Source organism: Sphaeramia orbicularis, chromosome 11 (genome assembly GCF_902148855.1).
Source record: "Sphaeramia orbicularis chromosome 11, fSphaOr1.1, whole genome shotgun sequence".
NCBI lineage: Eukaryota > Metazoa > Chordata > Actinopteri > Kurtiformes > Apogonidae > Sphaeramia > Sphaeramia orbicularis.
In genome coordinates, this window is record NC_043967.1 from 52,922,277 (window position 1) to 52,983,462 (window position 61,186).

Genomic DNA, 61,186 nt, shown 5'->3' on the forward strand with positions numbered 1-61,186 from the left:
CTCTTCCGGATCATCAGAGCGGATTTGTTTTGTTTTTATTTATTCTTGGGGTTTTACACACATTATACCCCCTGCTTCTGTTTTATTAGACACTTTAAAGAAGCCCAAAAAGAGCCACGTTTGATGGAAATGTTTAGTTTAAATGAGGCAGAACTTTTACCTTTTTGAGCAGTACCTTCGACGTAGTGTGAGATGGGTTTGTGATACAGAGCAGCTGTGAGGGGCGGAGTGATTCTGTTTACCTGCACTTTTTCTCTGGGTTTTCATACTTTCTTATATACCATACTTGGTCTCTGAATGTGAGTACATCCCTACAGTCAGGCTCAAAATGTGAATCTGAAAAATGAAGAAGAGACAGAAATGAAATTCAGACATACTGAACAATCACATTAGGGAGTTTTTCTTTCACCTGTCTTCACACGCTTGGCCATATTCTGCCTGACAATTACTAAAATATGGAAATGCAACCATCAAACAGCTTAAAAATCTTGGATGTTTACTGAGATGAATCTATATCTGGTGAAAACTAAAATAACAGAAACTTAAAGTACATATTGAATATGAGTTTATATACAGGAATCTATCTATCTATCTATCTATCTATCTATCTATCTATCTATCTATCTATCTATCTATCTATCTATCTATCTATCTATCTATCTATCTGCAAATATTCACTATGATGACCCATATTCTATATAAATAGACAGAAGGAAGAGAATGTTTTTAACATTCAGAGAAACAGACTGAAGAACAGACACAGTGAGAGGCAGAGGCAGCTCCACTGAATTATTACTCATACGTTCAAAGAAAACAGAGCTGTCAGCATTTCAAGAAGTGTTTGACATGTGAACAATGAGGAGGATGTACTCAGAGAGTTTACTTCAAGTAAAAATATCAGTGGCATTAAAACCAGGAATGGACTGAAAACATTTAGAAAATTACATCTATCTGATGCTGACATTGTATGTTTTGTTTTTGTTATTATTTATTTTGCTTTTGCACCTGTGAATCAAAGAAATCTTCTTTGCACATATAAATACAGACTAGTGTTTTAAGATTCAAAATTCAAGAAGTTTTTTGACATGTGCACAGCAGAAACACAGTGGTTAAACCGAGTAATGAAACTCTTTGTGAGTTCCCTTCATACAACTAAAATAACAGCTTAACTCAGTGTTTTTCAACTGTGGGGTTGGGACTGCCTGGAATTCAAATGGGGTCGTGTGAAATTTTAAGTGATTGATTAAAAAAAACAAACAAACAAACAAAAAAAAACGTGTTAATAAAAAATATATGGTGAGTTGAGAGAGACTATCACAATACATAAAAGACATGACAAACTGTGAAGCTGAAACTGCAGCACTGTGGTTCTGTTTACCTGTCAAATGTTCACTGTGGTCAGTTTCAGATGCTGCAGCTCTTTCATAATTCATAGTTTGAGTTTTTGTTTGTTCAGTATTAATTGTCAGCCTTTTAAATCCAAGCTGAACTGACTGTACATATCCTGACCAAGGAAAATCAAATTCTCACTTTGTGCAGAAATCTACACCTGACTTTTCTGCCTCCGTCCATAATAATATACATTATGTAGACTAAATGTTGTCTACATGATGAAAAACAAATTAATTTTTTTTTTTTTTTTTTAAATGTCTCCGTTTTGATTGTCTGGGGTGGCCAGAAATTTGTGATGTTAAAATGGGGTCACAGGTCAAAAAAGGTTGGGAACCACTGGCTTAACTAGACTAAATAAAGTTTCATACATCCCTGTATGTGTAATTTAAACCTGAGTGAAATACAAGTACGTAAATAATATTTTTACTATCACTGCATGAGGGCAGCGTTTTACAAGAGCGTTATGCTGTTGCTGAAATTGGTCCGTTGGTTTATTTTACACATAATACTTTCTCTTCAAAGCTTCAACACAGACATAGGCTTCATATTTTTTTAAACCATTTTTCCAATGCGCTCCAATAATCAGGTATTTTTATTGACTGAGAGAAATGAATGAATCAGGGACTGTACAAGAAATTTAGTTTATCTGAACAATGTCCATTTTTAACAGAGCACATCCATCTGCACCAACACACACTCTGTTGAATTGGATTTTACATTCACCAGACTGAACCAAAATCGAGGATAAGAATGGATTTAGGGAATCTTGACACAATTAAATTACACGAAAAAAAGAAAAAGATGCCACTCATTTTTTCTGAGATGTTAAATCAACAGCTGCAGCCAGTGTTTGGTTTTGTAACGGTTATAAAGGATTATTCACTGATTCAATTTTCAGTAAAAATCCTCATGAATACTTGGTGTTTCATCCACTAATCCTATCAGTACATGTAAATAATTGGTGTAAAATACAATTATTCATCTTTTCATGTTCATCAGATATGACCCGTTTGGACATTCAGAGGCTCCATAGTGAACGTGGAAACACCGTTGTCTTCTACAACATGAATTCAACAGTAAAACCTATAGAGTTGGATCAGTGACAGTGGATGGACACACTGGGTTTTATATTCACTTAATGATATGTTTTGTTGAAAAAGTCAGTTTTTCTTAATTTTCTCTCTTTTTTATGTAATAACCTTTGCATTTATGATTTTGATGATCTATTAAATTTCAATATAGGAAAATACCTGATTTTCACTGAAAAATCCAAAAGGCAGAGGATACTATTAAAGCATAAATGGTAATGAATCCTTATTAAAGTTTAAATGTAGATAAAAAGTAATTTATAAGTTGCCACAAGAATATTTTTAGGTCTTTAAGGGTTAAAAAAAAGACCTTTAATGAATACCTAAATATTAAATGAAACAGTTAACGAGTACGTCTCTTTTCTGATTCGTGTTGTACATTAAAGGGTTAAAGAGGGCGTTTATTGTGAAAACTAATGAAGGAAGTGCTGCGTCCATTTGGAGTCTGAGGCTGATTTAAGAGGAGGACAGTGATGTTACTGTGTTCAGAGCAGTGGTCAGCTGAGAGGCTGCACCTCCAACACACATCAACACATGAACACATGAACACATGAACATGAACACATGAACACAGTTACAGGAGACAGGATGGACGTCTTTCTGCTACAGAGCAGCTCTGCACTGAAGGTAAATAAAGTTTAACCTCTCTTATGCAACACTAACATGACTGTGCGTGTGTTTGCGTTAGTGGGTGAGAAACATTAACGCACTAAACTGATTCTGACTCGGACTATATGAACAGAACTGACCTGGGTTTGACACTGTTGCACATTTTTTTCATTTTATTGCTTAAAAATCACCTTTTTTTCTTTTTTTAAGCTTATAATTAATCAGAGTTGGTTGGTTACTGTGTCCTTGTGGTACCTCTGTCCTTTGTGTTTGTTCCGTGTCTGTTGATAGATGTGTCTGGCACCTCAGACCAAAAACCAGACTAAATATAGATCTCCACAGTGTGTCCATGTCCTGTGAGTCTTAACCTGATCTCACCACATTGTCCATGAAGCCAGACCTCAAATATGACTCAGTTTGACATTTGAGTTCTGTTTTACATCCAAGTTTGAGGTGCAATCGTATTGTAGTTTTTATGAAATTAATGGAGGCCGATGGAAAATCCAAAGGTATAAACACTTGACGTTGTGAAACCCCGAGCATTAAACAAACATTATATGATTTGCACTTTGTTGCAATTCTACGACACACTTGTTGCATAACAGTGATCACAGTTTATGACTTTAGACACGTTGGAGTCGCAGTGAAAACACAAAAGACAGGAGGCGGCGTCTGTCTGGAATGGAAACAGTACAACGGACAGTTTTGTGTTTTTTATTAGAGATTATATTATTTGTGACATAGATGAGATAGAACCATTAACTGCATCACTTACATTATCCAGTATGTACAGTGTTTGTTCACCTATAAAGGCAGAAAAACATCAACTGTGCAGATGTTATTGTATTGTGTAATTACTCCTTGTTTTCTTGAAATGAGGCCAAATCACTGAGAACAGAATAAAACTTCTGTAAAATCTTGATTTTTTCCCCCTATTTTTCATTAATTTTGTGCAGCAGTTCAGAAATTCCATGACAACTTCTCATCTCCACTTGCTAGCATTTTAACTCTTTATTTAGAGTTAAACTGGTTTTACATAGTATTGATGTTCCAAACTCAGGGGTCAGTCTAGCACCAAAACACATTTAGGACCAAACCACAGACTGTATCAGTCACTGAATAAAGTATAAAGCTCATTCTTTACACACATCTGTATCATCAAGTTGTCTTCTTCAAACGAAAACTCATAGATGGTCAAAGTAACACTGTGCCATAATTAGGGGTGTGTATTGGCAAGAATCTGGCGATACAATACCAATCACAATACTAGGATCACAATACGATATATCTGATATATCATGATAGTGTTAAAAAGGCAATTTTTTGTTTGTTTCTTTTTTAAAATGATTATTTCCTTGAAGAATTAAATTACACCAGAACTCTGCACAAACACTAAATACATTTTATTTGATCAGAACAGGATCTGATGCTATAGCGCAAAATGTTCCTTTGTTAAAACTTAAATTATGTTTTACAGACATTACAGTTTAAGATCCTGTTCAGATGTTCATATTCTATTAGTTCAGAACTAACATCAGAACAGTATTTTTGTGCGATCCCATCAAAGGAACTAACATTATTTAATAAAACATTATTAAATAATAATAAATAAAATATAAACAAAAAACAAAAAAAAACAAAAATGAACCTCCACAATATCTGCATTTGAATAAATACCTAAAAATATCATAACAGTACTTTTTAATATCGATACAGTATTGTGAAATGAAATACTGTGATATATTGCAGAACCGATATTTTCTTACATCCCTAGTCATAATGTTGCTGTGCTGTGTCAGCTGATAGTTTACATTATAGCTCTGTTAGCTTAGCTCTGTTTTTAGACTGAAAACAGCCACAGTAAAACCACTAATCACCTCTGTTTTCTGTTCAGTTTGTGTTGTCAGTAGCTGAACTAAAGATCTGTTTGGAATCTAACAAATAAGGTCAGAGCTGTCACAGTTTAGTCTGAACCGATCAACAAATCACAACCTAGCAAAGATATGAACATCCCAGAATAATTTTATACCTTCATATGAATCAGAATCAAACTCACCCATGTAGAAGAAATGCTGACATTTCAGCAACAAACTCCATTCTTTCCATTTAAAGCTCAGTCCAGTGGAGAAAACGTCAGCTTCTATTTAATTAGTTCTGTTTCATTTGACTCTAAAAGTTGTTTCTTGATGTTTCTCATCACATCTGGTCACTTTCTGATGTTTTGGTCAAAGGCCCAGTGGTGTTAGTTTTCCTCAGAGTGACTCACTTCTCCCTCTAGTGGTCACATAAATCCCCCGGTTAATCGCTGGAAGTAAATTCATTTCATAACTCTACAATCCAATACACTGGCATCTATGCAGAACTTAACAACTCTTTAAACTAAACATCAATGATAATTTTAGGTCATTGTAAAATTATTTTAAAGTAGAATCACAGCATATAGCTGCTTTGAGGTCTAATACAAGACTAAGCTTTAAAGGAGTGATATTTTGCTTTTTTAAATGGAATTCTTCATTTTCCCACATTTCCCTGTGGTCTCCATAAACTGTAAATGCTCTGCTTGGGTCTGAATTCTTCATTCATTCAACTCCACAGGTCCATCTTCAACCCTATTTCTGAGTAATGACACCAGAAAGGTGGTTTGGAGCGCTGGCCCTTTAAATGCACATGAGCCACTTCAGGCCCCGCCCCCTCCAGGTTGTTGGCTGTGCTGTTCAACCAGCAACTTATCATTTTAGGTAATCGGCTCGAATTTTGGACATATTTTCAGTATGCACTACAACCGCTGCTGCTGAAAAATAAATTATGTTGTACTCGGAGAAATGTTCGTCTGAAGTCTGGACCTTATATGTGCAAATGTCATGACGTAACTAGTTTTAGATGTAACAAATTAAGAAGGAATTAAAACGGGCTTATAAATCCACTTGATTTTTGCCAAAATGAATATAAATATAGCTTTGCAGCAGCTGGATGATTCAAATTCAAACTGTATGAACTATTAGGGTCCAAATACACAAATAAATGAACCACAGACTAATAAAAGTGGGTTTAAACAAACATGGCCCCTTTGAGTAAAGGCAACAAAACTAGACAAATCCAGATTTTACAGTTATTTGTTGTTTCAGAACTGTGCCTCATTATGTTAAAACCCTACACACAAATAAGACGCAGCACTTAAACATCTCAAATCTTTGTCAAAATAAAACTAAAAAATCTTAGTCTTTTTCCAAAATGACACATGTATAGTCCATAAAAGCAGCAACAACACAATGATTAACTTCATGCACGATCAGTTTGATATGTGGCTGTAAAATAAGAGCTGTGTGATGGGGTGAAAAGGGCATGTGTTTATTATTGACAGTATTGTGATTTGATTTTACTGATAACATTATAAGTAAAGGTAGTAAGCAAAGGTTATAAACGAAAATGCACCATTCACTGATCATTTGGGGTTTTTTGGGGTCTCTGATTGGTGTCTCTGAATCCAAACTATCACTATTACGATAACTACTACTGAGGTTTTAATGAACATCTACACGATCAGTGCATTAAAAATAGGAAAATACCAGATTTTCCCTGAAAAATGCAAAATGCAGGGGATAGTTCTAGGTCTTTAACCTCCTAAGACCCAGGAAATGTCAGCAAAGTACAAGCTTTTTTTTTTTTTTTTAATTAAATAAGTGCCTATATTGGAAACATCATGATGCAACAGTTTTTTCAGATACAGTTTTTAACATTTTTTATGGAATGTCCTTTGTGGTGGACAGTTTTCTTTTCTTTTCTTTTTTTTGTATAAAGTTGTGAAACTCTTGTCCACAAATGTGGACAGTGGGTCCTAGGAGGTTAATGTTCGTTTTCTGCATAAAACAAAGAATAATTTGGAGTTATCATTATTTACAACCTTTGAAAACATTTTGTTAGCCTATAAATTCATAATTTTCTTAATTTAATGTTATTTTTCAGCACTAAAACAAAGAATAATTTGGAGTTATCATTATTTATCGGCTATGAAAATATTTACATTTACACAATTTACACACAATTTACAACCTGAAAAAAGTGGCATTTGTTATGAAAAATAAGTCAAATGTTAACAATATTATGCCTCAATTTATCATTTACACATGTGTGTTATGGATCAGATGTACAAAGGCACATATTCATTTAGTAACAGGCAGAATATTTTGTTAAATATTATTATTTTATTGTTAAAGAAGAGTTTGTTAATGTCTGTATTTTCATAATTTAATGTTGTTGTTTTTTTTGGCACTAAAACAGATTAATTTGGAGTTATTATTTACAGCCTTTGAAAATATTTTCATAGCCTATAAATTCATAATTTTCATAATTTAATGTTATATTTCTGCACTTCAACGATTTAAATTGGAGTTATCATTATTTGTAGGTTATACAAATATTTAGATTTACACACTATTCAAACAAAAAAGCAAATAACTTCGAAAAAACCTGGCATTTCTTATGAAAAATAAGTCAAATTTTAACAATATTCTACCTCAATTTATCATTTATACATATGCATTACGGATTAGATCTATAAAGGCACATATCATTTAGTAACAGGCAGAATATTAGATTTAATAATATTTTAATGTTAAAGAATAGTTTGTTAATGTCTATATTTTAATAATTTAATGTTATTTTTCTGTACTAAAACAAAGATAATCATTTGGAGTTATCATAAGCTATCATGCTGTTATTTGACTGGTCTGACCCACTGAATGTGTCCCTTGAAAGAAAAGGACTTTCACAACCCTTTCACTTTTTTTTTTTTTTGTATAAAGTTATGAAACTCTTGTCCACAAATGTGGACAGAAAACCCACAGCTGGGTCTTAGGAGGTTAATGGTTAAATGGTTCACTTTTATTGACATAAAAGTGACAAGTCTGTGTCTTATTATTGTGTAGAGCTTTGTCACAATGAGATAAATTCTGCAACAAGCTGTAAGAAAACACAAAAACAGTTATACGCCAATAGTTCAGTGTCAGTATGTATGGTTCAGTGTAACCTGTGCATTAAATTTGATATAAATTATTAAACCTGAGTGTTTTCAGGCTGCAGTGAATAATGAGCATAATTGATTTACTGATCAGCTGTAGATTAGTTTATTAGATTAGTATTTATGAGGTACTAACTGTATCTGCATTTGATATTGAACTTTTGGAATCAGATGAAGGTTGAAATGTCTGTATAAAACCCACTGTCATACCTCAGCCCCAGTCTGCACATGCTCAGTAGAGAGGGTAAACTCAGTAAATATTTGCTGTGTACATGGTGTTTGGTTGGCTGAAGGTCTGTTGATGATCTGAGGTCACATCAGGACAACTTGAAAACACCTTTAACCAGTTAAAACAGATCAGCAGATTCAGTAAAGAAACGGTGTGTTCACTGACAAGAGGAGCTTTTGTGCAATTAAGAGTTATTTTTTTTACCGTGTGGTTGATGTTTAGACTCATCTCCATGGTAACCAGAGGATTCACGTCGTCCTTGGCAGCGAGTCATGTGACCTGGACTCGGTTGTGTCATCGTTGGCCATGGCCTACTTCCTGTACAGAGTGAGTTTACACAGACATGAGGTAACAGAGACTCAAAGGTGTGAAGGTTTGTGTTTTTATCTGATTCTGTTTTTCTTTTTTATGAAGGAGTTCAAAAGTCAGACTGATGGAATAAAGTCATAATATCACAAGAATGAAGTTAAAATAATGCATCTGTATCTGAAATGTCTGAGTATAAATGTATAAATATCATATTAGACCAACAGGTTCAGCAGTAAAAGCAGCTGCTGTGTTTGGGTCAGCTGGGAAATTAGACAACTCACATTACTTTAACCTTTTTCTCATCAAAAATTACACAACGACATCATAGTTTTTTGTTTTTTTTAAATCAAAATTTCATGACTTTTTCCTCTGGTCTCCTCTAATAATCCCAACTTTATTTGCTCATAATACAATAACTTTATTTCTCAAATTATTATCCCTTTTCTCATAACATTATGACTTTTGTCTTGAAATACAATGCATTTTCTCGTATACATTTTTACTTGTAATGTCTGGGATTTTTCTTTCAAAATCCAATCGTTTTTACTCTTGTGTAATTGTGTGTGTGTGTGTGTGTGTGTGTGTGTGTGTGTGCGCATATATGTACAGTACAGGCCAAAAGTTTGGACACACCTTCTCATTCTTTGCATTTTCTTTATTTTCATGACTATTTTCATTGTAGATTCTCACTGAAGGCATCAAAACTATGAATGAACACATGTGGAATTATGTACTTAACAAAAAAGTGTGAAATAACTGAAAACATCTCTTATATTCTAGTTTCTTCAAAGTAGCCACCCTTAGCTCTGATGACTGTTTTGCACACTCTTGCCATTCTCTTGATGAGCTTCCAGAGGTAGTCTCCTGAAATGGTTTCCTAACAGTCTTGAAGAAGTTCCCACAGATGCTTAGCACTTGTTGGCCCTTTTGCCTTCACTCTGCGGTCCAGCTCACCCCAAACCATCTCGATTGGGTTCAGGTCCGGTGACTGTGGAGGCCAGGTCATCTGGCGCAGCACTCCATCACTCTCCTTCTTGGTCAGATATCCCTCACACAGCCTGGAGGTGTGTTTGGGGTCATTGTCCTGTTGAAACATAAATGATGGTCCAACTAAACGCAGACCGGATGGAATGGCATGTCACTGCAAGATGCTGTGGTAGCCATGCTGATTCAGGTTGCCTTCAATCTTGAATAAATCCCCAACAGCGTCACCAGCAAAGCACCCCCACACCATCACACCTCCTCCTCCATGCTTCACGGTGGGAACCAGGCATGTAGCATCCATCCGTTCACCTTTTCTGCGTCGCACAAAGACACGGCGGTTGGATCCAAAGATCTGAAATTTGGACTCATCAGACCAAAGCACAGATTTCCACTGGTCTAATGTCCATTCCTTGGGTTTCTTGGCCCAAATAAATCTCTTGTGTTTGTTGCCTCTCCTGAGCAGTGGTTTCCTAGCAGCTGTTTGACCATGAAGGCCTGATTCACGCAGTCTCCTCTTAACAGTTGTTGTAGAGATGTGTCTGCTGCTAGAGCTCTGTGTGGTATTCATCTGGTCTCTAATCTGAGCTGCTGTTAATTTGCGATTTCTGAGGCTGGTGACTCAGATGAACTTATCTTCAGCATCAGAGGTGACTCTTGGTCTTCCTTTCCTGGGGCGGTCCTCATGTGAGCCAGTTTCGTTGGAGCGCTTGATGGTTTTTGCGACTGCACTTGGGGACACATTCAAAGTTTTTGAAATTTTCTAGACTGACTGACCTTCATTTCTTAAAGTAATGATGGCCACTCGTTTGTCTTTACTTAGCTGATTGGTTCTCGCCATAATATGCATTCTAACAGTTGTCCAATAGGGCTGTCAGCTGTGCATCAACCTGACTTCTGCACAACACAACTGATGGTCCCAACCCCATCAATAAGGCAAGAAATTCCACTAAGTAACCCTGACAAGGCACAGCTATGAAGTGGAAACCATTTCAGGTGACTACCTCTGGAAGCTCATCAAGAGAATGCCAAGAGTGTGCAAGGCAGTCATCAGAGCTAAGGGTGGCTACTTTGAAGAAACTAGAATATAAGAGATGTTTTCAGTTATTTCACACTTTTTTGTTAAGTACATAATTCCACATGTGTTCATTCATAGTTTTGATGCCTTCAGTGAGAATCTACAATGTAAATAGTCATGAAAATAAAGAAAATGCGAAGAATGAGAAGGTGTGTCCAAACTTTTGGCCTGTACTATATATATATATATATATATATATATATATATATATATATATATATATATATATATATATATATATATATATATATATTTGTAGTGTTCCACTTTTGCACTGATTCTTCACTTTCAGTTTTGTGTCCATTCATTTCTAAAGCTGGTGTCAATATGGAATTTTTTTGTGCCAATATATTCAAACAAAACTTTTTAATTAAAAAAATTTGTGGGAAGGAATGCTTCCTGGACCAGAAAAGATTTTGTTCGAGGTGCTCTTTGGAAAAAGGGATTCATAAAGTAGATATCAAACTGGAAGAAAAATCCAAGGCAATGCTTGACTTCCTGATGAAGGCTTGAAACCGAAACACGTAAAAGTGTATTTTTGGGTCTAGATATGTCCGTGCCATGTCAATAAAGGCATTTTAATGTTGAAAGAGAGTGCCTTGGATTTTTCTTCCAGTTTGATAAAACTTCTTGATTCTCAAACAAAAATATGATTTTGAAAGAGAATAAGACTCACTCAAGCAAAAAAAATGTTATCGCAAAATTAAAACCATTAACTTGCAAACAAATGGTCTGTGTTATTGTGTAGAATATTGGTATTTTGCTCTTTTCACAACATGTCCTTTTGTTTATAGTTCTCTCTGTTTGTTTCTCGCAGCTGACTTTGCAGTTACGCCTCCTGCTTTTTCGTTTGCGTTCCGTGATTCTTTGTTTACAGTTTTGGCACAAACCTCTCGGGTGGGCGGGTTCTTTAAGAGATGCATCCTCATTGGCTAATACGTTTTTGAGTGACAGCTCCATCCAGCTGACGTGAGCACAGAGACCTTTGTGTTCCCGTGTCTGCTGGATTGATAGCTCCATATTTTTGTTTGAGAATTAAAAAGTTTTGTTTAAATATATTGGCACAAAAAAACATTCCATAGTGTCGCTGTGTTAAGTTTTTCTCATTTCAGTTTAGTTTTTATTAGTTTCAGTCTAATACAGGCTACTTGTTCAGGGCTGACATATTCAAAGGTCAGAAAAATATGACGTATTGAAAAAACATGGAAACATCAGACCATTTTAAAACATTTGTGCTCAAAAGAACAACAATCCATAAAATACAACTAAAACACATCCAATCTAATGATGATGAATGAATGAGAGCAAATAACTTTAAAACGATGCAGGTATTACTTCAAAGATCTGAGTTGAACTACGATGTCTCACCAAAAATTACATTTTCTTTATAATTTGAGTTTATATTTTAGTTTCAGTAAGTTACCCATTTTATAGTGCAGTATTTTTTCACATGTAGTTTTAGTTACTTGTCAGTTTTTGTTAATAGTGTGACCTCCCCCCTCAGACGTCGTCCGGTCCTCCCAGTGGTCCCATCGTTGTTCCGGTTCTCAACATCCCCCGGTCTCAGCTCCACCTCAGATTCGATGTCGTCCTCCTGCTGAGAGAAGCCGGTATTGCCATGGAAACCCTGGTGTTCAGAGATGAGGTGGACCTGGCCCGTCTCCACGGCGACAGGAGGCTGGCACTGACTCTGGTGGATCACAACATGCTGTCGAGGTCAGAACGTTCCAAACTTTGATCACTCTCCAAAACCTTCGCATCATTTTTGACCTTTTAACTCCTCGTCTCCAGCTCCGACAGCATCCTGCACAGAGCTGTGGTGGAGATCCTGGACCACCATCAGCTGGAGAGGACAGCCTCCTATTCCTGTCCTGTCACCATGGAGACAGTAGCATCCTGTGCTACCTTGGTAACAGGGAGGATTCTGTCAAGGGCACCAGAGATTCTGGACCGTCAGCTGGCTCTGCTGCTGTATGGTGAGACTCCAGAGATGGACACAAAGACACTAAAAGGAATCCTGAATTAACGGAAATAAAACAGCAAATTCACAGAATTATAAAAGTAACTGGTACTTTGAAAAGTCAAAAATACACTGTACTAAAAGTGTCCAGTACATCTGAACCAAACATCTCACATGGTTAATTCAGTTGTTGTCAGTTTGTCTTGTGATAAATCCTTTTCATCTTGGTTGAAAATCGGGTGTAAAGTTTTTTCCCGATAAAAATGTGACTTATTGAGAATAAAATTATATATTTAAGTAATGTATTTTAAGAATTTCAAATACACAGAAGTATTTAAATACACATAGTTGCATTTTTTCTGTCCAACAAAATGGAAATGATGAAATACTCAAAAGTTACCTCTTGGATCAAACTGATAAATCTGAAAATCCAAATAAAACATGTCATGTTTGACGATATATGTTCACATTACATCATTTAATCTGGTGAAATAGACACAAATAACATTAATGTCATCTTAGTAAAGATGATACGACATCACTAACAGGTGTCCAAATGAAATGGACCACTTCAGCGAAGAAAATATAGATTTCTCTGAAATTCAACATCAGTGGAAACATTTGATATAATGTATATTCACACGTCGACTAAATATTGAACATAGACCTTGTGGTTTGCAGCTGTTTTAATGTGAAAATCCGACAGACTGTGTTTAAATATGGATGTTAAATATGTTTGATTGAAGTATTCTCATCTCTGCAGGTGTGATTGTGGTGGACAGTGTGAACCTCAGTAAAGCCACAGTTAAAGACAGTCAGACGGTCCGCCTCCTGCAAACACGGTTCCCTGATCTGCCACCTGGAGGCGCTCTGCACTCGGCTCTGAAAAACGCCAGGTTCAACACATCTGGTCTGAGCACAGAGCAGATCCTGCTCAGAGACATGGAGACAGTAACCGGGGGCGACCTGCGAGTAGCCCTGAGCATCGTCTACATGGGTCTGGATGTGAGAGCTGAAATACATGTTGAAATGCAGATGTGTGATGCATCATGGGAGGTGTAGTCCCATGTTTGTGACATGTCCTTTTTGTTTTGTCTCCAGTCGTTTCTGCTCCAGAGGAAACTTCAGCAGCAACTCTGTGACTTCTGCTGCAAGTACAGACTGGATGCTGTGGTTGCTATGACGACCACAATCACTGACCAATCAGAAGAGTTCATCAGGCAGCTGGCGGTCTATAGCGCTAATCCTCTGTACAGACAGCAGGTCTGTGGATTAGAATAAAGTATTTAATGACACATTGAAGGAACTGTAGAACCTGTTCAGGTTAATATTAATTTATTTCTGGTTTTATCTGCACTCTTCTCTTTTTACCTCCGCCAAGGAGGTTATGTTTTTGCTGGCGTTGGTTTTTCTGTCTGTCCGTGTGTAAGATAATTCAAAAAGTTATGGACGGATTTGAATGAAAATTTCAGGAAATGTTGATACTGGCACAAGGAACAACTTATTAAATTTTGGTGGTGATGGGGGGGGCACTGATCTGCCTTGGTGGAGGTCTGTGCTCTCCGAGGGCTTTTCTAGTTATTTTAACTGTTTTTTTTTTTTTTTTAATATTCTACATTTCACTGTTTTTCATCTTTATTCTTGTCTACACATTTACTACTTGTCTTTTATTTTTGTAACTTCACAGAATATCCATGTGCATGAATTGTGCTATACAAATAAACTTGTCGTGCCTATTATAATATTTTGTTTCTATTTCACGTTAAATGTTCATTTGCTTTGCCTACAGATTAGCCACGCCCTCTGCAGCTCACAGAGCCCCGCCCTCTGCCTCTCACCGGTCAGCAGCCCATATAAGGACATCCTGGCCTATCAGCAGGACAGTGTGTCGACCACGCGCATGCATCTCCTCCCCATCCTCAAGCACTTCCTCACACAGATGCATTGTGGGCCAGACATTGAAGATCAACGGGAGGAGCTGGACGACCAGTCGATGATGATGATGATGGTCTCGGAACCGACGGCTGAGCCTGCGGACGACCACTCGCCTCACCTCTACTCCATCTCCCAGTACCACCGGCGGCGGCTGCAACTGGGAACAGAGGACTATGGGAGTCCAGAGGAGGATTATGGGGGCAGAGCAATGCGTCCACCACCAAACAGTTTGGTGGAAGGATGTCCTTTAGAGGACGGATTCAGCCAGGAAGCTTTACTGGAGAAATTCAGCTGCATGAGGGAGAGAAAGGACATGGAAAACACACACATCTAAAAACACACAGTCTAATCAATACTCACACAAAGTCGAAACACTAAGAAAAACAAAAACCCTAAAGAAAAGCATATTTACAGGGTTAACAATAAATATATATTGTTGTTAATAACATTTATCAATAAAAACATTTATGAAACTGGTCTTAAAGGTTCAATGTGTGATATTTAGTGACATCTAGTGGTGAAATTACAGATGCAATATGAAACATTACGTTCAATCCATGTTCATATTTGGTCAGAAAAGGCAACATTGCAAATTCTGGTGTTTTTTTTAACCCCCGATCTCATCTCCACTATTTTTTAAAAGTGAAAACAGATGGTTTATAGAGTTTATTTTAATGCACAAGCTGTACGATGTTAATTTTACTCATATTTACCAATAGCAGTTTGTCACTTGCTTATATAATTTTCTGTCAGTACAGTGATGAAAAAATATTTGACCAGTTTTGACATTTAACTGCTGTAAAAACACCAGAAATTATTATTATTTTTTTACCTTGTCTTTTCTACAACCAATCCAACATCTTGGGTCAAATTTAACTTGCAACTATTTTCAGATGTGGATCAAATCTAGGAACTGTGTTGAGGAAACTAAATTAAATTATAAAGAAAGACACTAAAAGACATGTTTTCTACACAGACAAACTGGGCACAAGTTAAGAAACAGGTTTCAGGTTTATTGAAGGAGCTTCATGCATTAGTGTCATGTGACAGGATGTGAGTTTTGGTTCTGTACATGATTAAAAACATACAAACAACAAACATGAAGTGGAGACACAGCTGCAAAAATATGACAAAACCTAACAATGTGGGTTTACAACTGAAGTAAAGCGCATTTTGTTGTTTTATAGCAGGTTTACATTCGGAGTCTGTGGAGGAAGAGGAAGAAAATTAAAATTACTCATAGTTATTAAAAATAGGAATGTTCAATAAATCTGGATTATTTTGTGAAAAAAGAAACAAATCTGATTATTCGACTGCTTTTTACAACTGTTTTAACAATGAAAATCACTTTGATGTGAAATATTTTAAATGCATTATGATGATGATCTGATAGAAAGGAAAATTTCAGATGATTAAACATGAAAAATTACCTAATTTTGTCAGCGAAATAGTCTATGACTTAGATTAATATTAGATTTAAGGACCAAATAATTTGTGATTTATTTGAGGAGATTTTGCAAATTCACAGATGTATATGAAGTGCCTTAATCATCGTAAATCTTTAGAATAAAATTCTATAATTGTCGATCTTCAGTCTTTGTCTCAGAACTATGAATTTCCTTTTTTTCTTGTATTGCCTTCCAACTGAAATGAGTAAAAATTTTTATTTTTAACGTGAGATGAACTTTTACATGTAATTATTGAAAAGAAAGTCACAGTTGAGATAAATCAAATGTCTTTATCATAGATTTTAGCTTCTCTTCATAATCAAGTATAAAAACAAACATATTTTGGGAATTTTTGTTAAACTGGTTATAAATTCTACAGATTAAGCTTCAGCTCCTCCTCCTCCGGCCTCATTATGAGATCAATCTGCTTTTTTAAGATGATTCCCAAAAATTTAATTCATTAGCCAGATTCTCTTGCAAATAAACTTACAACACATATCATTAAAAAGGAAAAAGACAGTGAAAATGTCCACGCTGCTATGACGAGGAATTATGTGCAACTGAAGTTATAAAGAGAGGAACCCTTTACAGCTTTAAAACTCATTTTTCACTCAGGATAAATGCACTTAAAGAGTTTTCATACTGAAATTCAGTTTGAATGTTTAGAGCTGATGGAAGGTAGAAAGAAGGCAAGGAAAGGTTTTTATTTCCAGAGACGAGTTTTGTTGATTGGCAGAGGTTTGATCTCCGCATTCATTGCAAACACGACAAATTCAGCAGCTTTTAAGAACATTTTAATAAAGGAGTTTTAACCTTTATCTGAACGTAAACACAAAAGGCAGGATTCGCTTAGTTTCACTTTTTATTTCTTCTATATTAAACAGCCAAAACTAAGAAAGTGAAGTAGTGCAGAGTATTTTTTCTGCTCAGACCGATGGAGGAGAAAAAACTCTGCAGATTAAAACTCGTCTCTGCATTTAAACATCTGATATAAAAGCACTTTTTCGAGCGCCTCCGCCCCTCCGGTTGCATTGATAAAAGTTTGTACCTTCTGTACGTCTCAAGGCATCAGTTATCTCACAGGAAACTAACTCCATCTTTTTACATACATAAATATTCACAAGTGAAGATATAAAACACAGGATTTGCTATTTCGGTTGCTCATCAGGTAAAGTTTTAGTCACAGCTGCTTCTTTTGTCAAGCAATGGTGGAGTTTGAAGTAGGTGGCTAACCGTTAGCATAAAGTAACATGATGCTGCTTCCCCTTCAATAGTGGTCAGGACACAAAACCTTCATACAACTGTACAGCCACTAAGGAACACCAAACAATCACTTTATTCCAGTGTGAAGCTTTAAAGCTAAAGCATTTTGATGCTAACATTATTTTGTTATACTTTTAATAAAAAAAAAAGAAGACAAAAATGCAGCCAAGATAAACTAAAACGGAACAGAAAAAGGCTAAACTGAATGCTACCATATAAAATGTTAACTGTTGTAATAGAATTTGTAAAAAGAACTGGCTGGTAAAAATCAAGCAGAAAAATTACAGCTAGCAAGAATTTTGCAGAGTCGTTGTCATGCAACCAGCCAATTATTATTATGAGCCTTGGAATAATATGAGCCAAGTTCTTCTAACATGACCAAAACAAATGCTAGCTACTTTTAGCAACACAGCTAGCTGTGAAGATTTGCTTTTTTTAAATGTATTTTTTTTTTATCTTAGATGGTGGTCTGTATTTTATCTTTTGGCCTGTTAAACATGTTTTTAGACTTAATGAAAAATAATCTAGAATGTAAATAACGGTTAGTTGAAGCCTTGAAGCTATCTACTGACTATATGAGTTAGCCACCTAGTTTAGTTTGTTTGCATTAGCTTGCTAGGGTAGTTAGTGTTAGTAGTTGGCTAACTAAGGAGATGGCACTACATTTGCTAGCCATCTGCACTGTCCTCTCCCTCTAAATCTATACAAGAGGCCTGATTTGTTCTGTATTATCTTGGTGAAACAGAAGATTAAATTTATTTTGTATATACAGGGTTTTTTGGTTTTGTTTTTTTTGAAGAGTGTCTGATAGATGATGCTAATAAAATAGAAGATTAGCTGATTCCTCATTCTTTATCAAGGATCCTGATAGACATTTATTCTAGATTTTCAAAACAATTTCAACTTTTTTGCAGATTGCACATAACTCACTTGCTTGTGTTAGCTGATGTTAGCTTGATAAGTGATGTTAATTGCTGCTAGATCTCTAGCTAACATTAACTAAAGTGAGTTCATTAGATAACGCTAGATGTGTTTACCTCTCTAGCTAGCTTTAGTTCAAACACTGGCAAAAACAAATTATATTCCTCCCTAGTTAACAAGACGTGCTGTTACTTCCCTATAAATTTATGTAGCTTGCTAGCCGACGTTAGCTGCTGTTAGCTTGCTTGCTAATCTTAGCTGATGTTGACTTCAATGTATTTGATAAAAATGTGATGTTATATTTCATATCTACAATATCCAAAGGTAACATTTCAATTAATCTTTAAATCTCAAAAACTGCTGTAAATATATTCAATAGCTATAAATTTGTAAAAAGTGTTGGACAACTCAGGGTTCAGGTACAGACCTGGTGGAGACGGAACAGTTAGTTCAGATTTAAGGCAAATACAAATTACACAAATGAAGTGCAGAAATTAGCTCATAAAAAAGCAGCAAAAGGTAAAATAGGATACTTCGCTCTTTCTAAAATGTACAATAATAATATAAATGATAGAAATACTGTAATAGCTCAGTATTTTCTTTTAAACTTCATAAAGCCAAGAAGCCATATATTATTTAATATCAATCCACTGGAATAAAATCACTGCAGAGTGTTAGCAGCACAGGTACAGTCTGAGTTTGAGTGGACGGTTATAAAAACATTCACATATCCAGGAAACTGATCATCACTGATCTCATAAAGGAAAATATGTTTTCTGTCAAACACAAAGAGTTGGAGTTACTGACAGGAATGTATCTCAGGACCAGTCAGGAAGAAAGTAGAGTGCTAGTAGAAAATGGAGATTATTGTTAACAAGACACACGTAACTGTAACAAACTAATTTCGTCGGTTATCCACAGATGTACAGTTAGTGGAACGTAGATAATCCTCAAAGTACAATGGTGAGTCTGAACCCATCCCCTCTGTTAAACACTGTCAAATTTAGTCAGCATCTTTAACACAAGCCTGTTGACAGAAACAAGTTACACCTATTCAGTGACAAACACATGGATTAAATAATTTCATCACTTGACACATTAAAGTTTAATCGTATCTTTTTTCACCAGACACTGGTCACGTTCGCAAAAAGTTTCTACATCTTCAGGTTTTGTGGTATTTTGTGAAATACTTAATTACAAATGAGAGTAAAAATCATTTGTTGTAAAAATAGCGTTTCAGAAACATGCTAAGGTTAGCATGTTAAACAGTTCATTAGCAACAAGCGGACATTGTCATGCTAACAGGTTTAACTGGTTGGTAATGTACATGCATGCCTCCCACATGTCAACTATGCGTCGAAAGTCTCTGTAAAATACACACGACTGATCTAACTACCTGTCGGTGATTATGAAAAGTCATATGAATGTTTGTGAGCTCCAAGAAACATGCATGGTCTAAGTTAGCCTGTTGACAATGTTTAGAGTGTTAGCATGTTGACATCGTTTACAATGTTAGCATGTTGACAACATTTAGTCTTAGCATGTTGACATTTACAACATTAACAACGTTTAGAGTGTTAGCATGCTTTGTTAGCATTAATTTTGACATGTGACTGAAACAGTAGATGTTCAGTCATTAGTATTCTGTCATAAACTTCAGAAACTTTCCCCATCTGAAGAGAATAAATGTCCAAAACAAGTTCTGTGAAACTGCTATTTGAACATTTCATTTTGTACAACCTTGTTGCTAAAAATGTGCGGATATTTAGAGGAACCTGGAATTAGCTTAACTTGAATGTTGCAGACGTGTGAAAAATGTCTGGTGAAAAAAACAAAGCAACTAAAAGCAAACGTTAAGAACATTTTGAAAGTTAAGACACGTTTCAAAGTAAAGTCAGGTTCAGTCTCTGGTTTCTCAACTATTACATCTTTTCTCTGAACAAACAGAGAGTAAAGAAGAACAGATCAAACATAAAAACAACACAAACATCTCGTTGTGCTTCTACATTTAGTGTTTTTCTCCCCGTTCTGTTCTTTAAGAACAACCCAACTACAGACGACAGAAGCCACTGTCAGGTTTTCTGCTTTTGCTGCTGGTGTTTTTGGGTTCCATCGAAACTTTTGAGGTTTTCAAACTTCATTTGCTTTACAGCAGTTTTGATGTGTTTCAGAGGGAATTTGTAAAGAGAACTTTGGGAACTAAAGCTTTACTTACTTAAAGATATTTTAATATTATGTTGCATCTACAAAAAATGTTCAGGAGAATGAACCTTCTGAAATTTTAACTGAATTTTACAAGATAAAACTCTCATTACAAGATCTTGAAATCTTTTCAGATTTTTGTGCTTCTGGGTTAAAGTTTTACTAAATTGTCTTTACCCCCAAAACTTTTACATTCTTTTAAAAAAAATTCTTTAATTGAATTTGCTTATGAGAAACTCAACTTGGAGGTTGACATTTATGTTGGACCTGGCACTGACATCTAGAGAAAGTGTTTTTTCTTTTTTTTTTTTTTTTTTAAACACTTTGTGCTTCATTCTTAGAATTTCTCCATTAGTTTTTTTTTTTTTTTTTTTGACGTATTTGAGGATCTCGTCCAATCAGGAATTTATCGATAACATTAGTGACCCTGTGACTGTCATATCCAGTATTTTGTAAATGGTCATTTGCTGTTAAAATAAGCATAAAAACACAAACTGACTCATTCTACTGTTGGGTCTAAAACAATGACTGATCAGTCAAAACCTTAAAACTTAATTCATAGTAACTGTTGTTTGTAAAAAGTCAAAAGGTTTTACCCAGAAGTGTCTGATTCCTTAATGTTCAAGATAATATTTCAGTCTAAACTGTTTGAGCAGCAGATTTTAAGTGTGATCCAAACATCGATGAACCTTACGTTGAGTTGCAGCGTCTCTTCCATGTCTTAGAAACCGTCCTGTGAGCTCGTATGTGCTGGTTCAGAATAAAATCCAGTCGATTCCAGTTGAACTTTAGCAGTTTATTTAGTCTCAGGCAGCTGCTTCTCTCAGAACAGGCAGATTAAATGAACCTGCGCAAGACTCTGGGATTTCCCAGCTGCACATGAAGGCAGCAGAGAAAACCACTACTTGACCCGCCCACTCCTCTGTCAGTTCATCAGAGTGGAATTTAATGGCAAGACGATGTCCAAAGAATCCGTCATTGAAGGAAAAGAGTGTCTGATGGAGTGATGGTGCGTCGGTCTCCATGGCGACGGCAGCTCACATGATGCCGTTGGTGACGTACTGGAAGGAGTCGTAGAGTTTGGTGGTGATGGAGCGCATGGACCCGTCCACCAGCTGCTCCACCAACATCTGCAGCTGCTCCTCCGTCAGGCTCATGTGGAAACGCTCCTTCAGACCCCGGATCGTGCTGGACCCGTGGAAACAGGGCAGATGAGAACCTGATGGAGACAAGATTCAGTTCGAGGACATTCCATTAGGACAGTTTTCCAGTTTTGTAAATCTGATGTAGGAGCTTAAACCAGTTTGATTTAATCCAACCAGATAAACCAACATTATCATCTGTCAACAAGCAACATAAAGACATGACATAAATAATATTATGATTGTTATTATACTGTGAGGAGTGAGACAACATGCAGGAGATCATATTTCAGTAGATGAACATGGGCCATGAGGAGTCTGTTAACTAGAAAGTCAGTATTTTTTTGTGTTTTCTCAATCAGTCATCAGATGAAAATTGCTGCACACATAAACCTTGTACATTGAGGTCGACCTGTTAATATTGGAAAGAGTTGGATTTGATGCTGGAAAAAAACTTGAGGCAAAAAATACAGAGGCAACACATGAAAAGGAAAAAAGGATAACGCAAAACTGATTATGTTAGTGTAGTCTTACATGACCAGAGTTGTTGTATCTAGAGCTGAAATGGTTAATTGACTTGAATGGATGAAAAAAAAAATTATTCGATTACAATCTCCCTGAATCAAAGCCTCATTTTGTTAATTTTGCTAAAACATTGGTTCCACTGTTGCGTTTCACACAGACGCTTACTGTAACGCACTTGATGTCAGGATCGCCACAAAGTTGTATGTTAGTTCCATTTTAAAAAGTTGGATACAAATTAATAGAAGACTGCAGTACACATATTTTGTATATGTCATTTGACTTGTTTTTTTATTTATTTCATGTTGTTATTGCTATTATTATCATTTTTTTCATGTCCTTTTACTTTTATACTTTTTGTGGTTCTTGTTCCAGCTGGTTCTGGAATAAAAAACAAGTTGTCATTTTCAGACATTTTTTTTCCCTATTCAAATAATCGCTTAATCAAATCAAAAATACTCGATAGATTAATTAAGTAGGAAAATAATCAATAGTTGCAGGTCTACTTGTATTGTCTCCAAACTCTATTAGAGCTGACAAAGTTGTATATGGAGCTGCTTCACAACCTGTTTCTTCTTCTTCTTCCCATTAATGAATGTTCATTATTAATGTCGGTCTCATTTTGGTTCAAATCAGCTGCTTTCCCCCAGCGGTGGCTCAGGTTTCTATTTCATCCTTATTCCTCCACTCAAGGCCCCCGACATCTTGGTTCTAAACTACTCTGAAACCACTTTTCATTCCAGCTCAATTAATTTCTGTCCAGGTGAATCACAAATACAAGCATTTCATGGCAGTGAGAAGGAAAACCTCTCCTTTTTGATCTGTGGAGCTGCCTGAGAGCGAATGATTAGAGCCAAAAAAGGAAAACTGAACATTACCTTGTTGCATGATCTCCACAATCTGCAGAACCTTCTCCATGTGTTTCCTGGCAGCGATCAGACCCTGAAGCATCAACATCTTATAGTAGATAAACATGTCTCCATCCAGACCGCCCATCACCTGAAACATACACACATTCACTTTAAAATCTCCCAGAATGCATCTGTCTTCAGGTCATTCTATTATTTCAGGTCCAGACATTGGCCTGGTTTCTGCTTCTTCTACAAATTCAGACATTTTAAGACACTTGTAGACAATAAATATCAAACCTAGATTTAAGGATCTATGGAGATTCTGAAGTGTGATTAATTACCTCCGCCAGGAGGTACTGTGATCACTGCTTTGTGTGTTTATTTGTGTGTTTGTTTGTTTGTTAGCAACTTTATGGGAAAACTATCACAACCATCTTTACCAAATCTTCCCCACAGATAGGCCTAGGCCCTGGGACAAACCCATTAAATTTTGGGCCAAGTAGGCCAGAGTTCAAGGTCACAGCAAGGTCAAAAATCTACAGTTTTCCTATCTCTCATCATTGAGCAGTTTTCGAAAATTCGTAAAAAATTCAAAATGACTCCGATTAGCCTCCAATTTGATCCACCCGTAGCTTAGAACAATATCTTGTATCTGGCACAAAATTGTCCACATCCACTGTGGAATTTGGACTCTGTGGACATTTCAATTTAACATTGAAAATCCCATTTACCACACATTTTTCACTGTAACTCAACAAAGATTGATTGGAATTTAATATAATTTGACATACACATGACTGGAACCAAGCATCAACTTTGTACGAAATATCATTTTGCTCCATTTCTCTTCTGTTGCACTCTGTTGACCTTTGTTATTTTTTATGCACCATTTTCAAAAAAATCATAAAAAATGCAATTCGTGAAATATCATTATGAAATTTGTTTTGCACATCCATAGTTCAAAAGAAATAGCCGATCCACATATGCACACCGTTTGGGGTGCTTGGCGGAGGTTTGCGTTCTCTGAACACTAGTTTTGACTTGTGTCAACTATCACACAGATGACTGAACCCCACCAGGTCATTTCTTTTCGAATTAAAATCCGTTGGGTTTTTACTCACGTCGACAAACTCTGAGGTGAGTTTGAAGGCGGACGTTTCGAAGCCAAGGTTTCGGGGAGAGCTTGACAGGATGAAGCCGAAGTCAATGTGGATGATGTGGCCTTCAGAGTCCAGCAGGATGTTCCCATTGTGTCTGTGGACAGAGGTTAGCTCGACTTAGCATGACACATAAAGATGGCTGTGAAGGAGGTGTGTCTGTGTTTGACAGCTGTGAACCAGGTGTGTCCATGCGTCTCACCTGTCTTTGACCTGCAGCAGGTAACAAATGAGGCTGTACCCGGCGCAGCTCTGGACAAAGTTCCTCTGGGCGGTGAGGAAGGCCTCGGTGGTGTAGCTGCCGTGTTCCTGCAGGAAGTAATCGAGCAGAGACAACTGGCTCTGCTTACGGACCTGAAACACAACACAGGGACCAGTGGACTCAACTGAACCTCATTCTGATACAATGGTCCAAATATATACAGCAGGGGTCTCAAACACGCAGCCTGGGGGCCAGATGTAGCCCACCAAAGGTTCCAATCCGGCCAGTGGGATGAATTTGCAAAGTGTAAAAATTCCACAGTCAAGGCTGTGGAACTCATTTTAGTTCAGGTTCCACATACAGACCAACATGATCTACAGTCAAATAATAATAACCTACAAAAAATAATGACTCCATATTTTCCTCTCAGTTTGATGTGAAAAAAATAATACATTATGCCTATAAATAATGACAACTTCAAATTTCTGTCTTTGTTTTAGTGCAAAAAATAACATTAAATTATAAAAATATTTACATTTACAAACTGTGCTTTAACAATAAAATGTGAATAACCTGAAATGTCTAAGAAAAATAAGCACAATTTTAACAATTTTCTGCCTGTTACTGTTTAGTGTCTTTGCAGATCTGATCCATAATGCACATGTAGAAATGATAAGTCGAGGCAGAATATTGTTATAATTGCACTTCTTTTTCTTAAGAAATTAAATTTTTTTCAGGTTATTCACATTGTTTTTGTAAGTATTTTTATAATTTAATGGGGTTTTTCTGCACTAAAACAAAGACAAAAACTTGGAGTTGTGATTATTTATAGGTTAATGTGCTATTATTTTACTGGTCCGGCCCATATGAGATCAAATCATGCTGAATGTGGCCCCTGAAAGAAAATGAGTTTGAGACTCCTGATATACAGTAAAATGGTCGAGTTTATCCCTCTGAGGAGGAATCCTTTCATTACTGGGCCTCAACTCTCAATGTCTGCAAAAATGTACAGTATAAACCCATAACTATAAGGCACAAGCCAGTATGAGATATTCAGAATCAGCTTTGTTGACTAAGTTAGTGTAAATAAACAAGAAGCTTGACTCCAGCTTGACCTTAACTCTCACATGTTATAGAAATTCTTCTTTCAGCAGAACATGGGCAAACTGAATCTGTACACTGCAAAGTAAAAAAAAAAAAAAAAAAAAAAATCAGGAGTTTCCTGTGTTTGTCCTAGAAGCTCAGATGCCATTTGGTTTCCTGACATGTCATGTATGGCATGTATGCAGATGGAGCAAGAAAATCATCATAATTTCTGCAGCTGCAAAACCAGTTACTATTCAACATTGTCATCTATAATAGTAATAGTATACATTTCTTTATATAGCACTTTCACAAGATAAGACAATACAACACATAAGAAAAATAATTAATTCACAACATAAACTCTATAGCATGAAATAAATAACACAATCAATCACCAATTAGATTTAATGCTGTAAAATTCCAGAAGTACATAAATACTGAATAAAGTCCTCAGCTTTTATACTGGCAAGGAAATCTAGTTTCAGCAAAGCATCATCTGCTAACTACATTTCCCATGATCCTTTGTGTTGTGTGACCTCACCTGGTGCAGAGAGACGGCGTTGAGGACGGGTTCGATCATCCCGCTGTCTGAGGACATCACCAGGATCTTATAGGGTTTGATCCACAGCGGGACTCGTTCCTGCTGCCAGATTGACTGAGACACATCACATGACTTATGTTAGGTTCGTGTCACATGACCACATGACCTGCGCAGTTCTGTTTATGTGTGTGTTTACCTGCAGTTGTCGGAGCACCTGATAGGCCAACAGCTCCTGTCTCAGGTCGTCTCCACATTTCACTATGACCGACTGCAGCCTCCAGTTTGGAAGGTGACCATAAGGCGACGCCTCTCGGATTCGCCTGAACACAGTGACACGCCACGATTATAAGAGTTAACGACAACAAAAACAAGCAACACAAACGATGATGAATATCTGGTAAAATCAGCTTGGTCTGGTTTTTCATTCACTGTTAATGATTCATGATAAATACAATATTTTTGCACTATATGGACCTTAATCAACACATTTTCAGTTCAATTCAACTTTATTTATAGAGTGCATTTCATGCACAAGACAGACTCAATGTGCTTCACAACAGGTATATAACTTTTTTTTTAACGTTTATTGAAGCGACACCAAGTGACAAAGAGATTTAAGTACAGTATTATTTTACATTACATCATCATAATGTGGGGGGGTTAAGATATATGGCATGTAATATACAAAAGAAACACATGTCAGTCAGGAAGACAAAATCGATGTCCTGTCCTGGTTGTGTAAATGTTCTGTGTGTGGTGGAGTTTGTAAGATGTGTATGTGGTGTGACTGATATGATACGGACTTCTCAAGACAAATAAAAGAGGAAAAAAAAAAAGGAAAAAAAAAAAAAAAAAAAATCAGGAATATGACCAAATACAATCATTAAGTAGCTGAAACTAAGTGAGAGGAGGAAAAAGGAAGAGAGAGAGAGAGAGAGAGAGAGAGAGAGAGAGAGAGAGAGAGAGAGCGAGAGAGAGAGAGCGAGAGAGAGAGCGAGAGAGAGAGCGAGAGAGAGCGAGAGAGAAGAAAAAAAAAACATTTTAAAAAAAGCAAAAACATTTGACTTCATTCCTTAATCTGCATCTATAAATGAAGGCTTTCCTCATAATACCCAAAAAACTCCAACTCACCTGACTTTCTCCTCCCAGGGTTCTTTGAGGGCGACAGCTGACGGGTCTTCGGGGTCTCTCCTGAATGAGGTTGGAGTGTGAGCGAGGTTTTCTGACAAACGGCGCCTGACGAATGAAAACAAACAGGATCAAACTGTTAAGTGCCAATGTGGTCAAGTTCAGATGGAGCCTATTTAATCATTTGTACCGTAGGGCGTATTCACACCAACGGTTGCAGACCAGTAAAATATTATCATAATAACCGATAAATAATGACAATTCCAAAGTTTTCTCTTTGTTTTAGTGTTTTTTTAAAAAAAAGTAAACAAAAATTATATGCAAATGTTTACATTTACACACTGTCCTTTCACAAAAATTAAGAATAACCTGAACTAAAATGAAAGACCTAAAAAGTGCAATTTCAACAGTCTTATGCCTGGTACTAAATGTTTTGTGTATTTGTGAAATGAGTTTGACACCTCTGATATATAACAACTTTGTGTGTTCACTATTGTCTCTTGAGGCTTTTTAGCGTCTGGATATAATTTGTAGGGTTTTAAAATAGAGTCATTTACCACAACAGCACCTCTGACATTTACTGAAACTCAATGCTGCTCAGTTCTTTTTTGTTTTAGTGTAAAAAAAGTAAAATGACACAAAAATGTTTACATTTATAGACAAAAAATGTGAATAACCTGAAATGTCTTAATAAAAGTATGTGGAATTGTACCAATATTCTGCCTCTTGCTAACAAATTGTAGATCAAATGTAATCTGTAACTTGTGATGCACATGTATAAATAATGAACTAAGACATAATATTGTTAAAATTGCACATATTTCTCTTGTTTGTTTTTTTTTAGGTTATTTACATCTTTTTCGTTCGGATAGTTTGTAAATGTAAATATGTTCATAATTTGATGTTTTTTTATTGCAATAAAACAAAGAGAAAAACTTGGAGTTGTCATTATTCACAGGTTATTATGTATAAATGATAAACTAAGGTGTAATATTGTTAAAATTGCACTTATTTTTCTTAAGAATTTTCAGGTTGTTCATATTTGTTCATGTTATGTTCAAGTACAGTTCGTAGATGTAAAGATTTTCATTATGGAATTGTACTTTTTTCACTCAAAAATATAGAGAAAACTTTAGAGTTGATATTATTTATAAGTTCTTATCTCATTATTTGTATTCTTTTTCTGGTCCGGCCCACTTTAGATTATATTAGGTTGAATGTGGCCCCTGAACTAACATGAGTTTGACACCCCTGTTCAAAAGCAATTTCATTTAGTCGTGAATGTTTGGTCTGAATTGAGTTTCACCCCTGAAGACAGACATGTGCTGACCTGATGTCTCCTGCGGCGATGAACACCGGCTCTTTGCTCTCCAGACTGGTGATGCTGTCCACGGAGAACTGACTGATGTTATCACTGCTGCTGGTCTGAGCCTCCGCCTGCACACGCCAACACAGAACGCAACAGGTTTAGGTTAAAAAAAAAAAAAAAGGCAGAATTCTAACCCAGGTCCAGGTCCAGGTCATGTGACTTCGGTCTCACCTCCACCTGCAGCTGTCCGATGTCGTCGGTCGCCCAGGCCTCATCGTCATTGTCGTAGTTCTGGACGGTGGAGAAGCTTCCTGCTCTGTGCTCTGATGTCATGGCCACAGTTCCGCCTCCATTCGCCGCCACGCCACAGTCCAGGTTCTCTGCAGACCGAGCGGACCGGATCCTGGTCTCTGGGATTCGGATCGGAACGGGAGAGGTCTCGAAGCTCTCACACTCTAGGACCTCCACGTAGATGATGTATGGAGCCTGAGGAGGATAATGGGTCTCAGTCTCAAGAAGTTTCAATGAGTCTCACTGAGTCTTAGCTTGTTACAATGAGTCTTAGCATGTTATTTGAGTCTCAGCTTGTTACAATTAGTCTCAGCATGTTATGAGTCTTACTGAGTCTTAGCGTGTTACAATGAGTCTCATTGAGTCTTAGTGTTACAATGAGTCTTGCTGAGTCTTAGCGTGTTACAATGAGTCTTACTGAGTCTTTGCGTGCTACCATGAGTTTCACTGAGTCTTAGCATGTTCCAATGAGTCTTAGCATGTTCCAATGAGTCTCACTGAGTCTTAGCATGTTCCAATGAGTCTTACTGAGTCTTAGCATGTTACAATGAATCTCACTGAGTCTTAGCGTGTTATAATGAGTCTTACTGAGTCTTAGCATGTTACAATGAGTCTTACTCAGTCTTAGCGTGTTACAATGAGTCTTAGCATGTTATTTGAGTCTCACTGAGTCTTAGCATGTTGCAATAAGTCTCAGTGAATCTCAGTGTGTTCCTGTGAGTCTCAGTGTATGTCTGTACAACAATGTTTCAGATCTCTGGTTCCAGTTCAGCACCTTGTCCTTGGAGTTGAGGACCACGGCCTGGGTGTGGGGGATTCTGCAGACGTGGTGCTGGTGTTCGGCCGTGGGCAGCCACACTCGGGCCGGCAGCTTGTGGTTGAGCAGCGACAGTTCGGAGATGAGTCGCTGAGTCTTCTGCTCTTTGGTGGGCAGCGTGGCCAGGCGCTTCCCGATGCACAGCAGGGACTTGATGAACTCGCGCTGAGGACGCAGACGCTCCGGCTGCAACACAAACAGACGGTGTCCAGTCAGCAAACACACGAAAACCACCATTACACAACAGGCGACCGTTCATAACCCTCCACACAACAACACAAACTGTTTACTTAACTGTTACTGCTTTAAAAGGCACATTCACTTAGTTGGAATAGTCTTTTATGGTTTTACTGAAACACATTTATACTGTCTTTATCATCACTGTACAACTGTTCCCAAAGTTCCATCTACCTCATGATGATGAAATAAAGGCTATGAATGTGATCCATGTGGTCTGATTATTTCTAACTGCACAATTTGCTTGATACTTATTGGTTCATCATGGTCTGGTTTTTGATTTCTTACCAGTTTTAACCAAAATGACTAGGGCTGTGTATTGGCAAGAATCTGGCGATATGACACAAATCACAATGCTAGGATCACGATACGATACATCACGATAGTGTTAAAAAGGCAATTTTTAAATTGGTTTTGTTTCTTTTTTAAAAGACTATTTCTTGGAAGAATGGAATTACACCAGAAATCTGCACAAATACTAAACACATTTTTACTCGATCACAACAGGATCTAATGTTATATCACAAAATGTTCATCTGTTCAAACTTAAATGATGTTTTACAGACATTACAGTTTAAGATCCTGTTCAAATGTTCATATTCTATTAGTTCATAAGAAATATCAGAACAGTATTTTTGTGCGATCCCAACAAAGGAACTAACATCATTTCACAAAAGAGTGTTAAATAACAAATAAATAAAATATAAAACAAAAAAGAAAAACTAAAAAACTAAAATGAATCTCCACAATATCTGCATTTGAATAAATACCTAAAAATACTGATACAGTACTTTTTAATATTGATACAGTATTCTAAAATGAAATATCACGAAATATTGCAGAACCAATATTTTCTTACACCCCTAAAAATGACATTAAAAGACTGAAGTATATGCGACTTAAAATGGATTCATTATGAACTTAATGTTAAGACATATCAAATGTAAAATTTTTATTGCCTAAAATTACATCTTTTTAAAGGTGTCACTATTAGAAGGTTTATCTTATTGGATTCCAGGTTGACGGGGCATTTATTCAATTTTTCAACAGTGGTAGTCTATTAAAAATGTGAATGTTATGGATGTTTATGATGTATTTTTGCAAGTTTGGATCCAGGAAGCCAGCAAGTTTCTCATTTATGTAGAGATCATAAGTACTGAATTGACTGAGTTGCATCTTTCTTTAGTTTTTTTCACAGATTATGAGGAAAACCATGATTTATGGAAGTTGAAAAATGATGAAAGATTGATCCCATTAAATATTTCTGTTATTTATTTATTTTTTTTCCCACTACACAACTACAATCTAAAGTGTTTCTAGTGACTTCTTCAAAAATAAATGAATAAAAAATAAATAAAATAATAATGTTTCATCTTAATTAGTGTTGCATTTATTTTAATTTCTATTTAGCCTTGGTAATTATTTTTTCACTCTGATTTTTCTGAACAGTAATAACCATTTTAATGGACAATCCCAGACCAGTTTGTCCAGCAGAGGGCGCCACGGCTCCTCCTGAACATCCAAACCCAGCCCAGACTGCCATGGTGTCCTGTTTCCGTGGCGACAGCAGCCAGATGGGTTCAATGTCAGTGGAGCTGCTGATGCTGCGTTCACTGACACAGTTTTCCGCAGCTCTGTGTGGTTTCTCCTGCTGCGGCCGTCTGTCATTGTGCTCCTAACTGTAACTGTCCATGAAGTGTCCCTCGTTGAAGACGTCAGCCCTGGAGGACCTGCTGCTTTAAAGCCTGTCTCCGTTACATAAGCGCTGTGTTGTTGTTGTTGTTGTTGTTGTTTGTATCTGCAGTGTCTGGCTGTAAACCAACCCTCCTCCCGCTCTCACTTCCTGTCCCGTCTGTCACCGCGGCAACCAGCAGCGGGACGGCGAGGAGTCAGATGTCTCTTCTCCATTTTAGTTCACTGTTTTGTCCTTTTAACTGGCCTGCGACCTGATCTGTGAGAACCGTCTTTGTATGTAAATGATGGATTATTGATCAGAGGAAGTGAATCGAACAGGAGGAGGAAGCGACTCTGGTTTTGCTACAGGATGTCCAGTTCTTTTACGAATATCATTTCCCTTTAATCTGTCCGGTTGTTCTTCATCTGAGCCAATAAATGAACCACAAGCAGCAGATTTTACTGTAAATATCACACTTCATCACACACGTCCTTCCCCCCCTCCTCATCTCCTTCTGTTTTTACTTCCTTAACCTTTCCTTCAATCCTCCCTTTCCAACCCTTCCTTACTCCTTATCCTTCCTTCCTACTGTTTCCTTCCCTCCTTACTCTTTTATTCATTCTTTACATCTTTCCTTCCTTCTTTCATCTGTGTTATACGCCTCCTTTCCTTTTCTCTCCTCCTTTGTTCCACCTTCCCTTCTTCCTTCCTTCTATCTATCTTTACTCCTTTCTATCCTTCCTCCCTTCTTTCCTACCATCTTTCCTTCTTTCCATTGTTACTCTCCTCTATCCATCCTTCCACCATTCTTTCATCCCTTCATCCATCCATCTTTATTCCCTTCTATCCTTCCTCCCTTCATTCTGTCCATCTTTCCTCATTCCTTTCTTCCCTAATTCCTTTCTACCTATATTGCCTTCTATCCTTCCTTCCATCATTCCACTCTTCCTTCCCTCTACCTTTACTTCTATCCTAACTCCCTTCCTTACTTCTCATCTCATGTTTCCTTACATCCATCCTAACTCCTTTATTCATTCCCACTGTCTTTCCTTGCATGCATCCTTCTATCTTTCCTTTTATCTCTACTCCTTTCCTTCCCTCCTTCCACCTTTACTTCTATCCTTCCTTCCTTCAGGTTTCAGTCAGTGACCTTTTATCATCAGTTTCTCTGACATGAATAATCTTGCTTTCCTTTATGTATTTTCTGGTTTCACGCTGCTGATACAGTTGAAAGTCTTTTCTTCCTCCAACTGTTTGAGCTTCACATTCTCCATTATCGACTCTGAAACAAACAGCAGCTTCTTTCTCTCTCTGTTTCTATTGAGGGGTTAAAAGTTCAGTTTCCTCCGATCGACTGCAGAGGATTTTTCCTTGGACGACGTAAACACACTCAGATTCACTCTCCATCTGTTCAGAACCAAACCCTGGCTCTAGGCCAATCAGGTCACTCCCTGCCTCTGTCTCCAGGCAGAGTTCACACACATTTTCACCAATAAATGGAAAACCTCATGTTCCACAGGACGTCTGCGAAGGCGTCTTAGTTTGTTTTCAACTGTTTAGTTTCATTTAATTCAGGTTGACTTTGCTGCTCTATTTATTTTTCATCTGTTCTTGTTTTATGAAGCTCTTTGGCTGCATATTTGTGTGAAAGGTGATGCTCAAATAAAGTGATTATTGTTGAATTTCCATGACTTTGAGGTAAGTTTTCATGTCCATGTGTTCTCACGAACATCTGTATATTGGTAATAAAATTAAGCACAGTATCTCTGAACTCAGTAAAAGTAAACTGTGCACATTCTAAATAAAGTAGAGGGTTCAGCCTGTTAAAAGGGTTTCTGCCGTAGACCCTTTTCCACAGCACCTCTGATCAGGGAATATTCCACCTTTACTCTGGAATGATGTCTGTGTAAATGAAATGGTGGATCATTTGGTCCCACCTCTGTCACAGCTCTGTAACACCTCTGGAGATAGTAACAGAGCCGGGAGAAAGGTGGGATCATGATTCTGGAACGCTATGTAAAAGGAACACCTTTCGCTCCGCAATCAAAGTGTGACATTTTGATGACGTATTGCGTGTGCGACCCTTGCGCCGGAGGGATTTAAAAATGAGCACAGGCCGCGTACATCAAAACAAACATATCAACGCGACCACGAAGATGTCGAACTGGGGAGACGCCGAGATCTGCGAGCTGTCGTCACTTCGTGCGGAGGACTCTATCCATACTAACATTTGTGAAACGTTGAAAGGCGGGCTGACTCTGCTCGGGGTATTTCTGACACGCAAGTTCTACATCGCACTATACCAGTGTTTTTCAACCTTGGGGTCGGGACCCCACGTGGGGTCGCCTGGAATTCAAATGGGGTCGCCTGAAATTTCTAGTAATTGATAAAATAAAAAAAATTAAAACATTACTAATAAAAACTATATGGTGAGTTGATAGAGACAACCCCAATACATAAAAGACATGACAAGCTGTGAAGCTGAAACTGAAGCACTGTGGTACTGTTTATCTTTCACATGTTCATTGTGGTCAATTTCAGATGCTGCAGCTCTTTCATAATTTATAGTTTGAGTTCTTGTTTGTTCACTATTAACTGTCAGCCTTGTAAATACAAGCTGGACTGACTGTACATATCCTGACCAAGGAAAATAAAATTCTCACTTTGTGCAGTAATCTTAATCTCAACCTGGCTTTTCTGCCTCCGTCCATAATAATATACATTATATAGACTAAATGCTGTCTAAAATCAATGTTTTTTTTGCAATATAGTATAGCAAACTATTACATGACCAAAAAAAAAAAAAATTTTAGCAAAAAAAAAAAAAAAAAAAAAAAAAAAAAAAAAAAGAACACCTCATTTTGAATGTCTGGGGTCGCCAGAAATTTCTGATCTTAAAATGGGGTCACGAGCCAGAGAAGGTTGGGAACCACTGCACCATATGCTGCGTTGCATCACCGCCCCTTTGATTGGTGAATGCAGGTCCACTGCATAAAAGTCCAGCCTGTCTCACCTCTGTTACTCCTTTAGCTTAGCTGTGGAAATCGGTCAAGGGTGGCAAAAAGGTGGGATCAACATCTCACCTTTTTTCTAGGATCTCTGTGTAAAAGTGGCTAATGCCTTATTCATTATTGTCATATTTACAGTATTATATGCACTGAGCATGTTACTACATTGTGTTTGAGCAACTGTCTTTTAGGACTTTTCTGGAACTTTTTCATTTTTTAAAAAATTGAGTTGGAAACTGGCTTCATTGTAAAATTAATTCCATTAGTTTTCCAGGTTTTTAATGACTGTACATACGTGACTGAACGGCTAAAACAGTGAACAGTCCGTTTGTTGATGCTAACCTGTACTTTATCCTTCAGTTCATCATTTTTATCAACACATCCGAAAACCTCATTCTGAAGAACAACAGTTGAGATTGTACGTTGTAAATTACACCCGCCCCTTCCCTCTGACATCACTGGTAATCTGTACACACCTCCTCTTGGACCGCCTCCACCTTCGGGTTGCTCCCGGTGCGTCGGAGTCCGGCTCCTGGTCCGCAGCTCACTGTGGTGGCGTCCGACTTGGAGCGCTGATGAGTCCTCCTGGATGGAGACGTGAACACCTCGGGTTCACCAGTGGCTGGGACACCAGGGGCGGCACCGCAGGGGGCGGGGCCCATCTCTGTGTGGTTGCTGTTGTGTCGTCGGTGGCGGTGGCGGTGTGACGGCGAGGACACGGGGCTGTCGGACACTGACAGAGCTCTGGACGGGTCGGGTTTGAGTTCGTCAGACAGGATAAGTTTCCGGAGTTTAGTTCCTCTGGAGTGACGCTGGGTGGAGATGTGCATGTCAGATGAATACGCCCCCAGTAACCAGGCTGACAGCAGGGAGAAGGTGATGCTGCCACGGCAACGGTAGATCTGACAGGAAGGAGGAGGGAAAAGAGATGTCAGAACAAAAATGTAACAAGAAAATACACTGCTGTCAAACTCAGGCATGTTATTAATCGAATCATTACTTAATTCACTTTAACACCATGTCCACACAAACATAAAAACGATCCATTTCTTTTTCATTTATTTTTTTTTTCATGAACACGACACTGTCAGGAAATGTGTGAAGTACATATGACAAGCCTGTAAGTGGCCACAGAAATACATCAAAAACAGAAGAAGAAAGGGAGCATTTACACAAAACTAGTCTGACATAAACATTGTGTACCATTGTTGCGGTTGTGGGCGGGGCTAACGCATGTGGGTTAAGGGAGAGGCGGAGCTATGGTGTCATGGTTTCATAAAAGATGCATGTGTTATAAACACAGAAATGTTAGGGTAGTGTTTTGAGATTTCACTCTGGGACAGGCTTTCAAATGTTATTGTATTCAGGTCCCATAATGCATTTCCACTGGGTTGAAACGGCCATATGATAAAAACGCTTGCGAATACTCCTCAACTTGGATTCATGTGGATGGCCTCTAAGAGCCTGACTTTTGGTCCAGACTGGAAGTTGAAGAAATAGGACACAGTCATTTGCGGCTTTAAATTATTAGTAAAAAAATAAATAAATAAAGGATGACAACAATGTTAAAGACGATAACCTGGAACAGTTGGTGACTTTCTATGGGCTTTTTGTGCTTAATAAACTGCACTGGGAAGATGATGGAAACAAACACTAATGCTGCCTTCATCTCATATTCCTTAGGACCAAAAATAAGATTGGAAAAACCCTCCAACCATTCAGAGCTGAAGATTATCAGCAGCCTACATACACTGCCTGGCCAAAAAAAAGTTTCCAACAAAAATAAAAAAAAAAGGTCACACTCCAATATTTCGTTGGACCGCCTTTAACTTTGATTACAGCACACATTCACTGTGGCATTGTTTCAGTTAGTTTCTGCAATGTCATAAGATTTATTTCCAACCAGTGTTGCACTAATTTTTCACCAAGATCTTGTATTGATGATGGGAGAGTCTGACCACTGCACAAAGCCTTCTCCAGCACATCCCAAAGATTCTCAGTGGGGTTCAGGTCTGGACTCTGTGGTTCAGGTCTGGACTCTGTGATGGCCAGTCCATGTGTGAAAATGATGTCTCATGCTCCTTGAACGACTCTTTCACAATTTGAGCCCGATGAATTCTAGCATTGTCATCTTGGAATATGCCCGTGCCATCGGGGAAGAAAAAAATCCACTGATGGAAGCACCTGGTCATTCAGTTTATTCAGGTTCAGCTGATCTCACTCTTTGGGCACATAATGTTGAACCTAGACCTGACCAGCTGAACCAACCCCAGATCATAGCACTGCCCCCACAGGCTTGTACAGTAGGTACTAGGCATGATGGGTTCATCACTTCATGTGCCTCTCTTCTTATCCTGATACACCCATCACTCTGGAACAGGGTCATTCTGGACTTGTCAGACCACATGACTTTCTTCCTCCCCAGCAAACTGTATCGTTGTTTTGTGGTTGGCCTCACTGATGAGTGGCTTTCTTAAGACTACACAGCTGTGCACTCCCAATGCCTTGAGCTCCCTTCGTATTGTGCATGTGGAAATGCTCTTACTTTCACAATTAAACATAGCCCTGAGTTCTACTCTTGTTTTTTTATGATTCAATTTCACTAAATGTTTAAATGATCACCGATCATGACCAATCAGGATTTTTTTCCAACCACATTTCTTCCTCGAAGATGATGGTTCCCCACTATCCTTCCAGTTTTTACCCTCGGCCACACTGGCTGCAGGGCATTGTCATCAGTTGGTCATCCTTCTGGCCGTCCAAAAACTTTGACATGCACTGATAAATCAGGCCACTGGGGGCAGTAGTGCACCTGATAAGTCAGGTCGAGGGTTTTCAAGTGTGCACATGTTATGTTTATTAATGCGCTGAACAGTTCTTAACCCAATTTTAGTAGTTTCTGCAATCTCCTTAGCTGTGGAACCACTTGCCTTTAGATGTCAGACAGGCTCAGTCTCTGCCTGTTTTTAAATCTTGTCTAAAAATGCACTTTTTCTCATTGGCTTTTAATCAATGAGTGACATGTTTCTTTTTTTATATATATTTTTTATGCTGTTTTTAATCAGATTTTAATTTGTCTTTGTTTTTACAACGGCTGTATTTTGTTGTTCTTAGCCTGCTTTGCACCCTGTGTTAACACTGTTTTTACTTATTTACTTATCTAATCCCTTGTTTTATGTTTCGTGTACAGCACTTTAACCAGCTGTAAAGTTCTTAAAGTGCATTATAAATAAAGTTGGTATGGTATGGTATGGTTTTCTGTGCTTGATGCCAATGATCTGACCCTTCTCAAACAGACTACCATCTTTTCCACGACCACAGGATGCGTCTTTTGACATGGTTGTTTAGGAAAAAAGAAGCTACTCATTGCATCATTTGGGGTTAAATAACTTGTTGCCAGCTGAAAGACAATCGCCCCTGCAGAAATTATCCAATAGTAGGCTCATACCTATTTACTTAGCCAAAGTAATACCGGTTATAAATCGAAAGGATGCTGAAAAACTGGTCCATGCTTTTATCTCCAGCAGACTGGACTACTGTAATGCACTCCTTACAGGTCTCCCAAAAAGCAGCACAGACAGACTTCAGCTGATTCAGAACTCTGCAGCTAGGTTATTAACCAAAACCAAGAAGAGAGAGCACATTACTCCAGTGTTGGTTTCCCTGCACTGGCTACCGGTAACCTACAGAATTGATTTTAAGATACTACTCCTCACATATAACGCTCTAAATGGAACCGGACCAAGTTACATTGCAAACTCACTGATCGATTATGTACAAACTAGAACACTGAGGTCATCAAACGCAGGGTTACCAGTGACTCCCAGAAATATTACAAAGAAAATGGGGGACGCAGCCTTTACTAACTATGCACCAAAGTTATGGAATACAATTCCAAAAGACATTAGAGAAGCCAGTTCACTGAATATATTTAAAACCAAATTAAAAACATTTTTAGTCTCATCAGCCTTTGAAAGGAGATAAAAATGGGGTCACAATTCAGGAACCAGGAATGTGCGCTGTTTTTATTTTTATTTTATTTTTATTGTATTTCTGTTTTTATTTTTTATTTTATTGTATTTCAAATTTCATTTTATTTCTTGCACTTCAAAAATTCTATGTATAATCAAATATTTTAATGTGCGCTGTTTTTATTTTTATTTTTATTTTATTGTATTTCTCTCAAATTTCATTTTATTTCTTGATGTATAATCAAATCTTAATGTATTTTAATATTGTATTTTTTCAATCAATGTGAAGCACTTTGGGCTACAATTTCTGTATGAAAGGTGCTATACAAATAAAGTTTATTATTATTATTATTATTATTATTACTTAGTTAAATACAGATGGCAACTTTTTTGGGGGCCAGGTCGTGTATATAAACCCCATTATGCTTATAAAGGTGAATGTTACACCGACAGATGACTGAATCAAATGTCTGGTTTCAATAATCATCCAGTTACAGTGAACACTTTCACTTCCTCCACAGTAGAACCAACATGAAATTTAATCATGATTAAATTAGAATGGAAACCACCTGTCCAAGTCAGAGTGTGAAAACAGCATCTGAACCTCCAGGCAAATCAAAGACAACATGTTACATAAACTCAAACACGTCTGATCAGATAAACCCTATAAAGACTACCATTATAAATGGGATGCCTAGATTCCTTTATGCTGTTAAACATAAAGTTATATAATATTTACAGCTAAAATACAACTATCAATTAACTATAAAAACTGGAAAAATACAGAAAAAAACAAAACAGAGAAAGCTGACAAAAACACGGCAAAACACTCCAAAACGGCACTATCACTAGACAAGAATTCACCACTAAAACTCTACTAAAAAAAAATACAAATCTTTCCCCTCTCTCTCACCGACTGTACTCTGCTGCTCTCTACTGCACTCAGTCCCCCCCCCCCAGCGAATCCAGGCCTCTACTCTAATGTGTTATAGACCAATAGAAAGAATCCAATCTCAGCTTTCAGAAGCCATTTGAATTTTGTCAATAGTGTAAACGGTTCAGGGGATATGGTATTTGGAACGATGATAGATGCAAAAATGTAACACCGGAGACACACTCGTCTTAAAAGGGTTACCCGTCGGTCACTCACCAGATATGGTCTAATGGCGTCGCCCACTTCCGTGTCCATGTGCACATACATGCTGAGCAGCTGCGGCAGGTAAAAGTCCACCTCCTGGTCGGGGAAGCTGAACAGACGGTTCCCGATGTAGGCCTGGACGCCCGGCTCCTTCGACTTGTACAGGTAAGAGATCGCCATGGAAACGTCGAACAGCTTGGACTCGAACAGCCGTAGCAGCCACGACTGTTTGGACGACGCCGACGACGGAGGTGAGGGAGCGGCGGGAGGCGGGGCTTTCTCCTCTTCTTCCTCCTCGTCTTCCTCTTTGATGGAGCTGCTGTCGGGGCTCATCGGCCACTGAGGACCGCCGCGATCCGCCGGAGGATCGTCATCATCCTGCTGCTGCTCATCCACCGCCTGCCGACTGTTGTCCTGTTGTTGTTGTTGTTCAGTCGTGTCTCTGTTCTGCAGTCGGACTTTGAGTAGAACTTCCTGACAGGCCTTCAGAGCCACTTCAGGGTCGATCACTGCAGGTACGAAACAAATAACATAAATAACTTGAGATAAGATACAATTTGACATCACTATAATTGTTATTACTGCAATATTGTGAATTATATGACAACATTACTAGTCTGAAGGTTGTATTGTAAGATACTTGTACTTGCATATATTTTGATGTTGAATAATCATTTTATCATGATTATTTTTAATGCTTTACTTTTAAATTTGAGACACATTCTTAGGTGTTTGTCATGTTCTGACCACGATGATGAATTTAAAACCACAATTATTCATCTTTTATGTTGCTTTTAAGGCTCATTGAATAAAACCTACAGTCATTTTCTAAACAGTGATTTAATATTTGTGAAATCAGATACTACAGGTGTTTTTTTCTTTCGTATTCTGTCATTTGCTCCTTATTGCGTCCTCAATGTTGTTTTCATTTTTTGCCGTTTGTCTCATTTCACATTTTACACCACTTTTACCCTTTTTTTTGGCTTTCATGTCATTTTTGTTTCCTTTTTTACATCATCTTCATCATGTTCCCTCTTTTACAAGTAAATCATAATTAACTTTTATCCTGTTTCTTCAACTTTCATTCAACGCAGACCAAAACCATCTACTGATCTAAAATATATAAATACCTGTTGATCCATCAATCCTGTCAATACATGTAAATAATTGGTGTAAAATACAGTTTGTCATCTTTTCATGGTCATTAGTTATGATCCATTTGGACATTCAGAGGCTTCGTAGTTACCGTGGAAACACCGTCATCTTCTACAACATTGATTCATCAGTAAAACCCATGGAGTTGGATCAGTGACAGTGGATGTTTTTACATTGAGTTAGTGATTTATACAGGGTGGGGAAGCAAAATTTACAATGTTTTGAGCCAGGGATTGAAAGACAGTGTATGACCAGTTAGTTTATTGAAAGTCATGAGAATTTATTTGCCCCAAGAAAATTGACATAATAGAAAATGTTTTTATTCTATGTGTCCTCCTTCTTTCTCAATAACTGCCTTCACACGCTTCCTGAAACTTGCGCAAGTGTTCCTCAAATATTGGGGTGACAACTTCTCCCATTCTTCTTTAATAGTATCTTCCAGACTTTCTGGTAATAGTTTTGCTCATAGTCATTCTCTTCTTTCCATTATAAACAGTCTTTATGGACACTCCAACTATTTTTGAAATCTCCTTTGGTGTGACGAGTGCATTCAGCAAATCACACACTCTTTGACGTTTGCTTTCCTGATTACTCATATGGGCAAAAGTTTCTGAAAAGGTATGGATAATAGTGTTAGGTATGATTATGACATCAATATATGTTTGGTTTCAAAACAATTGACGTAGTGCCTGCTGAGAAAAAACAACTAAATGTTCATTGTAAATTTTGCTTCCCCACCCTGTATTATGATGAAGAATGCACATTTTCTTCAGTTTTCTGTTTTTTATATAACGACCCTCAACTGTACTGTTTTAACATCTTCAGGATCGGTAAATTAGTTATTGGAAAATACCTGATTTTCACTAAAACATGCAAAATGCAGAGGATAATATTAAAATAAATGGTGATAAATCACTTCAGAAAAGTTTAATAGAGAGAAAAATTCATTTAGGAACTGTCACAAAAAGTAGCACTAGTAGGTCTTTATGGCTTAAAAAGGAAAAAAAATAACATGAACCATTCCAGATCAGGCTTGTTGACATGGTAACAGAAGCGTACCTTGGTCGGCCCCCAGGTCCATCTCCATGGCGTCCTCTGAGATGACGTCCAGCGGTGGACTGGGCCCCCGGGGGTCGGCGGCGCTGGACGTGCCGCTGCTGCCGATGCCTTCGCTGCTGCTGCCCAGGCTGCCAGTGCTGCCGATGCTGCCGGACGGGCTGGAGCTGCGGGGGGAGGCGCTGGGGGACGACGGCTGCTCACTGTGGGGGGGCGGGGGCAGCTGCAGCTGAGGGCGGGGCTGGTGACGAGGGTAGTGGTGGTGGTGGTGGTGGTGATGAGCGGGGCAGTCTGAGGAGCTCTCTGAACAGGAGGAAGAGGTGGATGTAGAGGAGGCGCTGGAGGGGGAGGAGGGGCAGGAGAAGGTGGTGGGGGAGGAGGATGAGGCAGGGGGCGGGGCCGAGTGGGAGGGGCTAATGTGTAGTGGGCGCAGAGCCGGAGACAGGGAAACCTCAGCGTCGGCCATGATGGACGAACACACCTGAAATAAAACGAAGAAGAACTGATCAGTTCATCAATAATCAATATGTGGACAGAAACTGGTCATTACTTCATTTTTATCGGCTCATTTGTGATTTTGTTTCCATGGCGACGACCTCGGCCCACTTCTTCTCCTCATGAATTAAGTAGAACATCAGCAGGTCGTTAAATATTCACGACTCACACAGGTAACAAGAAGAAGAGGAGGAACCTGAGCTGTGATTGGCTGTTTCAGATTTCACCTGCAGGACTCGGGTACTGGACCCACAGTACACCGTCAGAATCTGGGTCAGAACATATGGAATCCAGTACAATCCAGTATGACCGGATTAATCCCAGTCCTACCAGGAAGTCCAGAACATGGACTGAAGGCTTGATCCAGATTAGAATATGAACAGGTCACATGACACAACGTGATTCCACTGGAACAAACCATTTAAGATTTGATCCAATTTAACATTTTCCCTGAGATTCTTTTATTTCTGGATGAATGTTTAAGTACATTTTATTCTGGATTAATATGAAGATTATTGTTTTCAAACCTGATTAATGTTCATTCCAGATTAAGGCACGTATTCTTTTTGTTCTGGATAAATTATTTATCATTATGAATTAATGTCCAGGTTCTTTTCATTCCATATTAACATTTACATTCTTTTGGCTCTGGATTAATTCTCATTCTGGATTAAATGTACACACTGTTTTCAGTTTAGATTAATGTTCAGATTATTTTCCATTCCAGATCAATGTTCTGATCCTTTTGTTAAAGTTTAACCCTTGGGTTCTTTTTGCTTCTGATTAACACAGATTCTTTTCATTCTAGATTAATGTTTAAATTCTTTTAATTCTAGAACAATTTGCAGGTTGTTTTCAAACCTGATTAATGCTCATTCCAGATTAATGTACATATTCTTTTTGTTCTGGATTAACATATAGATTCCTTTCATCCCAGACTAATGTTCAGATTATAATCCAATCCTTTTGTTCTAGATTAATGCACAGATCCATACTGGATTAATGTTCATTCCAGATTCTTTTCGTTCTAGATTAAAGGTCCTACTATTTTCATTCCAGATTAACGCTCTGGTTCTCTTCTAGACAAACGGCGTCCACTCTAAAATGCAGAACTGTCTGTAATCTCTTGTTAAAAACATCAACAGAGTCGTATTTTACAACACATGGGGAAGTCACATGACCTGGTGTGACCCCGGTTCTCTGAGTTTGTGTGTGTAAGATCATCCAAAGCGTTGGTGTGGAGTGGAAGCGGCCCGGTCATGTGATCTGTGGGCGTCGTATGCTATGCGAGTGTTGAGCTGCGGGTGTTTGTGTCGAGTCCAGGCGCTGATCACACACAGCTGACACTGAGCTCATCGTGTGTGTGTGTGTGTGTGTGTGTGATGGTTTCCAGATGTGAGGTTTGTGTAGCACTGAGGCGTGGGCGGACACTACACACACAGACAGATGGACAGCTGTTGCTATAGTGACAGCGGTGTTTCTTCTTAAAACATGACTCCATCTACCTATCACGTCCTCAAACGCTGGTTCCTACATTTCCCACAATGCAGCCATTTCTCATTAGGGCCTGATGACATCACTGTGACATCATTCAGGATCATTCACATCTCAAAGTGTAAAAATCAGCAGACTGGTCCTTGGGTGCATCTGCAAACCATCTGTGTAAACCAGACTCAGAGCGGGTCGTGGTTCAGAGGTTCTGTAAACCTTCACTGTCTGAAGTCATCACTTCATCTTCATCATCATCTTCATCATCTTCGTTTCCACTACAGAAAATGTTACACAAACTCTGCAGGTTAAAGTAAAGGTTAACTTGCTCTATTATCCATGTAGGGAAATTCAGTCTGTATTTTTACGCAGCCTAATACACCTAGCATTAGCATTAACATTAGCATAACCAGAAAAATCAGTAGGAATGTCAGTAAACGGACTCGTACAATCCTTAAATCATGTTGTACAGTAGAGACGTGGACCTCCATGGATTATATTTATTTGTCCAACACCTCCCACAGACGCTCAATGGTCCTGGGATGTATCTATTCTTCATTAGTCCATTTTTGGTCGGTAAATTCCGTACTTAAACTTTTATCTGCTGCCGTTGTATGTACCTGTGTGTTTTATATACATATGTGTGTAATTTTAATTGTGTTTTATTTTAATTTTGTATGGTGACCTTGAGTATCCTGAAAGGTGCCTATAAATAAAATATATTTACATTTATTTATGTATGTATGCATGTATGTATGTATTTATTACTTCCGCCAAGGAACAGCAGAGGTTATGTTTTCATCGAAGTTTGTCTGTCTGTCTGTTAACAAGATAACCCAAAAAGTTATGGACAGATTTGGATAAAATTTTCAGGAAATGTTGATACTGGCACAAGGAACAAATGATTAAATTTTGGTGGTGATCAGTTGGGGAGTGGGGGGTTGGGGTGGCTGATCTGCCTTGGCGGAGTTCTGCGCTCTCTGAGTGCTTTTGTAGTTATTATTACTAGCGGAATTGTACCCGTGGTGCCATTGTACGATAGTGCCCTCCCGTGGTGCAACAGCGGCATTGTACTCGTACGCCCTCTGGTCTGTGGTAAACTGGGAGCCTGTTAAAATCACCCAGCATACCTCACAACATCTGAATACGGACATAAACTTGTGCGTAGTAGATTGTCAGGTAATGTTTACATTCATTTGGTGAGTTTGGCAGCGATCGGGCCTGTGAAGGCTGAGGAAAACCCATACAAACGCCCTCTGTGCTGCAACATCGATGGGACACGGGGACACAGGGCGGGGCTGAAATGCGCATTAGTAGTAGGATTATTATTATTATTATAATTATTATTATTCATTCATTCATTCATTTTCTAAACTCGCTTTATCCTCACTAGGGTCACTTGGAGCCTATCCCAGCTACCTACGGGCGAAGGCGGGGTTCACCCTGGACATCTCGCCAGTTCATCACAGACTGAACATATAGAGACAAACAATCACTCTCACATTCACACCTATGGGCAATTTAGATTAACTAATTAACCTATCAGTGCATGTGTTTGGATGGTGGGAGGAAGCCAGAGTACCTGGAGAGAACCCACGCAGACACGGGGAGAACATGCAAACTCCACACAGAAAGGTCCCACCCCCCATCAACTGGTGTTGGAATAGAACCCAGGACCTTCTGTGTGTGAGGCACGAGTGCTAACCACTGCACCACCATGTCGCCCTGTTATTATTATTATTATTATTATTATTATTAGTAGTAGTAGTAGTAGTAGTAGTAGTAGTAGTAGTAGTAGTAGTAGTAGTAGTAGTAGTAGTAGTAGTAGTAGTAGTCCATCTTTGGCTGGTACTAACCAATACAGACCAAGAACTCCCAACAACACCTGCAGTTGTGGAGATGCTCTAACCGTCCTCACCATTTCAATATGGACCAGAGTCACTCAGTTCCTCATGTTCCTCATTTTGTTGCTTCCTGTACCTCAGCTTCAATGACTAAATGTTGACTTACTGTCTCATATATCCAACCCACAAGCACCCTGCCTGCTGTTATTGCTGTTGTGTGTTAAAACAGATCAGATTATACTGTTTACATGGTCACTTGAATAATCTAACTCCAGAAACTGGTTAATGATCAGAGTATCGGTGTGCATGTAAACAGGCTCATTGTTAGTTTTCAGTTTTGTAGAGAAATCTCAGCTCACTTCTTAGAATGATGGAGAAAAAAACCTGTAATTTTAATAATAACATCCACGTTTGACATCAGCACTAAAACCACTGACTTCAACAAAGCTGATTCTGACCATAATCAGAACTAAAATGAACAATAAAATTTTCTACAGAGACATGTGGATGCATCCAAAAACTCAACTGAACCTTTAAAGTGTAAAAAGGCCTTTTCTGACACGTTTCAGAAAAGCAGGAAATCCATAAACGTTCATAAATCAGTAAAAAACCCTGAATGTGCTGTGATCATCATTTTCATTTATGTGTTTCTGGGCTCAGATCCTCCTCCTCCTCTTTTTCGTCTTCCTCCTACATCTGACTCACACAAACAGAAACAAACCGAGCATCAGACAAGAAGAAAAACAACAGCGAAGACGACGTCACGCGGTGCCCACGAGCAGCCGTGTTCAGACGCACACGCCTCCATCACCGTGGTGACGCAGATCGGTGACGGGACGCGGTTATAAATAAACAGTCTGTGGGATTAATAACATGTCAATCAGCTTCACCAGATTATTAATCAATCAATCAGGGACGCGTTCACTAAAATAAAGGAAACAAAATGATCATTTTCTGTTAATTCACTACAAACACTGAAGAAAAACCCCAATTTAATCACAACAGTATTGATCCACGGATGTTTTGATCATTTTGGTGATGATTCAAAACACAAATGAACAATGTTTCATCTTACAGGGAGTCAGTGAACACAACTTCAGACTATCAGATCCATGCTAACAGTTTCCATCCGTTTCCAGTCTTTATGCTAAGCTAAGCTAACAGCTGCTTGTTCAGTTTACATAAATGTGACACTAGTCCTTTAACCAGTGAAATATTAGTTTATTTATCAGCTGTTAAAGCTGTTGACCTGATGACTGACTGTGTTGGCTGAGAATTATGGGAAATGTAGTCAAAGTGAAGAGGACGCTTATAAATAGAAGGTAATGGTGGGATCAATAAAGTCTTATCTTATACGTCAATTTAACTGAAAATATCTACTGATATGTTTATCAGCGATCAATAAAGATTAGATGGATAGATAGAAAGATAGATTAGATAGAACTTTACTGATGCCTTGGGCAGAGCCCTCAGGAAGGTCCTTTCACTGTTCAATCAGAATATTCAATGAAATAATTAAGAACTACAATAAATAAAAGGTTGTTTCATTTGATTTTATGTCATTTGTCTGATTACATTTCAATCAAAGACACTTATTAGAGACTTTTTTTTCATATTTCAATGAGTTTTTGTGATGAAGAGGAAAAAAACAAAAATAAACAACCTTTCAGTATCATCAATACTAAATATGTCACTGTCTTTATCAACTACTGATGAATTATTTTTAACTTATTTTATGCTCCATCTACAATAACACAGTTTTTTTTTTTTTTTTTTTTTTTTTAATTTTTTTATAAACATGCAAAATCAACTCCAAACTGGTCTGACGTCTCAGACAAACCACTGTTATCATCCAACCTGTGGACACTGTGGATAAAACTGGACACCGACGTTAAAGACAAAAATGCAAATGTTCCAGGCAGACGGACAGTTTTAGGCCTTCATATGTAAAGAATTCACTATAAACCATGACCCCTTTGAGTTTAAAACCTTAGTAAGAAATATAATACGACATAAACCCACCTCTGGTCTCTGATTTTACATCAGTTACTTTAATCACTACCATTATTTTAAGTGAATGTTATCAAAGGCAGCATCTTTTGCAAATATGTGCTTCTATGGAACTGGGTTTATTTTACTATCTGGCACTTTTCCAGCTTTTTAGACCCAATAATAAATGGTAAATTTAGATCTATTTCCTCCCAGGATGGACCGAATGATGACCTCAGATAAATGCAAAAAAAATTATACTCTTGCCCTGAGCCATCCCATAATTAATGAATTTTTTTATAAAATATTGGGGCCAAAAATAGGACCCAAATATGGACATGAAATCTCCCTAGGTGTCAGTGCATTAGATGTGAAAACATATCTGTAAATGGTCTTTTATAGACTATAAATAAAGACACTGGGTTAAATGTTTCTGCTCGAGGTTTCTGCTGTTAAAGGGAAGTTTTTCCTCGCCACTGTCACCAGTCACAAGTGTTTGCTCCTGGAGGATTCTGTTGGGTTTCTGTAGAATTGACTTAGAGTCTGGTTTTGACCAACTCTATATATAAAATGTCAAGAGATAACTTTCTTGTGATCTGGCGCTATATAAATAAAATTTGATTGATTGAGTGATTTAATTGGTTTTCCCCTGTAAGTCGCTTTGGAAAAAAGCGTCTGCCAAATGCGTAAACATAAACATAAACATAAATGTGTGGATCCTAGTGGTTTTTCTAATCCACACATGTAGGTTTTTCATCAATCTCAGTCTCATTCCAGGTTTCACGTGTAACCCATTGTGTCCGCTGGTGTTACATGCAGAACCTGAACATTTATAAATCGTGAGTGATTTTGCAACAGCGGTCATTTTTGTGAAACACTCAGTCTAGTCCTCCATCTACTGCAGGTCAAAGTGATTTATACCCCTGGAGCTGATGTTTCAGATGCAGATTCAACACACAAACACAGACTAGACATGAACAGAATGGGGTGTGACGCCATCGTTTAACGATCTCTACATTTCCTCTGAACACACACATACACACAAAGCAGAGTCTAGGAAATATCTGTTTGTGAGACCGAAATGAGAGGATGAAAGGAACAAAACGTACAGAAAACTAGTGTGGACGGACCACCAATCTGATTTTTTCATGAATTGATCCAAATAAAAATCAACATTATCCTGTTAAACTCTGGTCCATTTGTTTCCAGTCTGAATCCTTTCACTAGTTAAGTATCAATCGCAGAAACTTCATCCATATAAAACCAAGTTATGGTCAGAAAAACCGCAAAGCTGAGACAAAAGTCGTCATCATGTGACCTTTTTGTTCTTTATCCTGTTCAGTGAGTTTCAGTGGTTCATACATAATCCTTGTACTGTTGGATGTGTTCAGTGTTAGCTTAGCGCTGCACAGTTTGTCTCACTGTTCTGTTGTTTTATTCAATTATTCATGACATATGTTGCTTTCACACTGGCAGATCGTTTTACATATTTGACCATTTACAGTCCTGGAAAAAATTATTAGACCACACTTGTTTTCTTCAGTTTCTTGTTCATTTTAATGCCTGGTCCAACTAAAGGTCCATTTGTTTGGACAAATAGAATGATAACAACACAAACATCTCACAGTAGTTTAATTTCAGAGCTGATATCTATCCATTTAACATGTTTTCTTGATAAAAACCAAAATCACTTCAGTTCTTCCATCAGTATCGATGGCATTGTACTGACAAAAACAGTGCTTTTAGACATTCCATGTTTTCTTTTCTGTCTGTTTTAGTCACATGACACACACAGGAGTCAGTACTTGATTGCATAACCATTGTTTTTGAACACTTTTGATGGTCTGATAATTTTTTTCGCAACTGTGTGTTCCGTTTTCTGACAATTGGTTTTGTTGAGCTTTCAGCTGATGTTCTTCTGATTACATGGATGTTTATAGAATATGTATATCACTACAGGTGTCATGTAGCGTTACCGTGGCAACTCAGATATGATTAATCTCTGGCAGTTTTGCACATTTACTCATACATTGCACACTTATGTAAATATATATTTATTTACTTAGTAGTAGTGGTTTATGTTTTTATATTTTACTTTATTCTCTTTTGTATGCCATTCTTAAATGCCACTTTGTTTTTTTGTTTAATTTCCTGGTTAAATTATTCTATCTTTAATTAATTTTTTAAATTTTTATACATATTAACTTAAATTCTCTTAGTATTCAGCGTGGACAGCAAAGAAAGATTTTCATTGTTCAGAGAAACATGTTTCGTTACTGTACACATGACAATAAAATGCTTCGAATCTTGAATCTTTGAATATGAAATTTTAAGTTTGAGAGGCGACACAGATCGACACTGAATTACATGGAAGTAGTTCTGGAAAACAAATGAATTTACTTGATTAACTCACATTTTTCTTTGTGAAAATTATTTTTAAAAGTCCTAAATTGCAAAAAAACTTAAGATTATTCCCCTGGAGACACTTCTTCATCAGCAAAAATTAAAAGTGCAGCTTGTTGTTTCTTGTCATATATTAATTGTGAATGTGTTTATTCAATCGTAGATGGAAAATAGTTTTAGTAAATGAGTATTTTTTTTTACTCAACTTTTGTTTTAGTTCATGCAACCAGAGAACAATCAATAAAACAAATGGTTTCTAACACCGAAAAATAAAACTGAAATAAGAACTGAGCTTTAAATATTTAGCCCACATAATACAGCTCTACGTAGAAATCAATACTCGGTTCAGCGGAGTTATTGATCTGATAATGGATGATGATGATGCATCTTTTCATTAAACATCATGGTACATAATCATTAATTTTCATCAATTTTACATCTGTTTCATTCTCAGTGTGCTCATCTTTTTAAGAATCCTCTACTTTTCCTCATGCACTTTCTCTCCTGTGTTAAATATGTCAATGATATCATTTTATGAGCCAATAAAGTCTCAGTTTGTGGTAAAAACGGAGAAGAAACATCTAGTTTTGTGGACGTTTTGAACTAAACTAAGTCTCAGGTCAGCTGTAGGTGTCATTTATTGGCGGTGTGTTGTTATTCCTCTTCATTAATTAATTATTTGAGTTCTGTTAAACTGGGTTTCAGACTCGTTGACCAGTGAGTCTCTAAAAACAGCTCTGAGTTCATTCAAACCCAAATCCGACTGAAGACTCGTACCATCGTATGTAACGTTAAACTGAGAAACTGGAATCACACAAACATAATTTTAACATAGTCAGCAGTCTTCATTCTTCTGGAAACATTTCATATACATGAAGCTAAAACGTCCAAACCATCCCCATCATTTCAATTATTTTCAACTGAACTGAAAATGTATTTTGAGTCTCTAAAACATATCGAATTCAATAAAAAGCGTTTATCATCTCTTCAGTTTTTAGTACATTTATCTGCCACTTCAAATTGTTACATTTTTCTCTCCGTTTCTAACTGTATTTTTACTTATTGTTGGATCTTTATTCCCTTTAATTAATTTATATTTTGTCTTTTTTTGTTTTATTAGGCTAATTTATTTATTCTTGTAGTTTCTATGTCTTCTAATTATTAGTTTATGATGATTATTGTGTCTTGGAATGTCTGATGTTCTTCTTATATTCATATTTTTTGGATGTTCTATTGTTGAATAATAAATGGATCAATTAAAAAAAAAAAGAATCACACAAAAACGAGTTTTTGATCGTCATTGTAACAAGAAACTGCTGTGACTGGACGACAGTGAAGGCAGCGTCAGTGAAGGCAACGTGTGCAGTTCAGGGCAAAGTGTGAAGTTTATTAACACAAAAACACAACAGCTGAACGCACACACACACACACACACACACACACACACTTTAATGAATCGATGCAATAATGAGGTTACTGATCAGAGGTTCTGCTCCGTCTGACTTCTATTTACAACTGAATGTTTCCGTTTTATCAAATAAGAGAAAAAACAATCGGTAAACTTTCACATTAAATCATCTTTTCTGACTCAGAACATGAAGGTGTAATAAATCTGGAGTTGGCCCTTCGAAAAAAACCCTAATATATGGAAAAATGTGACATTCAAGCTGAAATATTATATCAAATGTGAAGGTTTTGAGCAGGTTAATCAGTATAAATATAAAATATAAATTAGATAAAGAGGGAGAACTCATGTTTATTTAACTGATGCATCACAAATAATTTAAATTATAGCAACTAAAGTAAGAAAATTTAAATATATATGTGTTATCCTCTTATGATAGGAATGATCAGATACTGTTAAGAGACTATTTGAGAACATAAGAATGTCAATAAGGTGAAAGAAGATGAGATTAAAAGGTAAAACTACACAAAGTCCCAAACTTTAAGTAACTTATGACGAGTTACAAAGTAAAAGTGAATGTGGAATGGCATTTCTAACATATTTCAAGAGAATAACAAAGAAATATGACTAAATTAATGAGTAAAAATACTCATGTGAATCCAAAAATGAGTTAGGAACTAATGAAATACATACATGCTTCATTCTTGTATATTAAAAAGAACATTTTATGAAACAAATCACTTAAAAGATAATTCTTAAGGTAGTTTCTGATCAAGTACAAACAAAAAGAGCAGTGTTTTAAAGTATCTGAGGAGATAAGAACATCGATAAGGATTAAAAGGTAAAAAAACCACATGAAAGTTCAAACCTGAAAGTAACTGATGATTTTACAAACTACAAGTGGATGTGGAGTGACATTAAAAAGGCATTTATAACATATTTTAAGAGAATAACAGAGAAATAAGACTAAATTTATAGGTAAAAATACTCATAAATCTAAAAATATGTTAAAAAACTGATGAAATACACGTTTTTTTTTTTTTATTCTAGTTGTGTATTTAAGGGACATTTTAAGTGAAAAAACACCAAATAAAGCAGTGATTCAGGTTTTGTTTGAATCTACAGGTGAATATTAGTGAATTAGTGAGGAAATAAAAGGTAAATAAAGGAGATAAGACAACGAGTGAAAGAAGAGAATAACAGAGAAATAAGATTAAATTTATAAGTAAAAATACTCATGAATCCAAAAATATGTAAAACAAAAAAAAAAAAAAAAAAAAAAACAACTGATGAAATACATGTTGTTTTATTCTAGTTGTGTATTTAAGGGACGTTTTAAGTGAGAAAACACCAAATAAAGCTGTGATTCAGGTTTTGTTTGAATCTACAGGTGAATATTAGTGAATTAGTGAGGAAATAAAAGGTAAATAAAGGAGATAAAACAACAATGAGTGAAAGAAAACAAAGTAAAAGCAAAAAAACGCGCATTAAAGCATTAAATCCAGCCGGAGGTGGATAGTATGCGCAACATTTAGCGGAAATAAAAGCCATTTAGCGGAAATAAAAGCCATTAATCGGAAATCCTCGGTGTTTGTGTTGGTAAACTGGAGTGTGTCGGAGGAGCCGCTCCCTCCGGATGAAAACACCCGGAGGAGGAGGCAGGAGAGCCGGCCTGAAGGAGGCCCACGGCCCGCTGACTCACCACCGCAACACCCGATACCACACACACGGACCACGGAGCCTAGAACCGACCGACCACCGACGGAACCGGGCCGACAACTGGGCCCGGGACACGGAACTGGAGCCGAACCCGGAGGAGGATGAGGCGGAGGCGGAGGACACCTACCTCCGACCCGGGGCTCAGGCCGCTTCGGTCCGCACACACTGGCTCCAAAGGCTCCGGGACGGTCCGGTTCGAGTCCCGGGACGGTCCGGGTTTAGTCCAGTTTATAATCCAGGGTTCAGACCGGGTTTAGTCCAGGTTTCAGGCGTCGGGCTGGTCCATCTGATCCGGAGGCTTCGGCCTGGATTTAAAGCAGCAGTGACGCAACATCCATCAAGTTAACGGAAGTGAAACACCACCACACTTCCGGTTGACAATTACAAAATAAAGTTAGAAATATTATGCAGATGTAAAATAATAGAAATGAAACACGTAAGAAAGAAAGAAAGAAAGAAAGAAAGAAAGAGCATACTATAAATTAACTAAAAATACTACAATATCAAAGACGTAAAACTACAGATTAGAAATACAAATATTTAATCTAATAAATACATAAATAAAATAAAATAGTGCAATATAGAACATGTAAGATAAATATAAATAATATAAATGCAAAAAAAAAAAAAAAATCTTACAGTAATAACACATAAAATTAAACAATACCCCTCCCCTTTGGTAGATGGATATGTGATGTCATGTTTTTCCTTAAAGTAGAAAAGATTAGATAGACATTGAAGGGATCAATGGGGAAGTTTACTGTGGTATGGCATCCTTTTATTTCTTATATAGAACAGCTGACAATGCACCTCGACTCCAGTTATTGTGTTCTGTGTACAAAGTGATTGGGTAATTACATAGTGGAACTTTTCATTTATTTATTTATTTAAATTTAAAAAAAAAAAAAGTATTAAAAAAAAAAAACTTCTTGTGGTGTCTTATTCCTTTGTTAAATGTCTCAGTGTTTGTCTTACTTTTTGTATGTTTGAAAAACTGAAAATGAATAAAAATACATTGATAGTAAAATAAATAAAAAAAAATAAAACAAAACAATACATGAAAAGCATGTAAATAAAACAATTATATGTGAAATGCATCAAATGCAAATAAAAATATATAACATGCATAGCATAAATATATAAATAATTTTAACTTAACCCAACACAAAACTATAATGTAACAAAATAGTAAATAAAGACAATATTAATGAACGAAATAATAAATTATCAAACCCAAGTTTATTGACAAATTGAAACTTTACAGGTGCTTTTTCACATTGTTAGGTTACACACACATACACATTTGCATGTATTTTTCTGTTTATTTTTATTGAATTATTGCTTTTACTGTTGGTTTGTGAAGTATAACAATTTATTGTTGATGCAGAGATACAGATAATAAAAAACTGTCTACATTTTCTCTAACATTTGTGAAGAAATTGTTGTAAAAATAGTTAAATTCCACAAACATCTGCATATACAGTGGGTATTAATTTCCTTTTTTTTTTTAAATTAAGCACTAAAAGTCTTTATTACTGTTTCATATCACATTTGTTTGTATGTTATAATTATAAATTTGTGAGTTAAAGTATTACAATATGATTTGTTTCACTGCATCTCGTCTCCCTTTTTGGCTTTCTTTACTTTTAATGCTAGAGTTCTACTGATCCCATCTTTTATTTTGAAAGGTCACGTCAGTCTTTTCCGGTCTAACCTCGGGTAAATGACAAGCTTCTGTTTTTGGTTCTGTTTCCGTTTGGACCAAACTCAGTGTTTTTTCTCCTACACGTTTGTTCATGTGGAGGATTTATTTATTTATTCAGTAAAATGACTTCATTTCCTCTGAAAATAAACGGAATTTAGAAAAACACAGTTTGGGTCTAAGTAATTCTTTTAAAGAATAACTTCCCTTAAGAATCCCAAATATTAAAACATTTTCCCCGTTCAGTGTGTGCGTGTATATATATATATATATATATATATATATATATATATATATATACACACACACACACACACACACATTTTGTACATATATACATTTGATAGAATCTGAATGATTGTTTTATTTTACTTCTGTTTTCACTGAAGTTTCTTTAGTTTTCTTTGTTATATCTTTTAAATCTCCCGTTTTTTCTGTTGAAACTGATGAAATTAACCACAGGATGTTTTCAGACACTGAAGTGTATTTAATGTGGCTGTAGAGCGCCTCCTAGTGAACAACAGAGGAAACAACACAAAGAAAAGTAAAGAGAAAAGAAGCAGTGGATGGAAATGAACCTGAGACTGACACCCTCATCTGAGTCTGAAATGTCTGTTTGGATAAAATATTCAGGAATTTAGGAGTCACTAATGCACACATGTACGGAAGAGGATTAGGACCACTGGGAAAAAAAGGTCCAGTTTTTATTATTATTATTATTATTATTATTATTCTGGGAAAAAAGTCAGAATTCTGACTTTTTTCCTCAGAACTCTAATTTTTTTTTCTTCTGACATTCAGGGAGAGTGTCTACAGAAGAGGACTAGGATAATATAAATATACAGGACCTTAATTTTATTATTTACAAAAAAATCTGAATTCATGACTTTAATCTCAGAATTCTGACTTTTTTCTCAGAATAATAATAAAAAAATTATATATACACAATGGACCTTAATTTATTTTTGTCCAGTGGCCCTAGTCCTCTTCCGTATTATTTTTAGGTTATTATAATAGTATTTAACTTTAGATCATATTGGTCTGAACTTAAATGATTTTAACACGCCTGATTCTAATATCTCTACATATAAATTCATTCCATGGGTCGGATCGGACCCTTTGGCGGCCAGTTTTGTCCCACGGGCCGTATGTTTAACACCCGTGACAAAAAAAATGTAAAAAAAAAAAAAAAATGTAAACGGTGGAAAAACCATCAGGCAGAAAAGGGGTAAAAGAAGCTGGAAACATGAACGATGACAAACAAAACCAAACAGACACAAGTGTTCCAGAGGTAAATGAAGAATCGGACGCTGTGTTGGTGCCAGTGAACGCCTCGTCCTTTATTCCAGTCTGTCAGTAGGAAAATAGATTCACATTAGAGGTCTGGCTTCTCTCAGTCACGTTTCTGCTTCTCATCAGAACAAATAAACAAACAAACAAACAAACAGGTTCAGGAAAACAAACAGGGGTCACACAGGTCAAATAAAGGTGCATTTCACTCAGTATTTCGGTTTCAAACCAAAGGGCAAACAGGGTCCACTTTTTTTTTTTTTCATGGTTAGACCTTTACCATTTTCTTTTTATCATATAAAGTGCAAAACAAACAAAACGCCAGCAGATTACAGGAAAAGAAAAGATTTTTTTTTTTTTTTTAGAGTTTTGTGATTAATTTACAAAAACAGACAGAAAGTCACAGAGAATCCATGCAGGAAGCAGCAGCGTCTTCCACGAAACAAAAGAACTTCATAGCAACAGGAAGAAGAAAATCTGCACAACGACAAAGCTGTACAACTGCATGAACCAACCCAAACCCGACAGGAGAAAATCAACAAGATCCACAGATGGAAGAACAACCGGACTGCACAGAACCCACAGAAAAACTTGGCAGCTCGAAGCTTTAGCGTCGCCGTTTGACGTCAGGTTCCACTCTGGTTTCAACGCAGCCTGAAGTCTGAACTCTGGGCAAAAAACCCACAGGTTTCACACACGAGTTCAGGTTAATGTTGGCGTTTCAGGTTCGTGAATGTGACGGAGCGGAAACTCAAGAGTGGATTTCTGACGGACAAACAGGTCTGCTTTCAGTTTACACCATCATCATCTTCATCATCACCTTCATCATCATCATCACATTAACGCAGCGTTCGACCTGGATCTGATCAGACAAAATCCATCAAACGTCACCTGAGCTGTTCACCTTCAGTCCGTCACATCTGAAAAACCATGAAAACGTCTATAAACTCTCAGACCTTATATTTATCATAGTTAATTAAATAATCTGTCTTATTCACGGGGGTCAAACATAGGGTCCGAGGGCGTAAACCGGCCACCAAAGGGTCCAGTCTGGTCCACGGGATGAATTTATGAAAAGAAATGAACAATAAAGGATGTCAAACTCATTTTAGTTCAGTTCCACATTCAGACCAAAAGTAAAATGCCGTCATAATAATGACAACTCTGAATTTTTACTCTTTGTTTTAGTGTAAAAAAAGTAAAATTACACAAAAATCTTGACATTTACAAACTATTCTTTGACAAAAAATGTGAATAACCTGAACAAATAACATGAAATATCTGAATTTAGGTAAGTGTAATTGGACCAACATTCAGCCTGTTTGTAAATGTTTTGTGTATTTGTAGATCCACTGAGTCTATCAGCTGTAATGAACACGTGTAAAAGAGAAACGGAAGCATAATATTGTTAAAATACACTTATTTTCTACAGAATTTTCAAGTAGTTTCAGCTTGTTCACGGATAGTTTGTCAATGTAAATATTTTCATAAAGTAATTTTATTTTTTTCACTCTAAAACACAGATAAAACTTTGGAGTTGATATTATCTATAAGTGATTCTGTTATTTTTACCCCAAGGGGTTTTGTTTTTGGTTTGGTTTGTTTGTTTTACACTATAGCAGCAAAACTTTTGGTTGAATTCATACCAAATTGGGTTTATAGATTACCAGTGACCCAGAACAGATGTGATTACATTTTGGGAAAAGTAGGTCAAGGTTAAATTTTTTTATGAAATATTTTGATTTTTTTTTTTTTTTTACCTGTTTACTTATAATGGGCGAAATTTCAAATGTCTGTAGCAGCAAAACTATTGATTAAATTCAAACCAAATTGGGTTTGTAGATTGCAAGTGACCCAGAACAGATGTGATTACATTTTGGGAAAAGTAGGTCAAAGTTTACATTTTTTATGAATTTTTTAAAAATCTTTTATTTTTCTCCCATTTACTTATAATGGGTGAAATTTCAAATATCTGTTGCAGCAAAACTATTAATTGAATTCATACCAAATTTGGTTTATATATTTCCAGTGACCCAGAATAGATGTCATTACATTTTAGGAACAATAGGTCAAAGTTTAAATTTTTTAATGAATTTTTTAGTATCTTTTTTTCCCCATTTATTATAATGGGTGAAATTTCAAGTGTCTATTAAAACATGAATTTCGTTCCAATTTACTTCAAACTTGGCACATTTATAGAGGCAACTGATATGATGACATCTTGAATTTCCCTTGGGATCAATAAAGTATCTATCTATCTATCTATCTATCTATCTATCTATCTATCTATCTATCTATCTATCTATCTATCTATCTATCTATCTATCTATCTATCTATCTATCTATCTATCTATCTATCTATCTATCTATCTATCTATCTATCTATCTATCTATCTATCTATCTATCAGCACACGCATAGACATGATGACATCAGCTGGATCGATTCTAAAATAAGCTACAACATGTGCGAGGGGCGGGGCTTGTTGTACCTGGAACCACTTGTAGTTCAGATCCTTTTGGCTGACCGTGGAACCTGAGTTTAAATGACTTCGACACTCCTGCTCTTATTACACACTAATGATATCAAACTGATTCAAAATGATCAAATTTCAACAAATGTTTTGGTGAAATTCATGAAACGTGCTTTTTTAACCCTGTTCTGTCCTGAAAACGACTGTGAATAAATGAGATGGAAACTAATGAAGCTACTTTGACTTTAACCCTTAAAGACCCGAGCCTATTCATTCATTTTCCTATATTTAATTTATTGATCGTATAGATGTTCAAAGATATCAAAACAGAGAAAACTGAAAAAAAAGTGTCTTTTTCAGTCCAATCTCTCATTAACTGAACATAAACCCAGTGTGTCCATCCACTGTCACTGATCCAACTCCATGGGTTTTACTGGTGAATCAATGTTGTAGAAGAGGACGGTGTTTCCATGGTAACTACGGAACCTCTGAACATCCAAATGGGTCATATCTGATGACCACGAAAAGATGAAGAACTGTATTTTATACCAATTATTGACATTTACCGATAGAATGAGTGGCTCAACAGGTATTAAATATTTAGGCTGACAGACGGTTTTGGTTGACGGTGGATATTTTGGGTCTTAAACGAGTTTTAACTAAATTGCTTTGGATCATCCAGGAATTTGACCAGATCTCAACATTTTCTTTCTAGAGGAAACTGAAAAGATGAATACTTTCTGAGGAAATTAAAAAGCAGAACATACTGGGTCAAATGGTTCTGACTTTGGTTCTGATTGGTCGACTGTTCTGAATATGTAATAAATTTAGTCTCTTTTTCATTTTCCATCATTACGACAAAAAGACGTCCTAAACTCTGTGACATGGACTGAAAGTGAACATCGCGGAGCATCTTACAAAGATCACTGGACAACAGTTACAAACAGGAAGTGACATCAGAGGAAGTTGTCGTCACAGGCTGATCCTCTGAGGTCGACGCCGCTACCCGAATCCCGATCCGTTATCTTTGATTATCTGACCCGTTTCTGGTTTGTTTCTGAGCACAGAGCTCCACAGTGAAAGAGTCCCACAAAAAAAAAAAAAAAAAAAAAAGAAAAACACCTCCAGACCCACATCACCGACACAGGGTCAAACTGGGTCAAACTGGGACAAACTGGGTCAAACTCGGCCCGTTTCAGACCCTGCTGTTCATATCTCCAACTCTGCTCTGGTTCTAACTCTGACTCTGACTGAAGCTTCTGTTCCTTCTCAGACTGGTCCAGCTGGTCCAAGTCCCAGTCCAGATCCTGGTCCAGATGAACCCAAACTGGGACGGCTCCAAACACTGACTTCCTGTGAACCATTCTTCTAACTGCTCCTCATCTTCTACTCCCATAGAGATGTAAAATATCCAGACATTTAGCTTTTTTCAGTTAATTTCAGTTTGTTTTTTTTCTTTTCTTTTTTCAGTTAATTTCAGTTTGTTTTTTTTCTTTTCTTTTTTCAGTTAATTTCTGTTCTGTTCCTCAGTGACGTCCCATGATCCTCCTCGTGGTCTCCACTCGGATGTGGACTTTCAGTAAATATCCCTCTAAATATCCAGATTAGGGACTGACCAATGGTTTTCCTCTATTCAGTCATTACTAGGACTGACAATTAACAATTTGAAAACTTCAACCAACACCAATTACAAAACAAAGATTTAGTTTTTTGTGTTTAGAATTTTCAGGTTGTTCATGTTATTTGCATTTTTAAAGGGACAGTTTGTAGATGTACACATTTTCATGATTTAATTCTACTGGGTTTTTTTTTTACACTTGAAAAAAGAGATAAAATTGGAGTTGTCATTATCTATAGGTTATTCTGTCATTATTTTACTGGTCCAACCTCATCCTGAACTGAAAGGAGTTCAAAATGAGTTGAATTGATGTGAAATTATACATCTTTTCATCTAAAAATGAAAAATATTGTTTTGTGAAAGTATTCTCAAAAGGAACTGGATAAAAGACAATAATATTGATAATCATGATGGGTCTGATGCTGTATTTCAGGTCCGTCCCAAGGTTGTAATAGTTTTGGATTTTTCATTATAGTTTAGTTTTATTTAGTTTTGGCTTTTTTTTCTCTAATTCAGTTTGTTTTAATTAGTTTTTAGAGCAGGTTTGCTAGTTTTTATTAGTTTCCCTTATTTTGTAAATGCTTAGTTTTAGTTTAGTTTTAGTTTCTTTATATCTTTTCTCTTCTTCGACATCAAATTCAAATAAATCCCAGACAGGACTCTGCTGTTTTCTCCCAACTTTAGTCTCCATGTTTCCAGGTAGAGTGGGGACAAAAAGACGACTAAACAACAAGTGATGAGAAGTGACGGACCGTTAAATGTCATATAGTGTCATCAGCTAAAATTGCTTGAGGGAAATAAATCGATTTCATATCAATCCGACATTGACAAAGACAAAAATGAAGGGAATTTTATCCATAATTTTCATCCGTTTTAGTTAGTTTTGTAAACACACAATACAGTTTCAGTTAGTTATTGGTTTTTTCTTTTAATTATAGTTTATATTTATTTCAGTTAACGAAAATGTTTTTACAGTTCTAGTTTTCGTCATTTCGTTAGTTTTCGATAATAACCTTGGTCCGTCCCAGTTGAGTTCAGTTCAT

At 37.0% G+C, this 61,186-nt stretch overlaps 2 protein-coding genes and 1 long non-coding RNA gene across 5 annotated transcripts; 1 reads left to right on the forward strand and 2 right to left on the reverse strand.

Moving 5' to 3' along the window:
* Positions 1 to 2,935: 2,935 nt before the first annotated feature.
* On the forward strand, positions 2,936 to 18,626 carry LOC115428272 (exopolyphosphatase PRUNE1-like). Of its 2 annotated transcripts, none has more exons than XM_030147172.1 (7): positions 2,936 to 3,107; positions 8,558 to 8,683; positions 12,208 to 12,419; positions 12,495 to 12,679; positions 13,427 to 13,668; positions 13,765 to 13,926; positions 14,453 to 18,626. In XM_030147172.1, exons 1-7 carry the CDS (start codon positions 3,045 to 3,047, stop codon positions 14,930 to 14,932), a joined length of 1,470 nt encoding a protein of 489 aa, XP_030003032.1. In that variant the 5' UTR covers positions 2,936 to 3,044; the 3' UTR covers positions 14,933 to 18,626. The 2 variants fall into 2 exon arrangements, with proteins under 2 accessions (XP_030003032.1, XP_030003033.1); XM_030147173.1 differs by having other exon boundaries at positions 8,558 to 8,662.
* Positions 17,764 to 53,325, reverse strand: LOC115428271 (phosphatidylinositol 4-kinase beta-like). 2 transcript variants are annotated; one of them, XM_030147171.1, is made up of 14 exons: positions 53,189 to 53,325; positions 41,722 to 42,199; positions 39,520 to 40,016; positions 34,875 to 35,300; positions 29,437 to 29,664; positions 28,602 to 28,856; positions 28,392 to 28,498; positions 27,065 to 27,169; positions 26,130 to 26,253; positions 25,934 to 26,047; positions 24,307 to 24,458; positions 24,069 to 24,201; positions 22,975 to 23,095; positions 21,470 to 21,651 (listed from the first exon to the last, which is right to left on the reverse strand). In XM_030147171.1, the coding sequence occupies exons 2-14, from the start codon at positions 42,182 to 42,184 to the stop codon at positions 21,470 to 21,472; spliced, it is 2,907 nt and encodes a 968-aa protein (XP_030003031.1). In that variant the 5' UTR covers positions 42,185 to 42,199; positions 53,189 to 53,325. The 2 variants fall into 2 exon arrangements, with proteins under 2 accessions (XP_030003030.1, XP_030003031.1); XM_030147170.1 differs by lacking the exon at positions 53,189 to 53,325 and having other exon boundaries at positions 17,764 to 21,651; positions 41,722 to 42,184.
* LOC115428274 (uncharacterized) lies at positions 37,096 to 37,419 on the reverse strand. Its single transcript, XR_003936597.1, has 2 exons — positions 37,211 to 37,419; positions 37,096 to 37,176 (listed from the first exon to the last, which is right to left on the reverse strand). It is a non-coding gene; the product is annotated as an uncharacterized LOC115428274 (long non-coding RNA).
* Positions 53,326 to 61,186: the final 7,861 nt, after the last annotated feature.

Excerpts from the sequence above, each read along its gene's own strand:
- LOC115428271 (XM_030147170.1), bottom strand. The coding sequence starts at position 42,184 with ATGGCCGACGCTGAGGTTTCCCTGTCTCCGGCTCTGCGCCCACTACAC. Across the intron at positions 28,857-29,436 it reads TCCTCAACTCCAAGGACAAG|GCTCCATACATCATCTACGT; the intron begins GTGCTGAACTGG and ends TATCCTCCTCAG. Across the intron at positions 23,096-24,068 it reads TCACCTCAGAGTTTGTCGAC|GTGATGGGCGGTCTGGATGG; the intron begins GTGAGTAAAAAC and ends TGTATGTTTCAG.
- LOC115428272 (XM_030147172.1), top strand. The coding sequence starts at position 3,045 with ATGAACACAGTTACAGGAGACAGGATGGACGTCTTTCTGCTACAGAGC. Across the intron at positions 12,680-13,426 it reads GCTGGCTCTGCTGCTGTATG|GTGTGATTGTGGTGGACAGT; the intron begins GTGAGACTCCAG and ends TCATCTCTGCAG. Across the intron at positions 13,669-13,764 it reads TCGTCTACATGGGTCTGGAT|TCGTTTCTGCTCCAGAGGAA; the intron begins GTGAGAGCTGAA and ends TTTTGTCTCCAG.